The sequence below is a fragment of the Vanellus vanellus genome (assembly GCF_965231255.1).
Source record: "Vanellus vanellus genome assembly, chromosome: 1".
Lineage (NCBI taxonomy): Eukaryota > Metazoa > Chordata > Aves > Charadriiformes > Charadriidae > Vanellus > Vanellus vanellus.
The window spans coordinates 97,784,075-97,856,163 of NC_138905.1; positions in this window are offsets into that span (position 1 = coordinate 97,784,075).

Below are 72,089 nucleotides of genomic sequence, written 5' to 3' on the forward strand. Positions count from 1 at the left end.
ACAGTAGCATTCAAATACACCAGACCATCCTCAGTCCTGTTACAACCCTGCATCCAGACGAGCTGAACTCCACTTTTTCCTCCATATCTCTACCTTGAAAATTGAGATAACCGCACTCTTTGACTTGCTTGGACATTGTGAAGATTTTTTAAAAATCACTTTCAGAAACTCCACAGAAGACATTCCTGAGTTTTAATTGATCAGAAACATATTTTTTTCAACTAACAAGAGAACGATGATGCAAAAGCAGTAGGTGGCAGAAAACGTTTCAAGTTTGGATTAAAAGTACGTAGGATGTAGACCACGAGGATAAGCCCTCCTGCGGGAGGTGTTGCAGAAATATTTCCACTTCCAGGGAACACGCTGTACTAGTGCAGAAAACTTGATTCCTTACTCACACACTGACCCTTTTTTGTCTCTCTCTGACTAAGTTGCACCCCAAGGGGCCAGAAGCCTAAGTGTTTTTTCAAGCAATTATACATAATTACATAGTGATGCAAAGTGCCATAACAGGAATGAGAGAAGACATTTGCAAAGAAGTGCTTTTATAATCCTTGTCAGAGTGTACATGGAACATTTTATCCACACTCAGTCTTCATATTTCCTAAATTTACATTGTACATCATAGTCATATTATAGGCAATATAATCTATTGAAGTATGCATTAATTAGCTTGGCTTTACTTCTAAACAGAGGTCATGTAGTTAATTATTAAGCAGTTGAAGGAGTCAGAGAAGTCCTTTCTTGTCATGTTCTGCTCCATAATCTTCATAGTGCAATGTCTTCCAGTGAAGGTGCAAGGACTAGTCTTAAAGGAAATAGATAAGCATATCACTATTCTCCAAAAATTACTATCTAGATTGGTCTTACAGCTGGGAGCCAAAGTCGTCTACATTACACAAGGTCTGAATATGAAGAGAATCTGAAGCTGTCCCACCTATTCAAATGGGGTGAGTTTCCATGATATTGATGATACTTTAAGTGGCAATGTTGTTGAGCTCTGCAAAGCAAGGACAAAGGAGCAGAAGTATCACCGTGCAGAGGAGTCACATTACTTATCCTGCAGGCTTGGCCATTCACACAATCAGGATGGATAAGAAAGGACACTAATTTATACACCCTGACCTACCTCACATTAGCTGCACAACCACATTTTCTTATTCATGGTAAATGCAAGGTAATCTTTCCCTGCCTATAAATTTATAAATTCACAGTCCATCATAACTGATGGAGTCTTCTTTGTAACAATTCCCTGAATGCCTGTTCCTTAGAGGAATCCTCTCACCCTATATAGCCATGGGTTTTCTTTCTTTCTGGGGATTCTTCTTATCCCAAAGACATTTGAACGTTTTAGAAAAAAAAAAAACACCCCACTACAGGCAGAAAATGTATGTTTTGTTCAGAAAAGAAAAGAGACAAAAAAGGACAAATCAACAACTGATTCACAATTTATGAATTGTTAAGCTTTTTGCTTCATAACCACAATCTGTTTACATGAATTGCTTTAGTGTAAGAGTCAGAAAGTTAATTGCTCAGTTGCCGGAACCTTAGATAAAAGCTTGTTCAGTAACTATAATTCACTACAGCCTACCAGAAGTCTTGAAGTAAATAACTTTACACCACATTAATTCCACTGCCCTCTGACGATTTGCAAGTAACAGAAGGGGTTTGAACCAAAAGAAGAGGAGATTGTCTCACAACAGGGTGATACTGATTGTAATTTGTTCCAGTGAAAGCTCCCAAGTAGCATCGTTTCTGTGCTCTTTCCAATCTCTGTGTGTCCATTTCAAGAACAACCTATAAGCGCGGGTCAAGGTTTTCAAAAAACAGTGCTTGTGTTGGTCTGATCCCCACCCATATTCCTCAGTGATATACCTTAAATGCCACAGCCGTACTTCTAACAGTGTACATTCTTCTACATTCAGTTGGAGTCCAGGAGCCTGTAAGATAATGTCCAGAAGTGATTACATCATGTCCTTCCTTATCTTTCCCATAAACTGAAATGTCACCTCTATAAACTTCCACTCCCTTTAGGCCCTCTGGGCAACATCTCACTCACTTTCCTTCAGACAAAGTGTCTGCAGAAGCAGTAACCCTCAACGGCCCTTTGCACTTCGTCAGCTGCTGTCATCAAGCTGCAGAAGACCTTTGGCGAAGCTGTGGGCTGCACCCCATGAGGGCTATATTGACACTTTAGGTAGCATGGGGATAGAGCCCAAGCCCAAGCAAGCAATCTCAATGATCAGATTCCTTCCCTCCTTCTTGCATGGTTAGGCACCTTTTTCTTCTCTGTCCGAGAACAGCCTTTCATGGGGACCAGTATGATTGCTGACTGCGGAGTGGGTATCCAGCTTCCACAGCAGCCCCTCTTGAAGCACAGCACTTCTCTCAAAGCCAAGGCCCGGGGGCTTCCTTGTGCACTGAGAGAACCGGTGGAAGGGCCTTGGATTGCCAGGTTACAAAGACGTCACTCATATGCTCTTTGCCTTTGTAGCATTTATGGGCTTTGAATGGATATGGACAACTGATTTGTCACTTTGAGCTGGTGCACTTTTGTCCCTTTACAAATCCCAGTCACCTCTGCCCTGGCATCAATGTGAAAAGCAACAACTATATTGCAGACCTTAAAAATAACAGTCTAGGCTTGTTGATGAATGCCTGTTGTGGACATTGAACTCAGAAAATAGGTAATTCTCACTTGTATTTGCCCTTTCTCCCTGGTTCCTTTGCTTTGACAGACACATTCCCAATATCCTGTTATCTTACATGTTTTTACTACAGTAAGTAGGCATAACTGATTTACCTTTTCTCTAGCATTCATTGCTTTCTATACTTCCATCCTGTCCCTTTTTATTCATCTTTTCATCTGAACCGAACAAAGGAGTTTGTTAGAAAAAGGAGAACAAGATTACCACTGAGAACCACCATGAATCTTTCTTCTCTACACCACACAGCCCCTGCCTAAAACCTTTCGTCAGCCTCCCATTTAAAGAAATAGCAGCTTCCTAACCAGGTTTTTTGCCTTTTTCTTCCTAAACATGGGCTCTATTGGAGCACAGAGCCAGATGACTTTCCAGCACCTTCATCTTCACAGTGACATACCACACCAGCTCTGTCCCCGGTATAGCAGCCTTGGGCCAAGTGCAGTGACACAGCACAGCAAAGTTGTACCAAAGAATTATTCGCTAAAGGCTTTCATCTTTTAGTGCACTTTGGCAACTGAAAATCAGAAAAAGTGTCAGTACCAGGTCACCAACAAGGTCTGCCAAACCATAAGTGTGTTCCACCCAAAATGATCAGCTGGCTATGATGGCTGTAGGAAGCCACATGTCAATGAGGTACTCTCGCTACACACTCGGTGCTTCCTTCTTGTTATAAAAAGAAGTTTGGTTGTTTGTTTGCCTTTTTTTTTTTCTCTGAAGAAACAAAATTACCAAGCAGGAAGCAAAGAGGGTTACAAGATAAGAGGGGGTTATAATCATGGAATTAGTACCAGCCACAGAAGTCTCTAAGAGCAACTGCACTTAGGTAAAAATTACTCAGTAGACATACGAATCTCTGCTAACCTGAGAATATGACTCATTAGGTACCGACTGACTGTCAATGACTACTGCTTGTTTGTTCTCAATTTTTATTTATTTCTTCTAACTCAGATAGATAAATCTTGTTTTGACCCTAATGCATGACTCACTGTTCTGCAAAAAAAGCAGGTTAGGAGCAGCAGTTGCCTCAGCTGGGAAGTATCAGCCGCCTCTCTCTATCTCTCACCTCTTTTGTAGCAATAACTACTTGGTGTGGTGATGATAAGAGAAGCGCTATTCAAGAGTTCAAATGCTCCCAGTGAAACTAAAAATTAGTGCCAAGAACAGCCCCAAATTGAAGAGCAGATGTCAAAAAGTCCCCCTCAAACTGTATGAAGGGGTAGGAAAGAAGCAGAGGAAATGAGAGATAGGAGGATGACCTGCTTTTTCTGTGCTTTTTCACCGAATGGTTCCAGTAAATCTAAAGCTTTCTTTTTTAGATAGTAAATAGAAAGTTACTTCAATGAAGCCCATCCCCTACAGCCACAGGATTCATTCCTTTAAAAAAAAAAAAAAAAAAAGTTACCTCTTCCTTTTACCAGTCTGTAAAGGTGAAGGAAATTAAAGTTCCAGGGATTAAGCCTGCTGTGCCATCTATGCATTCATTCCCCTCCTGATCGAACTTCAGTCGTGCTGCAGGGCATGGCTCACCATGAAATTGGGAACCAGGCTGAGAAGGGGGCAAAATGGTTTCCCAGGTTATTTACCTGTGGGCAGCACGGGGCTACAAAGGGTACCAGCACTGCTCATGGTGACCAGAGATTAAAATGTTAAAACCTGAGGCTGTTGGAGAAGGTTGTGTTGCCCACAATCTGATTGCTTTGGTTGTTTGCTGAGCAGCTGAGGTTTAGTAGCCCCAACTAGATCCCAACAATCTCGTTGCATTCAAACAACACATGTATCCTCTGAGAGTGTTGCAACCCATTTGCTCATGCAAAGAATTTTTAATGTTGTTTCCTGTTAGAAGGGGGATACAGAGAGGGTGTACATGTTCCTGCCACTATGGCAGGATTTCAGCTTTCCAGTACTGACACTGGTTCTGCAGAGACCTCCACTCTGGAAATGAGGTACTGCCTAATATGAATTTCAGTGTTGGCCTCAATAACCGTGCAACTAAGGAAATAATATTTATATCACTGCATCTAGTGAAGGATGCAAAGCCTTCCGGGGTTTGAAATTGACTTAGTTAATGATTCAAATCTGTATGTGCGTGTGTATTCCTTTTCTCAGGTCAGATGTGGCTTCTCTTAGTTTAGTTCAAGTCACTTCTTCACGTGTGTTTGTGTGTGTGTGTATGTATATCCATATGCATATGTATATGTATACATAACTGAAGTAAATTGCTCTTATACAGAAATAGTGTGTCCTCTGCCCTCACAGAAGCTGAAGACTATTCTATTGGTTGAAAGAAAATGAACAACAAATGGAGAGGGTACAACTATACACATACCCAAAGTTTTTGTATTTTGCAGCCTTGAAACTGCATCTTCTTTCACAATGCCCTTTGAAATTTCTGAAATCCATTTAAAGATGGAAAAGCTCTTGAGGACTTTTCTTATTTTCATGTGATCCACGGTATTGCACACAAAAAGAGAATATGCAGAAATTTATTGAGTGAGAGGAGGGACGTGCTTCAGGCTGTGCACGCAAGAGAACCACAGTTGAGGCCGGTAGAGATTTGTCATTCTTTTCTGGCAGTTCGTTTCCTACTTGCTGTATCTTTATCATGGGAAGGTAACGCACAGAAGCATTTCTAGCAAGCCCCTTGCTCTAGGTGATTTGGAGATCATGAACTATTTTAAGGCTTTTCTCCACACCAGGCTGTACCTGCATTGCTTACAGCTTTGTAACACTACAACTATTTAGGTGGAAGTAGACATTGTTCATCTTTTGTTGGCGGTGGTGGTTAGTGGGTTTCTTTATTTTGGGGAAATAGAATTACTCTTTACCTGAGAATGAAGTTAAGGGAAAATACAACATTTTCCCTTTTTTCCCTTTTGTTTTCTTTCGGCACTTTCTCCCAGCCTCACTTTGAAAAGCACCAGCGTCCTCGTATTTCAAAGAGACTGTGGTCCTTATATGAGAAATGCACTTCTTCCTCTCCCCATGAATAAAACTCCCAGATTTTACCTCATTGTCATCCATTGGAATCTCTCAGTTCATATTTGGAGGGAAAATTTAAGTAAATGCTCGATTTTCAGCACTTCATTTCTCAGACGCCTGCCCTGCTGCGTGTCAGACAGCCCAGGACTGAGGTGGGTTTCTTGCAATTAAATTTCTGAGAAAGCAGAGTAGCTCAAATGTCAAAAAGCCCACAGCCAAATAAATCTTAGATGAGTTGTTGTTTGGGAAAAACACGCTTATAAAGCAGAGTAGAGATTAAACTGCAGGACCAGAGGATAATTCAGTGGGAAAGACACCTAGAGAGTTCCCTAGTCCCACCTCCTGTTGAAAGCAGTCAAGAAGTCAGACCAAGATTATCAGGGCTTTATCCAGTTAACCTCCTTGAAAACCTCGAAGGATGGAGCCCGCTCAGCCTCTCTCAGGAACCAGCTCCACAGCCTGACTGTTCTCGCTGGGAAATATTTTTCCCTTATATCCAGTCTAATCTCTGGCTGCTTTGACTAAAACACCTGCCTCATTCAACAACGGTCTCACATGGGTTTTGTTCAGCCTTTTACAACCAAGGTAGAACAGAAGCTCCTCTTGTTTTCCTTGACATCCCTCACGTGTATCAACTCCAGCTGAGCTTTGGCTTTCCCAACGCCATGCCGACCTGCCCAGGCAAAATTTCTAACTTCCTCTTTCGAACCCCTTCCTTCTCCACAGCCTCTGCCTAGTGCCTTTCTGCATTGCCCAGCCATCTCGTGGCTGTGCCTGACCCTGGTTGCCCTCACCGGGCCTGACAGGAGGAGATGGGGCAGCAGTCACAGATGGGAGAGGGGGTCAGAGAGAAGGAATGGATCGGACAAGAAGTCAGAAACAGCAAAAAGCAAACTTTCTCTAAGCAGAAAGTAATTCTGCGTATCTTATTTTCTGGGTATCTGACTTCATACCCTGGGGCCTGATTTGCTGAAATGCTGAGTATTGCAGCTGCGACAGAGCTCAATAGGACCTGAACTCTGCTTTAAACAGATAAAGCTGAGCACACTGGAAAAATCTGGCCGTAGGTGCCTCAGACTGGAAAACCAAAATTTTGTCTGTGAATCTGTAAAATAGGGCTAATAATATCCCTTATTCTCACAAGGGTGTTGTATAAATAAAAGCATTCATTGCAAAGTGCTCAGATACCGCAGGGATGAGCTCAATAGAAAAGCCCAGGAGGCAACTGAAAATTCTGTCTTTAGAGAAGGATTTGAATAGTGTGCAGTAAATAAGGCTTGGGGCCTCTCATCTTATAATAAGGAGTAAACAAGAGACTGAATAACTGCTGATTAAGTGAGCAGCATCCATCCTGCGTGATGAATGAGGTATGGTCCTTTGGAAAAAAATCTATATGTGACTGTGTCATTAACAACTATGACATAATACATAGACACAATGGAGGGGACAGATTTGTCTTCTACATGATTTGAATTCTGAGATTTCCTGGGTTTTTTTGGTAAACTGTCTCTGAATCATAAAACTGTTCCTCTAACATCATTTCTGCACACACTTGTATGGATGTTTATTTAAAATAGCGTGGTTTAAACAAGTCTATTTTTGGCATACAGTCCTATTCCCATAATGTTGATAAAGCAAGAAATACTGACACAGTTTAGATTTTCTATTTGTTGTAGTAGTTCCTCCTAGTGCACATGAATCCTTCTAACCTTATCAGCAACTGGGAATTAATTTCTTGTATGGTTTTATGGTTCCCATACTTAATCCATTGCATCAATAATTGTATTACAAATGTATGTGTTAAATGTGTATCTAGCACAAAACAGGCAATCCTATTAGTTAAGGAAGCTGTATTCGTGTCTCCTACACAGAAAAATCCTGGATGGTGTGTTTGTCATAAACACTTGTAATGAGAAAGGAAAATGTGTTGTAGGTTGCTAGAAGGAGTTTAAATAAATTGTTTTATTTCTATCGAAAACTTCAAAAATAAGATGCTTTCTAAAGCAAGGTGCAACATGGTTATCAGGAAGTAATTGTTTTTCCTTAAAGCCAAAAGAACTTTTTTTTTTAATTCCATTTGAGTTTGGTCGGTCAGCTGCATTCAAAATGTGTCCTACTACAGAAACAGAGGAATTCATGGGTTGCTTGTTAATTTAATAATAGCTTTTGTTCAAAATGTCACTGTACTATCCTCATACAACTTCTTTCTGTAAAAGACAACTCACTGCTGGGGATTTACTCAACAGTTCCTGGGCCAACTTCTCTAAGCATGTTAGCCAGTTTTCAGCAAAAATTTGTCTCCCCTTCCTATTCATAGCTGCCAAAATTAAGCCTTGCTTGCTTTGTCTACCACTTGGGAACAAGGCAAACAGACTGCCAAAACAGCAGGAGAGCATACTGCTGCACCTGAGAACTAGGCATCAGGGTCCACCAAAACCCTTCCAGAAAGAATGTAAAAATCCCAGGCCAACCCCTAGCGTCTGCTGCCGTGTGTTAATTACAACATCAATAAAGCAAATGGTTTTCTACAAGGGAAAGGAAAAGCATGTTTACATGGAGGTAGACTATCTGAAGACACAAATAAGTGTCACCTACAAGAAGGGCTTTAAAGTTCACATCCGGTCGCGTCTAGCATGAAGAAGAGCAGATGGTATGTCAGCACCAGAACCAGAATCAATATTTTGGGATTAACCTGGCTTTTCTGTAGCCAACGAAGTGCAGGGATTATCAGCTTTCAAGATTTTGTTTTCCTCCCTGTGCTTTAATGTCACACAATTTCACAGCAGCTAAGTATGACAGGCGATGCTGCTATCCCTCCTTCAGATTTCATACAGGAATGCTATTGGAAAATCCAAGAAAGAGCTGAAGATGGCTTAAGCTTTCAACACCATCCTTGTCATCAGACCAAGAACTTGTGCAGGCACAAGGGGAATGAAACATTACAATCATGGGGGAACAAATATACAAATATTTTGCTGTCCTATAACTTTTGTTCCTTAGGAGGCTTTGAAGATCTTCCTACACATTTACTGTCAGATTAAAAGCCTGCTGCTGAAGTGCTGTCTACACCCTCATTGTCCACTCTGTCATCTCCTGAAAGATGCTGCCCCTGTAGCTGGGTGTAGCTGTGGCTGTGTGGCTTCTGAGTCACCTCTTGACCAACACATTTTGCAGAATGGTACGTTGCCATGAATCGAAATGGATTAAGATTTGCTTTAATAAGCCTGGCTGTTAACTGCACAGGTTTAAGAGGACACCCCCCCCCCCCCCCCCAGTCCATACTGCAGGGGCAGAAGTTTCCCTGAAAGGGGCAAGGCAGAAGCTAGAGATGAAAATTGCTTTGCCTGTCACAGTTCAATCTGCTGCTGAAAGTACATCAAAGCCTTCAGTGGAATATGATGAAAACATAAAAAAAAGATGAGGAACCTACCCAGAATAATAAGATTCATGGGGTAACTCAAGACTCATACAACCTAACCTACAAGATCCCCTCCCTCCCAAGAATTATGTCACCTTTCCCAGTGACACGGATCACATAAGAAATCATTGCTTTTGTGAACAGCGAAATGTCATTTAAATCTAAGTGTTTAGCCTGTTGAGGGGAGCTTCCTAGGAACTGGTTGAAATTAAAAGGAGAAGAAAAGGGTTGTATGATTTTGTTTCATTAAAACAACACATAATTTTGGATAGTCTAAGTATTAATATCCAGTTTAAAAAATAAAAATAAAGCAACAAGCAAAACACAAAACAAGGAAGTGAACCAGCCCCAGGTAACTTCTTCCTTACTCCCTCCCTTGTCTTAAGGCTGGATCAACGTGCAGAAGAGAGGGAGAAATGTTTAAGCTAACAGGAGACAATTATAGCAGTCAAGCTTTTTCACACCCACCTTTCATTCCCTCCCTAAAGTGTATTTGCCACCCAGACAATAGCAGGCAAGATGTGCCATCCATTGTTTCAGTAATGATACAGGTGGGTGGAACGGGGCCGCTCGCATGATCCCATGACAGAGAAAAACTCCCTGTCGCTACAGTGTGCTTGAAACGCTGTGTCTGACAACCCTGTCTCGTCCCATCCCTTGCTGCTTCAGCCTCCCCCTCTCAGTGCTGGAGCACAGAGGTAAGCCACCACCTCTGCTCGGTCTCCCCTGCTGGGCTCCCAGCTGGTGGGACGAGGGCTGTGTGCCCTCCCCAGTGTGGCACCCCCAGTGTGGCACTCCCAGAGTGGCAACCTTGCGATCTGGACAGAGGAAAAGGGGTCGCTCTGCAGCTTGTGGATGCGTTTCTAATGCCAAACCTCCCCCCGCCCAGGCAGGCTCAAACTGCCTCTTCTGTGCTGGTCTGAAGCCTTCAGGCATGAGACCATCCTCTTCCAAACATACCCCAGAGCTGTGAAAGTGCTTTAAACTCTGCAGTCCTTTGCATGATCAGGGATGCCCTGGGCTTAGCTGAACGAGAGGGATGAGAATCTCCCAACTGGAGCCCTCACATGCTCCAAACACCACATCATAGAATTTGCTTTAATTTATAGTCATTACAAATGCACCAATGCAATGATGGAGCCCCGACAACCCTTTTGCTAGCCATAGCCCACTGCCTGGGCTGCGGCCAGGAGAACCTGTTTGTGCTGCAAGAACAGCTTTGGAGGCCTGGGCACCCCCATACACAGCCAGATCCTGCGGCATGAGGGTACCCAGCCATGGGGAGAAGCTTTGTATTGACCGGGCTGCACTATCGCTGTGAGCAGCCCACCTCCCAGCGCTGGGCTGGAGCAGTTCTGCATGGCTTAGCAGAGACTATTGGGATATATGCCACGGAAAGCCTGTTTGTGTTGTAAGGAAAGGCAGTAAAAATCCATAGAATAATGAGCAGATGGTTTCAGCTCTGTTTTCTCAAGCTGTATATTCTGCTCTATGAAGTGCAGGCAATGGAAAGTAAATGGTGGCTACTAGATAGCCATTTAAAAAAAAAAAAAACACTAATACATATACTTTTGCGTAGTCTAAGTACTTCAATTGACATCTTATTCTAAAAACCAGCATCCTTTTTCCCTTGCATTGTAGGGGATCCGGACAAGCAGTCTTCTTATCAGATATATTAATCCTAAAATAAGGAACATGTAGAGCCATAGAATTACATAGGGTTATTGGAATGGAAAATGGCACTTACGTCTAGAAAATACATATCTTTGTTGTTGCCGGTCCATAATAGAAAACTGCATCTGGGACTCCTATTGTTGTGGCAAAGTCTAAAAGGAAGCTTTGTTTCTTCAGTATTGAGAGGCAAAGCCTCGTAGCTTTCAAGCTGCTGCAAATTTTGCATCCCTCTGCAGGGGCTGCTTATAGAAGGCACTTCACCTATAACAAACACTGCCACAGGGCAGCAGCAAAATGGAAATTTCAAGTCCTCTGCTCCTTGCAAGACCTTCCTGGCTGCCCAGCACAAGGTTCAGTAAGCAAAGATACAAGCCAATAACAAAAGAGAAAATGCTTTTATTTATTTTTCCCTGATCTCTAGGGTTTCGGTGACACTCAGAACATACTTCCCAAATGAATAATTTAAGTCTTTATGGCTCATTCAATTTCAGTTTACACACTGCATTTTATCCAGCTCAGGCTATGTCAGTATAATGCAGGAGATAGATAGCCATTCAAGAGACTGAGTTACTATTCTCCATATATGTAACATTGGCCCGTATTCAAGCCCGGAGACATAACAGAGGCTTTTGTGCAGATATTTTTGGCTGATATTGGGAACTGCTATGATAAAGAGGGATGGAAGCCATCTGCAGAAAACACACATATACATACACACACACAAAAGCAGTTTTACTGGTCAAGGAATCCAGGATCAATGCTACATTTGAGCTCTGGATATTATCAGAGCTATGCATGAGCCAGAATTTCTGTGTCAGAGACAGCCCGGGATTTTGAATGTTTCCATATTAGATCAGAACAGACTGTTTGTTTTCAGAATTTGCCCTACAGACGTTTTTAATTAAAATGTTACTTTCTATTTGGACGTTTGTCATTTATAATTTTTCATTTAAAAGCAAAATTTGCAGTGAAAGTCGCTCCAAAATGGAGCCAAGGGGCTCCAGTCTGATCAGCATCAGCCTTTTGAAAACATTGCGTTACAGAAAGTGAGGAGGTCAGTTCATTACTTTCCATTTTGTTCAAAATGAAATATCATTATAATCAATATTTCCTGCAAAATGTCCCAGTTACAAGCTGATACCACCTAACACAAAGCTGCTGCCACCAAACATTGTTACCTATATCTGCTGAGAAGTACTTATCTACACAGGGAGAATTCAGACAGCTGATATCCCTTCTGCGCCATCATTCTTGCTTCTGCCTCCCTCAACCTCATTTCTTATTAAAGCCACAAGAGGAAGCAAGCTAGAAAAGCTGTAGGGGAGGGGGGAAAGACCTAGCAGGAGAAGCAACAGCTGATACAATAGAAGGAAATGCCTTATTCAGGGACACCCCTAAAGCTAGCACTCCCTTGCACGCAGTCCCAGAGGCCTGGGGCCGCAAGCGATGGCTTGTGCGGGAGGGAGGAGCCGAGCTGAGCTGAGCTGAGCTAAGCCTGTGGCCTCACTCATGCAGGCTGTGTTCAGGGGTTCTGCAGCCAGTCTGACCGAGCCCCGAATGTGGTTCAAGTGAAATATTTAGCGGGAGAGCCAAGGGGATCATCACTGCACCAGGCACAGGCACTCTGCTCATCCCTGCCCTCGCTCGGCGCTGCCAGAAGGAGCAGAGGCGCTGCACTGATAACGCACCCCACAGCACCGGTCCAGCCAGGCTTCCCGAGACTCTTCCCTGGCGAAAGGCATCGGCTCAGCTCTCAACATCGCAAGGGCTCAGCTCCTCCACAGTAGTGCTGCCTGCCCCTGCTTCTCTCTGCCCAGCGTGACCGGCGGCAGGGCTGAAAGGGTCAGATGTCTCGAAGGTGCTGCTCAAAATGAATCAAGATGCAGACTTAAGTCTTCACAAGAAGCATGGGAAAATTAGGCACTACCAAGTGCCCTACAAAAAAAGGCAACATGCTGGAGTGGTCAACCTACATATTTAGAACTGGGGAATTACTATAGGGAAAAAGAGCAAAACATTACTTTTAGAAACAATGCTAAACAGGATTATTTATTTCCTAGTAAAGCAAAAGTTTTAGCCCACACACTCCAGGAGGATTTAAGCACAGCTCTGCTCCTGCTACTGTTGTCCCCTGGATATTTAACTTCAATCCGTCTTTCCTGCCCCAGTCTCCACCCCTGGCCAGGCTGCCCTGAGGGGCTGGGGAGCTCTGGGGGCTGCAGGACGAAGCCCAGTAGACCTTTCCCTGCCCGTGATGCAAGCCCTGCCCAGCCTCTCTGCCCAGCCATGCATGCCTGGATGGAGGCTTAAGGCATGGCTGGATGGCAATGAGTTTGTGGCTGCTTCCATGCTTCTTCCTTCTTTCCGCTGCCCTCTTTTCCACTCCCTGCATGAGGTCTACATAGATGGCACCATAGTGTGTTTCGTATATGCAACAATAGATTTTTTTACATCAGCTGCAGTGAGGTGGGCGCCAACTCAGTGATGCCTCTTACTGCACCAGTGTTTCTGTTTACCGCAGTGTGGCAGTGACAATTTTCTTCAGACCCTTGTGGTGTAATTGCTGTTTACGGATTGCATCTCTACGAGTTCATTCCGCTCTGTAGTGATCTCTGAGAAATTCAGGAAAGACTTACAATTTTTCCAACTAAAGATACCACAGTCAGGGTTCCAGCTTTGGCATTGCACTGCACAAGGGCAATCTGACCTGAACTCCCAACTCGAGCCACAAGTATGTTATCCTTTCAAGCTAAGACCTCTCCAGTGTTTATTCAGGACATGTTTAGTGCTGTTTGGTAGGACAAGAAGAGTAAGGTACCAGCATAATGGAGAACCCAGTGCAATATTGTCTTTGGCTTTACTTTTAAGTGGAATGTTTCTGCTTCCTTTTAAAACAAAACACGGAGACTGTTTCCTCCCTGCCTGAGGTTTGTTTTGCAGTGTTTCAGCACAGACTGGGACTTGTGTGGTGTATTATTAATACAAGTTATTAATAGGAGTTAATAATGGAAGCACAGACACTTTAGGGAATTAGATCATTACAATTAAGAATAAGAGGAGCCTACACAAGAAAATGAAACCTTACATTGCTTAAACAGCTTTAATAATAACCAGTGGGTTTCCACTCATTAAGATTACTTTAAGTATCTGCATCAGAGAGACGGTCAAAGAAAACATATTCAGAGATAAACTGAAGAATAAACCAGGGCAATGAATGGAGAATGAGATCACACTTCTTTCTAAATATGCAAATAGATAAACATCAGAACAATAGATTTTCTTCTGTTCTGTTCACAAAGGTGCAGTTTGCTTATCTGAGATCATTGTGAGGCTGGTAAGAACACAAGGCTTAATACAAAATCTCCCAGAGGCAGACAAACAATTTGGCCAGGCTGGCTTTATTGTAGTAGAACTCTATGTGTATATATATACACATACACACACATATATATGTATGTGTATATGTAATAAAAAGTACACTTCTTTTTCCCTTTACCTGCTCTCCCCTTTATACAGAAATATAATTACACAGTTAGAAGAGTCGAAACAGGAAAACGGTTATTCCTTTAACTTAATAGGATGTACACAGCCATATATGGGTGTTGTCTGTGTGACATGCATAACTACCTTTACAGACCTTCACAGTTTTCAAGTAGCTTTCATGTGTCATCTTACCTGTGGTGATGATAAACAACTCCATATTTCTTTTCCAAATAAACATTGCCTAATACAGTCGGTAGCTAAACTCTAAACAGAAAGAGCATCCGTCTGCTACAGGTTTTAACACATTTTTTCCCGCCTACTATATTTCCCTCTCTCATCTGTCCCATACAGAGCAAGTCTACTAGTAGAGAAAGAAATTATGTCTGTTCAAACATGCCGACAATCTACTGTGGTTTGACAAGGAGGCCTGAAACCATGTTTCTGCAGGAGAGCTTTGATGGAAGGTTGCATTCCCCGGCTTTTCTTTTAGCTGATAATGCTTCAAAACCTGAACTGTGAGCTGGCTGGTTGGAGCTCTTCCTTTCCTTTCCATCTGCTCTCTATCCTCACGGTCCTTTTCTTTCATTCAGGAGACATCATTCCTTTCAAGCTTTGTCCACATCTCACCGCAGTCCAGGGCCTCCTTCCTCTTGGTTTGGGGGCTGTAGCTTAGGTATTGAGCCTGTATGGAAAAAAACTCCAGCAGCATCACATTAAAAAACAATGTGTGAGGGTTTCTGGCAGTGACAGAAGGTCTTACAGCCAAGGTCTTCCCATGGAGATTCTGGGTGACCCTGCCAAGCGAGCAGAACCTTCTGCCCTGAGTGAAGACTGTGGAATTGGCATAATAAGCTCAGTACTTCTCACAACTGAAGTCGAAGGTGCCTCGTTTTTGTTAAAACCTGATGGAAGGTGGGTGCCCAATTTCTCACATGCCTTCAAAAATCCAAGTCTTGGCTGTTTCTTTCCATCGTACTCTCAGAGGCAGAGTGCCCAGGCAGAAGCAGGACCTGCTCTGCGTGACATGCAATTTGGGTGAGTGTCATTTCATTGCCACTGAGCGTGAGGGGCAAATGCACAGTGGCCAGCCCACTCAGACATCCCATCTCCTATTTACGGCTAGTTACAGCTTCTCCCCCATGTGTAATCACCCATGCACTGAAGACAAGGCGACATGGGCTTTGCTGTGAGCTGGACAAAGTTTCCAAGACCCATTTCATGCTGATGTCTGGATTACTGCATCTTCACTGCCAGTTGCTCTTGTGCTAGCTAGATGGAAGTTTGTTCAAGTGCACATGCCCATCCTGGGGTTATCCCTTCAGTTACAACATATAAAATTCACACAGTTATGATCCCAAGTTTACCATTTGGTTTAATGAGATGGAACAAATTGTCCCTTCATTACACCCCTTCCATGCAAAGTTTACTTTAGAATTTTTTCATAGTGCACATCAAATTCATTCAGAGCCTTCAAAAGCATAGCATACAACCATACAGCAAACCTGTGGTCCCCTTTTAAAACTACGCTCAAAGCCATGCTGCCATCCAGGTGCTGAAGGCAAGACTATTATCCGCCTTTCTGCCTCCCTCATTACATTAGCTTCCCTAACAAGAATAGGGAATTGAGGAGGTTACAATACAAAACAACGTCAAGCTTTTCAAAACAGCAAAAAATGAGTTATCAGGGCTTTCAGATTTTCATTGTTTTTTACCACCATTAAGTAAATGTTTCTGAGACAGATGTATTTTACAATGCAATTTCTTCAATGAAGAGTTCAAACCCACAGATTGTGCTAGTGTCAGGGACTGCAAAAGGAACTGATGGCTCTGTGTCTGTCTGACAAAAGCTAACTCATAGGAGTCATCTGTGTGAAAAATAAACTGCAACAGAATTCATAAAACATATTGTCCGTGAACAAACTCATGGCAAATGTAGCCTGAGTAAGTTTTCACCACTGCTGTTTCCTTAGAAAGATATGTCATTCCTTGCGAAGTACGCATAGTAAGTGGTGCTGAGAGCTGCAGAGCAAATGCACAGTGACTGGGTGCCAACAGTTCTACCAAAAAAAATTCCCCAGATGAAAGAGAAGCTGTCATCCAGAAACCCACAGTCAGTACAGATAAAAAGATTGTTTTAACAAGGGAATCAGTGTCAGTTGAAAACAATGATAAAAAATGAGCAAAGCTATAAATATAAATGTGGAAAATGTGTATTACTTCATTCTGTGTTACTGGAGCAATGATATACGTAGTCACAGGGGAAAAAAAATGGCCAGAACGACCAAGAGGGGAGAATTGTGTTCAACTTTAAAATGTCAGTAGTGAAAAAGAGGCATAAAAACCTGAGCCTGAAGGGACCTACGTAAATGAGTGTCTCTGATATTTCATCCATATGCTTTTTTTTTCTTTTTCTGTAGATATCTCTATCCTTTGCGCTAATTAAAGGCTTAGTTTACATGTACTTTGTCTCCCTCTTTCTCTTCGCTACTTCACTCTATTCTGTTCTTTTTTTCACTGTCATCTCTTTCCAGATACCTTTTTAATTAGTTTTTCCTTAGGGTCATATTTTTCTATCCAGTGCAGAAGTGGTTGCCTTTTGTTCTTCTTTCTTGCCCTATCTTTCCTTTCTTTGTTCCTTCAGTGTGTTTTTCAGCACTTCTCCCTCCTTTTAGAGACCTTTTTTCTTGCTTTCATGCTTCCCATTTTGTGGCTCCCTATGCTCACACCCTCTCTGCCCCACTCCATCTTCTCTCTTACCCTATCTCTTCTATCACCAAAATTGTCACATAATCCCTTTCCATAGCCACAAAAATGCTGATTCCAGCCTCCCATCAGACACAATCTACTCTCTTGGCAGTCTTTTCTTCTCTAAACCTCTCCTAAATGCATTATTGCCTTGTCCCAGAGTCTACTCACAATTGCAAACTCCTTTTCCACCAAATTTACTCATTCACATACATGACCTGTCCATACTCAGACTTGTATCCATTTCCCCTCTGTCTACAAGTAGAAGTAGGGATGAACTATCCTATCATCTGCTATTGCAATTCCAGACCCAGATTAGATTCTCAGAACTGGAGATTTCTATTCTGACCATCTGAGCCCCTGCTGCCTGGGCTACAAGCTCCAGATCTGTTTGCCAATTCATGAAGCACATGTGCCCCCTTCCTCCCCAGAGATACATACTTAACAGATGCTACAGGAACATGCAGATAGACAGGTGATACCTATGATGCTATGTATCTGAGTCTTATCATCAAAGCCCTTTTAAGAAGACCTCATAATCTTGGATGAATATTTCTTGATCCAACAACCCCACAAAACAGGGACATCAGAAGTGGTAAAGTAATGAGAAGACCAAACAATGTGTCTTGGGTCATGCCAAGAGCCCATAAGAGAGACAGGAACTTAGCTTATCTCTGCTGCTTTGCCTGGTTGTCCTTCCTTAGCCTCCCATCCTAGGCCACACAAACCTTCTCCAGGTCTCTTCATGCAGTCCTGATCTTCAGACACGTATAAGCAGTCTCCCGTTTTTCTCGGGACTGTAGATCTACAGTCCTCAAACGCATACAGACTTCTTTGTTCATTCCGATGCACTCGTCTCTTCCCTAAACACTTCCCTACCTCTGGTCCTTTTTTGTATTCATTTTCTTCCATATTTTTGAGTGCCTTCCCAAACTCACTCCCAATTCTTAGACCCCTTTTCTCACTTATAACTTGCTTATACTACTGCTAGCATCCAGCAACAACTCAGTCTAGTAACAGGAGATCAGTTTTGGAACAAAAAGAAAAGCGTAGCTTTTCCTGGCCCTGTGACCACTGGGACCTCAGTAAAGTTGGACATCTTGTTGGCAACAGCCACCAACAATAAGGAAAAACGACTCAAGCTGGATTCAAAGGAAGAAGTGGGATAAGTTCCTCAATTTTTTTTTTTCCTACTAACTTGGGTAGAGCTGAAGGCAGCATATCACCAGGCTCAGGAAAAACACAAGGAAGACAGGAGCATCACTATCTCAATATCATTAAATGGTATGCGGGCAGGGACCATGTACTGAGCTCAGGTCAGCACTCCCTGGTGTCAGCATGCTTTCGGAGGCACCTGTATGCATGTTCTTTTAGCATGGCTTTCTAGGACATTTAAATATGCCTTCATGTGTAGCATAACAGAATGTGGTCTGTTTTGAGCCAGCTGTTTCCTGATGTAGAAGCTGCCTGTTGAATAGTCAGTGTGAAATATTTTTATGTCTTTTCATGACACACCTATCCTCACTCACTTTACCCAAATATTGTCTGGTGCTCAGCAGCTGAAAATGTCTGAGTACCAAAGAAATGGAAAGCCAAGGGAGTGATTAAGAAAATCTATGACAGTTTCTAACACACCGTTATTACCTCTGTAATGAATTTTGATTGATTTGATGCAAGCAGGTCATTAGGAGTGTTTTTTAATCAATTCACAGCTCAGAAATACTTGCAGAGTTGGCACGATGACAGAGTGTCCGATAGCCACATGAGGCGGCACCACCTGGCAGCACCACATGGTCATGCTGTGGTCTCACACCGGGCATACTCATCAAGTGGTGGTTGCTCCCCATCAGCTGGCTGCAAAAGCCGTTACATGCAACCAGGAAGACCTATGTCTATTTTAAATGGGAAACTAATCCTATTCCCACTTTTGTAATGCTGCTAGTTTCAAGCTTCAGGTAGATGTTCAGATAATGCAGGCGTTTTAACTGGCTAGATAATACGAACATTTCTTTTCCTGGCTGCTTTTCTCCCCTTGGTGCTTTGATCTGTAGAGGACTAGTTTGTTCCATTTCAAAATCGAGCAGCTCACTGATCATTGTTGTTTCTGGCTAATAAAGACGGCAGTCTTAGCATGTTGTTTCATTTGTCTCTCTTGCGCTCTATCTCCCTCTTTTTCATCTTTTTTTCCTTTTTCAGTTAAATGTTTGCCTAATTCATGGGCACAAGGTTAATTCCAGCTGCTCGCTTCCTCTATAGAAATCTTCTTCATCTGCAGCAATAGATCTGGAAAGATGAGGGGAAGCAAAAAAGAGAGCCCTGATGCAGTACATAAATCACGACATTAGCACACCAGCCAGGGTTTGTTCGCTCTCTCGTTAGCAATCCTTCCCCACTAGTTCAATAGTGAATTTTAGCTGACTGTTCCTTTTGAGATGAGGCCCCCAAAGCCTTCTCTCCTGCCAGAGTCACGTTACTTGCCTGGCTTTCTTTACCTCTACTTATCTAAGCTACTTTTAAAACGTTTTGAGGGGATCAGAAACCCCTGAAGTCAGACCTCTCACGCACAGCGTCTTCATGTTCATTCACACCAAAAATTCATCCTTAAGGAGAAGAAGAAATATTTGTTAGCTCAGGAAAAACACATATATGTATGAAAGCAGTCTGAGTGCTAAACGGAACCTACCCACGGGGGAATAGAAAGTTGGGAAGCACGCTGCCGCCTACACTAAAGCTAACTCATACGTTCCTCGTTTCTTTTTGCTTTTTCCACTTATGGTTATTATTTGTTATTATTCTGTATTTACACTGTGGCATCATCTAAAACCCAAATCAGGATAGGGGCAACTGCTGTGCAAGAGCCTTGCAGTCAAACAACTAGAGCTACTAGGAAATATCCTGAGGGAATGTGCCAATCCCTTAAGCTCGACAGGTTCTGAAGAAGACCTTTGATTTAGGAAAAAAAAACAACACATTTTTTGGCACAGTAAAAGTAGAGGGTTTCAGTTTTCCCAGAAATAAATGTTTTGATGCTCAGCTTCAAAATAAGTTCGCATTTCAAGATATATTACATGTTATCATATGTTACAAAAGTGTAACACAAAATGAAAAGGTCCAAATTCCTGCACAGAGTTTCAGTTTCAGCAAAAAGAGCAGTGCCATGCCTAACTTAACATTAAACCTTGTGCAAGTGCCCCTTTTCATCAGGGTTTTTGAATTTTTAGCATTTTACTGGAATAGCATTTTACTTTGGAATAGAATTACGAAGATTCAGGATTTTGGATGTAGGGATGTAATGTTTCTACATTTTAGGAAGTGGAAAATACTTTGTGTTCTTGAGTGACATTTATGGGTCAGAAAAAGAATACTGCAGAGTTATAAAGAAGCCTGTTACGAACTGACTAATGTGCTATCTTGTGTGATGTTTGCCGAATTAACATTTTGCTCTGATGCATATGTTTGATTTGAAGAGCTCCCTGCTCTGGAGATTTCATAATTACTTAGATATAAAGATCCAGATTGGAAAAAATGACATTTCTAAGGTGCAGCTGTGTTCAGCCAGAGCTTGTCACCAGCCACAGGGAACATAGCCTCTAGAAAAGGTGCCAGTATTCCGTAGATAAGGATGGCAACTCACGATTATTATACCTCCTTTCAGTGTTTTAATTTCCACGCTGTGTTTCAGTGACATTGAGAGTAACAGTCAGGACAAACCAGACCTAAGCAACAGCTCCTTGCCATTGCTCCCTAATAAAAGGAAATGTATCACTCTCTATTGCTTTGACCTTTTTCAATGAGGTGTAATGAAGTGACATAAAGGGAAGGGGCTACGCAGCTACCAGCTTTACACTTGAAAGAGTTTATCGCAATGCTCAACCGACATCTGAAACTTCCTTCTAAACAACATGTTTGATGATGTCAATGAAGGATGTTCTCTTGACTTCAATAGGTTCTGATGAGGCTCTTCAAAATTATTGCACTGGCTACCTGAGTACCGGCTGTATCTAACACTAAATAAATACAGAAAAAGGATGAAGGCAATAGATATGTGAAAAAAGGGTGTGACACCTGCAAAGAGTTTGAAATAAAAAAGACAGACAGTTAAAAAAAAAAGCCAAAAAAGAGACCAACCCTTTGTCGTGCATTTTCTTAAATAAAGATTCCTGTTTAATCCTACAAAATGCTATTGTATTTTGGCTGAATTAAGTGAGCAATGTGATCAAAATACTTGTTAATCCTGTATTGTTCATTTTCTCTACTGTTAATAACACCCAGAGACTAGGTCTGTTTAACAGCAGACAGAATTATTGATTGGTTCTGTTTTGCATTTAAGAATAACAAAAACACCCATTTGGAGTTCTTTAGCTGAATATCCAACTATTAGTGAGTATATAAAAGGTAAGAAAAAGGAGAGGAAGTGAAAAACTAGTCTAGATATATTAGAAATAAAGACACTTTCCTGTCTTTAAACAGCTTTCACCAATTACAGTTGGTGGATAACTCTTCTAGCTACTTGGTCTTGCTATTTGATGACAATTTGTAGTGAATCAACAAGTTCAAAAATAATAATTTTCACTTAATAAAATGTTTCATTTTAGCCAAACCAGGATTTTTAAATTCCAATCTAAGAACTTTATAAAAGATTGTTTTTTATTCTACAGAAATCTACATGTTTCTAAATGAAAAGTTGATGGAATTAACATTTTTGAAATCTAAAAAAAAGGAAAATGTTAATTAAAAATGTCACAAATAAATGTTTTTTTCCAATATGCTAATTTTCATTATTGAAATGAAAAAAAATCTCCAAACATTTTTTATGTCATAAAATGAGCCTCCCCCACTACAAAAAAAAAAAAAAAAGGCAAACAAAAAGACAGAAAATATTACATACCTGAGCAGAATAGTCAAGTCAGCTTGCATCATCTATCAACTGAACAACACAGGACAGGCTTTTTGACTGATTCCCTTGAACTAAAAGGTCTGGTACTGACAGATGTCATCTATGTCTCCACATGCATACATGTAACATGTATGTAGACGCCAGCCATAATTACCTTCTAGGCTGAACTTCCAGTGGGATACAAGGGATAAAGCTGCCTTTGACTTCATTATTCATGGCCTCATTATCTGTTCATTTCCTGTAGCAAAGTTCAGGTGCCATTAGTAGAGATTACTGCAGCTCTTCACACTCTACAGTTGAGATGCCTGAGGTGGCCACATAACTATGGGAGTGTTGGGCAAATAAGTGGAAAAATGATCAAGTATGAAAGTGCATCAACAGCCTCACAGAAAAGTCTTTATTATATATTACACAGAAATCCTACAGGATAGGAGGACTTCTACACCCCAAATGAGGATTCTTTATTAAAAGACACACAGTCCATTCTCTTGCAGAAAAAGCCATATAACGGTGTGGACGCTACAGTTTTGGGATACACAGTCACTGAAGTTAGGGGACCCTGGAGGTGTTCAGGCCCTCTAACGACAGACCCTATAGCCATGGTTTCTAAGACAGGGGAGCTGTGTAACCTTCTGGTCCTCACTGTCTCTCTGCGCTGAATACAGAGAGAACCTACATGACTCAAATGACCAAAGGTAGCTGGGATGAATCTGGAGTTAAAGGTCATTAATTTCATGGGCTAACGCAAATAAACCCAGGCTATTATCATAATCTAATTAATCTCATAAGATTACCCTAAAAGTATTTAAGACAACATAGAATAACAGAAAAATGGTACACAGGGGGTCATTTATATAAGCTTCCCTGTTTCCCTCCTTTGGACAATGCAGATGTACAACTGAATACCTGTACAGAAATGTCTACCATACATTTAATATTCAAATACTATGAGATTATCCATAGCGGCTAATATGGCTGTAAAAAGCATGTAACTTGGTACCATATAAAAGCATTTTTCACCTGGATTGTTTCTGAGCGTCAGCAATTGCAAACAGGTTCCAGGAAAAATTTAAGATTGTCTCTAAGTTGTATATGTAGTTTTTTAATAGGTTTTCAAACAATCCAAACACATGGTAGTTTTAAAATAGTCCTCTGTTCTGCTGTGGTTTGGGAAGACTGCAGGAGAGAACTGCCTGATAAAAGATGGGTTTCCACTCTGGGAAAACTTGAAATAAAAAAGCGGGAAACAATATGTATACAAACAGCAGATTATTTGCCAGCAGTCTGCGTTTTTCCCTACTGGGGTTGCAGTTTTTAGAATGAAGCAAGATTATTTTCCCATCTTATGCTTGGCGTGGATTTCTCACTGAAGTCACACTCCAGGGTTTACAACAACAGAGGCCAATAACACAGGATGGGTGCCATGAGCCAAATCTCTATTCCTGCAGAAAAAACCTTGGGAGACAGAGAAGATGTAAAAATAACAAATGGAAGAACAATGAAAGCACTGGGAAGAATAAATGGTCAAGGGATAATTTCTTCTAACGATGCAGAAGTTGCCACAGCCTTCACAATGCAGCATACAGGCAAGCAAAGCTTCTTGGGGAAAAAAGTGTCTGTTTTCTTTCAAATCCTTCAGTGGAAGGCAGTGTTCATTTGCGCAAGTTTAAGGATGTGCCATAGTCTCCTACCAGCACCACTAGGACAACACTGAGGATTTCTCTTTGAAGAATAGATACATTTAAAGCATCCTATATCTACCCTGTCAAAAACATCTATTGTGGATCGTGTCATGTGCACCATACATAAAATAATAATCCCCCTTCTTCCATTGTGTCCTTGGAAAGCGTAGCCCTGACCTCTCCAATTTTTCCCTGTGTGCCAGATCACAGTTACAGAAAATTCAGACCTCCACTGTCCTCTTTTCCCAGCTTTGCAGATCCCTCTCCCTCGCAGACATCCCGCTTACCTTTCCTCGCCAGCCAGAACTGAGCTGCAGCTTTCTAGTGACGATGGCACACATTTCAAGCCAGTGGAGGGTGCTTAGGAAAGGAATAGCTTTCAACCCGGGGAAAAGCAGACATGGCGAATGCTGAGGTGTTTCTCCGGTCTGGCCCAGGAGTTTAAGCAGAACCTGATCAAGTCAGCCGCTGGGAGATGGGGAGGGTGTTTAGACTCAGACACAAGACTGCTCCTTCTGGAAAAAAATAACGTGTTTAGCTTAGATGAAGAACACTTTCTCTTTCCTAGAATTCTCTTCTTTTTTCTTTTTTCTTTTTCTTTTCTCATTTCCCATGTGCTGCTGGTAGCTGAATTCCCCTAAGCCTTTTGGAGATGGATAGTTTCTCACCTCAACCACTCTCCGCTTCAGGAAATTTTGCTCAGGGAGATGCCTCAGCTTGCCTCAGCGTAAGCTGAATCAACATCAGATATATAAGCTTCACTGCGTCTTACATAGGGGTTGCCTTTGGAGGCTGGTAGGTTGGGAGAAAAAAAAATAAAGTGAAACATTTAATATTCTCTAAAAAGTCACTAGATCATTGTTTCCATCTTGGTGCTTTATTAAGGGAAGGCTGCTCCTGTCTATCAGCAGCAGCAAGCAGTGCTCCACTTAGACACTAATGCTCAGAAATCTCAGGGAAGTGGATAAAAATAGAGGGGGAAAATGCCAAGTGAAAGCGGTCAATTCATAACACTGGCTTTCAATATTTGTTGGTTTAATTAATTGAATGTTCAATTACCCAAAGACTTTGCCTTCTGTTCTAATGATGTTTCAAATCATAGGTGAAAAAAAACAATATGTCCAGCTGAGGCTAGGAAGCAAGCAGAAAAGAAAAATACCTTTCAGGATAAGAGGTAGAAAAAAATCAGACATTTGTTAGGGAAATATTTTCCCAGGTAACATTCAATTTCGCATATGATTATTCACAGAAAGCATAAGGTGGCAGTTCAAATCTATACGTGAGTTTTCATCACTGGTTTAGATAAACATGTTGCTGTCATTAAATTGTAATGGACTCTGAGGCCTGTCTCTGTGTTAAATACTAGTGAACAATTTCTGTATTCATCTACCCCAGTGTTAAGCTGAGATTGTTGACTTTGAACCCTAACACGAGGCATTCCTTTTCAGCGTTTTAAAATAACACCCTCTTTATTATTTTTCCCTTAATATTTAAGCAGGTTGAATAAATTTGCAAGGAGACTAATCCTCTAATTTCACTTTAATGACGGTTTTGTAAAGTCAAACCCTGCAGAGGTTTCAAAACTGTGTCATGAAATACATCGACGTTAAAACCATGGCATTAAATACGGCAATGATGTGGCTGCCAAGGCACTTCACTTTCAGTTGACTAAATCATGGACAAGTCACAACAAGAGCTTTAGCAAAACACGATTCCAAAGTCAGTGGGACCTATGTAAGATTAGGCCTAAAGAGTGAAACTACCCAGATCCGAACGCATTCCTGCCAAAACCAAGAGGAGATTCAGTGCTCACTACATGGCAACTGGATGGAAGCGCTTGGTCCCAGGGTGGTTCACTGGAGCCAGCAGAACTCTATTCAACGAGAGCTGCACTGAGGCTTCTGGTCCCAGTACAAACCCTGTTTAACCATACGCATAGCTGTAAGCACGTGCACTGAGGTCAGTAGACTCCGACTTTACGTTAACATTTAGCACACCGCAACGAGTCAACACAGAGGTACTGAATGAGCACCTCTAAGCTCATATTCTCTCAGCTCATCAAATAACCAAATATGCTTTGAATTTTGGGCCTGGTCATACATACCTTTCCTAAGCACAACCCAAACTAAGAAAATGCCTCAAATCCAACCCACCCCCCCCCAACCTACTTTCCCAGACTGTATAATGACATGCATTCCAGCATAGTTCTGCAAATCTGTTATGCAAGAGCCGTGTTCCCAAAAACAGCCTCTGGTTATAGCGGTGCTGAAAATATGTTGTTGTCTTTTTTATCAACAAAAACAAGGGGAAAAAAACCCTTATTTGTAAAAATAAATGTCCAGGTTTTCATTTATACAGGAATGACTTTGTTGTGTGGTATGCCCTTCAATAAAATTATAGCTTAGGTCCACGAGTGTGTGCATGTTTTGAGGTCTTATATTCAGTCTCATCCTTTCTTCGTTTTAAAGGTATTCAATATTGTTAACAACCAGGAATGTAAATTACACACATACATACTCATGTACGTTGCCTACCTAATTTTACAACTCCTATTAAATGCTTTAATTACACACAATGGGTTATAAATAATAAGCCAGAAATGCATCCAAATATTTTTTACAGCAACACCAGAAGCTATGAAACTCCTTAGAATACGAAAGGTCCTCACTGAAAAATAGCTTTCAAAACTTACAAATGAAAAGTCTTTGAGAATTCAGACCCTTAGGTAGAATTGTATTTTTTTTCCAACTTTTAATCCACTTTATGTTACATTAACAGAATTCTAAAAGGCCTATGTTTTAAGGCCTTTGCTGTTTTGCTAGTGTGCTCACATATTAAAACTACAGTAGAAAGCCATTTCTTTTACCTAATTATGAAGAGAATGAAATTAATATACTTCCTCATAATAACTCAGCGCTTCTCCAAATGCACGTATTTTCATTATTTGAATGTATATTACTTATTTCTATCCCGTTGACCTTATTTCTTATAAATATGTTCTAAACTTCTTCAAGAGTATGGAAAGGATATTTAATACAAAGCAAAGTAATTATAGTCTGAAGGTTCTGAAATATAACTGAAGTGTATCCCTGGGGCTATTTCCTGATAATTAGGTATGACATAAATAATCATGATTAATTATGTTTCTGGATAGTCATCTGCCTCCAATGAAATATTGTTATCCCTGATAATGCTTAGCATAAAAAAAAACCACAACTAAGTGTGTTTAAACAGAATATTTTCTTAAACCTCGTGTACAACTCAGCCACACAGGCTATAAATGGCTTTGATGTTGCTCTGATATATTGTGCCACTAGAATACCAATTCTTCATTTCTGAGCACATTAAATAATACTGTCTGGTGAGAAATCAAAATTCAGGAGACCACAATTACAGCAAATAATTTTATTTGATGAGTTTTTGTTAAATAGGTTTTGAACATGATCTTGATTTTTCTTTTGTCTAGTTTACTAAAGGTGTGATAAATCATTTACCTATTTGTTACATACCTCTGGTTACAGATGCACCAAGAAACAGTACAGGCAGATATGCACATCAGAGAGCTTGGACAACTGAAGATTATTTTAAAGAAACCGTTGTTGATTTTTTTTATGATGATTTCATGAGTACCAACTATGTTTCTAGATCAAGAATTGAACTTTCCTTATTTGGAAGAATGCCAAGACCTTTATGTCCAGCACCTCTATGTGCTATTATTAATACACCAAAAGTGACTTGAGGCTCATCTTAAATTGTACAAGGCATTGCCCTTCCAAAGGAGTTTGGAAATAAAAATGAAAAGTGAAGAGCACCATTAGCAGCACTTTGCACATGAAAAACAAAGGCTCAGGGCGTGCCTCAGAGTTTGACCTTCAGGACCAGACTTCTGTGTGAGTACTGACCCTACCAAAAGCAGCTTGGCTGGACTCGAACGTGCCCAGTACTGTACCTGGGCTGACCCCTGGCAGAGCACCAGCGAAGCCAGTCCCCACAAGCCCGCTCACTGACATCCCTGTCTGTCCTCAAAATGGGATACTGGGCAGGAGGCAGACACTGTGCCACTGCTGGGGCAGATCCAGAGAGACCTCGCCTTCAGAGATGAGTGGCTCCCAGCAGAGATGATCAGTGTGTTTGATGGGGAGAGCTGGTCACCACCGGAGCCCCTCAGCAGGCTGGGCTTACCCTGAGTTCTCCAGGTGGGTTGTGCTAGCGTAAGCATGAGTAGACCTCAGCAAACCCACAAATTGAACCAAGTGTCACTTCTAGACATTGTTCACCTGTCCTTTTTTCCTTCTTTGCATTGGCTGGTTTAGCCATGACGAAGTTACCGCCCTCTTTGGCAGGGACAAAGGAGGCAGTGTCACCTTCAACCTGTAAGCAGCACGGTTGTGATGAGCAAATGCGAACAAAACAGCTAACACAGCAGGACGATCCCTGGAGATCCATGGCTTCAGTAAGCCTGCCCCTGGATGTAAAGATCCCCAAAGTTAACAAAGAGGAGGTGGAGGAGAAATTAGAAGTGCTCAGGTTTAAAACAGCAGTCTTAACAAGCCACAAGGTGGAAGCAGAAAAGCCAGAGGGGGTGGCAGTTGTCAAGATGAGAAACAAAATGACTAAATAGGATGCTCTGTTGCAAAAAAAAAAAAAAGAAAAAAAAAGCAGGAAAGAAGGGAAAGAAGGGAGCACAGTATTAAAATACTGCCATGGACCTAAAGAGGGGAGACAAGGACTAAAAGTGGATAAAATAATAAAAAGCTAATAAAAGCTCCACCTGCCAAGAGTGTCAATAAAATGATAGGAACAAAGGCAAAGGATTTTTTCTTGGCAGCAAGAAGCACAGATGGTCAAATATATAAAACATGAGCCTATATGGGTTTTTCATCTGTGTTACGTTTCCCATGAATGAGTGGACAGGAAAAATATGTACCTGGATTATGTTAAGTGTGAGCAAACTATGGATTTGTATTCATGAATATTCTCACCGTAAAGCCATGTTAAAGATTTTTAAATCCTGTTCAGTTAGATATGATAAAAGTATCATAGAGTAGCAATGTATTTGGTGAGGTGTATTAATGCAAGGTGGAAATGAAAGTCTGAAGAATTCTGAAGAGATTTATTTTAAACATACTCGCTCTTGCCACATCTTCATGTCAGGTGTTGGGTAAAATAATACCCAAGCTAAGTTTGAAGCAAATCACAGAATTAGAAGGCATTACCTGTCACTCTGTCATTTTCCTAGAAGGCATTTCTGTATTTAACATACAAATTTGTACTATTGTCACTGATGTAATCCCTGCTTGTGCAAATATTCAATGAATATGGTAGGAAGTTCTTGCCAACATTTAGTTGCCAAGCTGCAGCTGAACTCTGTCCATGTTCTCAGTGACTGAGAGCATGCTATTTTTAATGCTGCTTGAAAAATAATTTACATGGCAGATATAACCAAGCCGTATAATTGTACCTGACTTCTGAAACTGTACCTTAAAGCCTAGTTACATCACTCGAAGAAGCAACTTTCAAGGACACAATATTCTGAGGATATTGAAACCCCAGACAAATAAAGACTGAGGAAGGGTCAATCTCTGCAGGCTCTAAAAGTGAGGAAGAATTGGGAAGTCTCTGCTGTTTTGGGGAAGTGCAGAAGGGAACAAACCCCAGCCCTCAGGTCAGCTGGTGAGCCTGGACTTGTGTCCTTACTGAGCCTTTGGAGGCAGCCTGGCCAAAAGCCCATTGCATATCTTTATACTGGTGTTGAAGCAAACTATTTGCTCAATTTTGCTCAGACTCCTTCTCAAGAGGTATGATCTGCTTTGAAGCTAGGAAGACAACCAGGGGAACCACAGCTCAGGGCTGAAGCATAGAAAGAATCAAAATGATACTGTAAATATGCAAATGTGGACCCAAACCAAGAAAAAAAAAAAAAAAAAAAAAAAAGAAAGTATCAAAACCTATCTGCATTCCAACCTTGATGGGGTCATTAAAAGTAAGTTACACACTTATTTTCAGCCATGGGCCATATTCAGCCCTACAATATGTTTAAGCATTGTACATTAATTTAAAAAAAAAAAAAGTTGTGCAAGTGCACCTATGATTTGAAGTTGTCCCTTGAAGGCAGCCAGAGCTCTTTTTTCAGTACAGAAGTCTCCGTAATTTTTTCCTTTGTTGTGACTCCGTACTAGTTGGCTTGGTCAGCATATACTTGCTTCCTTCTTAGTCATGTTGTTTTGTAATGAACTCTTATTTCAGCATGGGGCCGCTTCTCATTCTGCCTTATAACACAGGCATGTGGTAATTGGCTTCAGGAAAGAGCCAAAACATATGTTTCCTTATGGCACTAATTAATTAGTTATATGCACACTTGATACTTAATTGCTATTGTACACTCTGGCCTGTGTGACTTCCGTGAAAATATCTGACTTTACACCTATCTCAATTAGAAACACATGCAAAAGTGAAAAGTGCCTCTAGTTTCTACAAGTGAGAGAAGCAAAATTTCACTAATCACACTATTAATTCCTAGCACATCACTTACCTAAAAAAAAAAAAAAAATCCTCTGCACTGTGCTCAATACATCGTCTAATGTAACCAGGCCTGGAAGCATAAAGCATCTGCGTTCTACTTAAAACTGCTGATATGACAAACAAAACCCTCTTCCTCAGGACTACTACTCCTCTCCTGTAGCATAACAAGTGCTAGTCAACCACAAGTGCTCCTAAGAATGGCTACTTTTAGTGCTTCTTAACAATAACAGGCAGAGGTTTTGCCCATTAAGGGTTTTATTTTCTATCTTACAATAGTGACGACCATTTGGAGTTTTGCCCATCCCTCTTTGTGCTGAATTTTTAGGTATTTATAACATTTCTATGGTACTTACTGCCGTATTACCAAAGCCCCTCACACTCATTAATCTCTTGTATAAATTGTTCCTTTGCTCATTTCATAGAAGACTTCGATAAATACCACAGCCTCTTAAGCAGATCTAGCAGGAAAAAAGAAATTGAGAGTAAATTAGATATTCTTATTTGCTCATTACTTTTCCACTTTAAGTGTTCCTGAAATAGCCAGAATGATTAAAACAAACAAACAAACAAACAAACAAAAAAGCCACAGGGCTAAATTTTACCCTTAAAAATGTATGGGTGACTGTGAATTTGGAGCTACTGGACAGAGTCCAGGAAAGGGCCATGAAGGGACTGGAGCATCTCTTGTATGAGGAAAGGCTGAAAGAGCTGGGACTGCTCAAGCCCAGAGAAGAGAAAGTTCAGGGTGAATCTCATCAATGCATACAAATACCTGAAGGGAGGGTGTAAAAAGGATGGAGCCCGGCTCTTTTCAGTGGTGCCCAGTGACAGGACCAGAGGCAACAGGCACAAACTGAAACACAGGAGGCTCTCTCTGAACATCAGGAAACACTTTTTTCCTGTGAGGGTGACTAAGCACTGGCACAGGTTGCCCAGAGAGGTGGTGGAGTCTCCCTCCTTGTAAGGAAGACCTGGTGCTGGGTAGCCGGCTGTAGGTGGCCCAGCTTGAGCTGGGAGGGTTAGACCAAATGACCTCCAGAGGTCCCTTCCAACCACGACCATTATGTAATTTTGTGAACTCCATAGGACACAGGTCTGAACGTGTCTCTAAAAACAGAATGAAAATAATTTTATTTTTAAACCAGGGTAAAACATTGCATGTTATTCAGGCCACTGCACAGGCTTCTTCTGAGAAGTGCATGGTTAAATGTAATAGTTAGATCAAAGACCTGATACGCAAGCAGCGTGGTTTACCAGGAAAGAGTTGTGGTGTTTGCCATCCTCAGCTGTCCATCTTCTCTCTGAGGTCCCAATCCTCCATGGCCACACAAACTTCAGCTGCTCTTGAAACAGTTGCTGGGTGACCTCAGTTTCTAAGCCAGCATAGTAAACAGGTTCCCACTTTTCCTAATATATCAGGGTGTTATTTCTATAGCTCAAAAACTGGTAGGTGAACAAACGAATGCCCTTCTGATGAGGGCAGAATGACCAGCTGAAGTGAAAACTTTTTCATGCCAACAATACTAACCTATGCCCGGGAACCTACAGAAGAGTGAATTGTTTACAAGGAAAAGAATAGGCACAGAGAGGCAAGAACTATTTGCAGCAAAACCTGATATCTCAAAGACGATACTGCCCAACTCAGGGGTTATAAACTTACATCTAAATTCAGGTTTCTTCAGAGTTTGCTACAGCACACAAATATTTAGTGACTGTGGATCAAAGTAAGGTTTTATGCTATTCCATGCCATTGCACCACTGCACAACATGAAAACTGACAGTTCGCCGTGTTTTCTGAACCTCAAATTGCAAGCATAACTCAATGCCTGAGTAGCTTGAGCCAGATCTAATTCCTGACAATCTCATATCTTGTCATTTACACCTGTGCAATGAGAGGAGCAAATGGAGTACTGAAGGGTGCTATTTTTCTCCCACTCCTTACAGAGATGTAAATGAGTTCAACAAAGTGAAGGGCAGTGAAGACAGTGGTGCAAACTCAGGAAAAATGAGTCAGGAATAAAAAACCCTATATTCCCGCAGAAGGAAAATTACCTAAGAGAAGCAAATCAACAAGCAAGTGTACAGAAATGGCAACGGGAAAAGAAGGGGAAAAGGAGTACTGCAATTTGAAAACAACCATAGCAAAAGTTCCTTATGAGTCAGAGGACCCAATGAAGACCAACAACCAGTGAGTGGAACAACCCACTCTCTCACAGACAACACACATCTCAGATGTAGCTGCTGGGGTACAACATCTGAAGTGAATGTAGCCCATAGCATTTTTCCATAGAAGGTTGATTGCAACATTTCTGCTACTTAGGACACAGAAATTGGAAACGTATTTTGTAAAAGACCATTGAGAGTGTTAATGTCTAAAGAAGATACATCCCAGAGAAATATGTGTAGGAAATCTGAATATCTAAAGTGATGGGAGATAGAGACTTCCTAATAACCTTGAGTGATACTGACTTCATATAAAAAATCTTTCATCATCACATTGGCCACTCTGCCCCTTTATCGAGCCAAGTAGAAAAGTCAAAATTAAATTTTAGAAAATGATCCAGAGGAGGGCCATGAAGATGATCAGAGGGATGGAGTACCTCTCCTATGAAGACAGGCTGAGCCATTTGGGGTTGTTCAGCCTGGAGAAGAGAAGGTTCTGGGGAGACCTTAAAGCAGACTTCCAATCCTAAAGGGGGCCTACAAGAAAGCTGGAGATGGACTTTTTACAAGGGCATGAAGTGATAGGATGAGGGGGAATAGCTTCAAACTGGAAGAGGGTAGATTTAGACTAGATAGCAGGAAGAAATTCCCCATCCCTGGAAGTGTTCAAGGCCAGGTTGGATGGGGCTTTGAGTAACCTGATCTAGTGGAAAGTATCCCTGCCCATGGCTGGGGGCTTGGAACTAGATGATCTTTAAGTTCCTTTCCAACCTAAACCATTCTATGATTCTATGACGTGGCCTAAGAAAGTTAGCTGACGAGAATTGAAAAGGCTCTGGTTTCACTACTCTGAAAAATGGCACTGTCTGGAATTTCATTTTACTTCTCTGGCACCAGAGGCCTAATGCATGAGATTCTCAGGTTGGTGGCTGATGAAAGCCTGGCAACATCAGTGGTGGTATGTCAGTTTACATCATACTGTATAGTATGAGGATTTGAACTGGCACAGACTTTTTTTTTTTAGAGTTAACTATAGATCAAGTTTGAAGACCCCTCTGTGCATGCTTTTGTTTTGATTTTTCAGCAAGTCTTGAAGTCAATAGATCTACAGTGCCTGAGTAGCTGGGCCTCTGTGTACACTTTTACCGTTCTTATATTGAATGAACCATAACAAGGACACTGGGAGAGATCTGCTATTACACAAAGGAGAAATTTAATAGTTAGTTTCAGCTGAAACAGGGGTAACTTCCTATGTGTCTCGGAAAATCTGCCTCCCAAAAACCCAGACTACTCCCATGTGCCTACTAATTTCTGTGGAATAGTCAGTTTTCATACTTCTTTCTGAACACAGCCACTCGGCTTATTGCAGATTCAGGGCTTAAGCACCGTCCACGCTGCAAGACAACAGCAGAACTCCTATTGGCTTCAAAGGGACCAAAATTTCATGAATGAGAAATGCACTGCTCTGAACTTGATTGGAAGAACTTGCTTCATGTCAATGACTCTCTCAGTAGCACTCTGCCTAGGGACTGACTCTCCTGTGGACACAGTCTACGCAGACTGCTCTGAGAGGATGACAGCAAAGTGAAATGCCCTCTGTGGGACCACCACCATCCTCTCAAAACTAGGAGTCTTGCTAAATCAGTATGTCCTCAGAGTTCTTGTATTACAACCCTTTCCAAGGGGCTAAGAATCTGCTCAGCTTGTGAATGTCTCCTTGAGTTGCTCATTATCCCAACGCAAAACAATTATGTTTGAGGGCATTTCAGTACTAACATGAACATTAAAAATATACACACATTCACAGAGCAAGACATTATCACTACTTATAACGTAAAACTATGCTGAATCGGTGCAGAACAAAAAGAGGCAGTTGTCTTCCTGAGTCCATTTGCCATGGGAGCTAATTAAGAGTTCTCAGAACAGTTAATACATAGAGAAGAACCGATACTGAGTTTAGGGTCAGGAAGATAGACGTCTGTCTTGCACTCTTGCTGCATTTCCTTACTCAGCTATCCATACCAGCACCTAAGTGCTCGGAGGCTACAGGTGATGGATCCTTAATACAGGATTCCTTACTCCGCTGTGGAAGAGACCACAAAGGCCAAAAGTCTGTTCTCTTTTACACATATAACTCACTTCACAGAAATTTAGCTCCAAATTCTGTGAGGGTAGCGGAGGACCTGAAAACAACTGCCTGAAATCCTGTTTGGGGCATTTTGCAATGTTGACTGTTTTAGTTCCTCAAACTTTCCAGTTTCATTAAAATAATACAACACTGCCTGCTGTTCTGGCAGAACTCTCTCTCTATCTCTCTTTATTGTTCCCCTGTTGAATCAGTCTCACAATAATTATGTAGCGAGATGCAAAGTGAAATTACTGTAGCAAAGGTGCAAATTCAGCCCAGAATGAAAAGGGGCATCAATTTCAAAGTCTGTAACTAGGTACACTTCAATATCAAATGCTCAGCAGGAGGCCAAGAACTTCAATATTTATTGAGCACATTATTCTTTCTCATTACATAAATAGTCTTGTGCTACAATATATATTGTTTTTACAAAAGACTTCAGATGATAGTTGCATTAACATTCAGTTTAGATTTAGTAGCCAGAACAAACGTATTAACTCATGAACCCTGAGGTCACAAGTTCTCCTAGAAAACACTTGGATTTACTATAGCTGTATATACATAATATTTGTAGAAAAAAAAAAAAAGAAAGAATTTAATATTGACATTCCAAGAATAGATGAATTGGCAAAATAAGTGTTCCCAGATGATCTGTTAACCTCTGCTGATTGTGCCAATTACCCTTTGCAGAAGGAATTAACATAATTTGCAACCATGGAGAATGAATACGAAATTCAACTCCATTGCATGGTCATTGTTTAGTGGTAAAGTAGTTGCACTTGAAAAGGACATTCTGAAAATGGCAAAAATGAGAATTTTCATCATATGGAGCAATTTAGCTTTTATGGTATGTTAAATTGATAAAATAATGTTACATTTAGCATTTTTACACTTGCACAGACTTGACCCGGAATTTATGGTAAGCTGGCACATCATTTGCTTTTGGCAGATGTCTATTGCTCTCAGCATTATTTTAAAACAGAAAAGAAATGATAACCACAAGAAACAAAAAGGAAGATTACTTAGTTTTCAATCCGAATCAAAATATATTCTTGATTAGCTTGATGATACTGTTGGCTGTTTTTCTCATATGTTGTTTCCATCATTTACTCAGAAAGCTTTTGTTGGCGTTGTGGCACCTTTCTGGAGGTGAAAAATGCAACAGATGAAATATTTTCCTTTATGTTTCTGACTAAAGGATGCAATGTTTTAATGTAGATTTCCCTGACACCCCGAACATCTGATGGCAAATACTAATAAATCATTCACACTGACTCTAGTCAGTCAGGCCATTATGCTCATAGTGCCAAGTTATACCAACTCAGTAAAGAACTTTCAGTGATAACTGTGGGGATTTGTCACGTCACCGTGGGCAGGCAAATTTCAGTCTTCCTATGAATGGGGATAGGAGCCAAGATATGAGCCAGCTCTGAATTAGAAGCCATTTAATTAAAGCTAGCACGGTGCTGAACCCAAATTAGCAAGGTTTACCAAGAGGCAGCATATATTAACTTGAGCTCAGCATGGTGACAGGGCTATGCGCTTCCAGCCAAATCTGCACAGACAATAATCCCCTGTGGCACAATGCCTTCCAGATGACTCAGTCTGCCAAAGAACATGCAAGGCTGAAGGAGTTAAAAAGAAGGTATTTTCCTTTTGAGGAAGGTTATATCTTTCCTTATATATCTCCCTTATGCAAAAAAACAAAACAAAACAAAACAAAAAAAACACCAAACAAACAAAAAGAGGAAATACAGCTCAATGGTTACATCTAATATTTAGTATTCCAGCCCTGTTATATTTAGAAACATCATTTTAGTTTTATTGGACAAGCTATGCAAATGCAGATCAGAAGAGCAGCAAACTCAACAACTTTCTTGTCCGTCCCAGACCAGTCTTTACTGGGGTTACTGACAATCCTCCGAATGGACTGAATTCACTGACCATCAGGATTTATATCCAGTGTTACAGAAACAAAGCAATTTTATGTGAGGAAATCTTTACACCCGAAACCTCCCATTATGGCTCCAGGCACCAGCTCTTCTAAGTTCATACAGTCCAAGCAAAGGAAAGGAAATGGGTTATGGGAAAACGAAGAAAACATCCTTTCTTGTCCCAGATGAAGGATGCAAAAACTGGTCTTACACTGCTTTGATATGCAGGTCTGGGTATTGCCATTAAAACACCACGTATGGCTGAAATACTTAGCATGTAGACAATCCTAATTATCTGTTAAGTGCTGTGTAAACATCAGAAACAGCCATGATATTTCCAATTTACAAAGCAGTAAATCAAGGCAACAAAAGCTTATCACCAGTCTAATACAGCAGGGAACTATTTAGCTTTTAATTGCTCTTCTTGATCCTTTTCTTGTGGTTTATTTCTCTTCATCTGCTTTGTAACTTGGTTAGGGAAGAACTATATCTAGATGCCACCTCTAAAGTCCTTTATATTTCATTCAAATCAGCAATCAAAATGGGAAACTTGATCCAAAATTTATAATTGGTGTTTTTCTAAGAGTCCAAAATATTTCTTAAATCTAGGTAGCTTCAAACATCGGGACTTCCAGTTGGGAAGTTGAATACTCCTTTTTTTATACCCTATAGGTTCTCCTCGTGATGAAATGAATAAAATATGCAAATACAATCTGAATGGGAAGATAAGCACAGAAAAGAGAATGATGTATGTAAAAGTGTTCATTTACAACCTCTCCTAAGGACCAGGGTGAAGCAGGCCAATAAAAATATTTTTATTTGGAATCATTTGTAACTGCCCTTTAAAAAAAAAAAAAAAGAAAATCGAAGTTGTCCTTGGAAAGTTTATGTTAAAAAAATTAATCAAAACCCTAAACTTCCTTTAAAAATTGGTTAGCAATTTTTTTCTATGACCCCTTACTATTTGTAAAGCTAAGTACAAATAGAAGGCTTTTGCAGCAACAGAAAGGAATTGATCAGTCGTCCCAGTAAATGTTTTTCATAAATAATTTTTACTAAAAAAAGAATAAATGGTTCAAAATAAAACTCATGCAAATGCTACTATACCTGTGAAACAATGAAGGAAGAGTTTGAGAATTCAGGGTCTGAAGTACCATATTCAAGTTACATTTGCACAGAGAAAGGACTAGCTTAGGGAGTGGAGTTCCACATCCTGCAGCACGGAAGTCAGAAAGATAAAACTCCTTGGGGAGGGAGTGGAGAAATGTCTATTTTTAAAATACTTTGACTTCTAACCATACAGATAAAGCTGCACATGGATGCATTATTTGAGAAGTAATGCATGTTCACCCAGTTAAAGACTATAAAATACGTAGCACCAGGAGTTACGACTATATGATGTACCTCACCTTCTGAAATGTTTAACTTCTGAGTGAGTAATAGTGAAGCCCTAATGTTGTATAACATACGTTTCCGTATTTAATGTTCTATTAAAGAATGTGTGTGTGCATAAATTGTATATATAGAGAGCATATATAGATGGATACCTACCTATACATATGGACACACACACATAAAAATTTATATGCAACACAGTCACACACAGTAATAAAAAGAATAGGTCAGGCTAGAGAAGTACTTCCAAAGCATTTAGCAGAAACGAGCATTTTATCTTCAAGTTTGACAAAGTATTTTGTCATTTAAATTTCTAAAGTGAAATGGAAAATATGCATCAGACCCCTATCTTTAAAAACAAGCTTCCTCACAGAGAATTTCAGCTGTGGAATGAAATGCTTGCTATTTGAATTTCCAAAGCAAAAAAAAAAAAAAAAAAAAAAAGCAAGGATTGCACACAGAATTAGTTGTGTCAAAGGAGAGGTAAAGGTTTTCATAACAATGACACAAAGGATGCAATTTTCCTGTTGCAAAGACAACAGAAAGGCATTAAATTAGCAGGAAATTCAAAATACCAGCTTCTTACAAATGTAGAATACAACTGAATATCCAAGACTGTAATACATCGGGACTTCTACCTGAGCAAGGTCAAGTCTTCAACCTTAACTCAAGTTGTGTGAGGAGATGTGAATTCCACTGAATTCCACCATTCGGTATTGCAAACGTGTTTTTTTTTTTTTTCTACAGGACCAGTGATGCACACAAAAAACCCCATTGCTAATTATCAGTGGTAATAATTATACATTTAACAAGTTACCATTATACTTCAAAAACTTCACACTAATGCGTGAATAATTATTGGCCTAATTAAGCATCTGATATTGCATCTACACACAAAAATGAAACATTAGTTAAGAGTGTGACAGTGTTTTTTATGTTAGATAAAAGGAAGAGGTAATTTTGATAACTAGTGCCCAGACTAAATTTATTGCACACAGCTCACAAAAAGCAGGTAATTTCTATCCTTCAAAACATTTTAGGAGCATATTTGCACCAGCCCCTCTCTCTTTTCAGTGTAGTTTTCAGTTGCACACGCCTGTTGTCTTTTTTTTCCCAGAGGGAAAGTCAAAGAAGAAACATCATGAACTCCAGAAGCCTGAGGGGGTTGTGGGTTTTTGTTTTGGGGGAGGAGGGGGCAGGGGGGTCGTGTACAATCCCCCTACACTGCGAATCCATCAGCTTTCGCGTGCTACGGTACAGGGTGCCTTGTGGTGTTTCACGCCGTAGGAGCTGATGAAATCCTAGAGTAAACAAGAATGTCTCTCACACAGACACAGAGATACACGATTGTAAACATTTTGTGAAAATCAGTTTAGGATGCATCACTTCACAAAGAATGGCTGTTGTTACAATGGCTTTCATCAGGTTGCTGCTTCTGTATTAATTTTCCTCCTACCATCGCACAAGGCATAGAAAGCCCGGTCCTGTGATAATAGCCATTTATACACATTGTTATTTGGGCCTCGGCGACGAAGGAGGGTAGATTGCAGGAAGGAAGACAAAGCCTCCCTACTATCCTGCAAATGCCACGATTTCACAGTTTTCCATTTTCATTAACATCTGAACAAATTTCCTGGGCCAAGATTACTACATTTGATCAAACGCAGTAGCACTAACTCATCCTTGCTTGAACATCCCCCTGTCACTGGTCAGTGCTAGAAAATTATACAAGCCTAAGGAGCAGCCTGCTTCCGTGACATTTTCCCAACTGAGCTTTCTTCCCACTCATGACAGGACAGAGTTCCCTCCACAAGGAACAGGCTGCACAGTCCTTTCTCCCACAGAGCCATGGATCCTATGGAAAATAAACTGTCCCTTTCGCTGTGGCTTTTCAGGAATGCCTAAAGCTTTAGGAGAACTTGCTTGAACAGAAATGCAAAATAGCGTATAAACCCAGCTCTGAGGCTGCCAAACCCTAGCCAGGCTCCATAGCTGTGTATCACTCTGTGCCTGTGCCAGACCTTGAGACAAACATCAGGATTTGCAACATTCCAGCGTGAAACTACATTAAGTGTACCACTGCTGTTTAACTCCTCGTACTCTGGTCCAAAAAACGCCATCTGTACGGTGGCCCTGCACACCTGAATCTCCTGTTGCTCCCCCCATACCCAGCAACAAGGCTTCAATACGTGCATATTCAAAAGCCTCTTTGAAAAGCAGACTGGAAGCTTTATAACATTTCCATCTTGAGACTGCAGGACCAATACTGAGGCCGCATGCAGCCTCAGGTACATTTATTGTACAAATCCCTAAATACGCACATTCCCCTCATACCACCGTGGGACCAGTGCCTAGTAGGAATCTTGTCTCATCTGTTTCTAAAATGAAAGGGCATTGGAAAGACCGAGAGCCGTACTTTTCCTTGCACTCCTGGCAACTCTCTTATGCGCTGGGTTACTGAAATATCATCCTTAAAAGCTGAAACGGAATCTGTCCATACTTACATATACAGATTCTATCAGTAAAAAAAATAGCAATTTTAAACTAACTTGCTCTTCCTACACCTTCCTTCCATCTCCTGATTATTCAGTACCTTTCATGGCCCCAAGGATGCTCTTCAAATTACTCTCTTAACTCCGCATGCAGAGCTTGCTGGTGCCAGCAGTTAGGGGTGCCTGGAGACAGTCTCCTGAAATGCAGAGAACCTGGAGAAAAACAAGATTCTCTATACCATAGGACCAAGAAAGGGAGGAAAATGACAGATACTTCTCCTGCTGGAAGGTATTTCAAAAACTTTTTCCAACCCCTGTGCAGAATCTAAGGCCAGGTACAGCAGAGGCTGCATCCCCTGCATTTCTTTCACCTGAGCACTGCCCCATCCATGTTAGGGGCACATTAGAGCACTGTGGAATGAACAAATAAAAGACTGCATTTTAGAAAACACTCTAAAAAAGGGTCCGATACACCTCCTCGGGTATCAGCGGGCTTCACGTCAGCCCATATTTGCTTCATGCTAATCAGTTTGGATGCACTTTTTCTATTCACAGCAGTACAACTTGACCACAGCTTTCAAGTTGAGCATAAGCTTTAATGCTTTGCATAGAGAGAGGCTTTATTAAACGCACAGTTTAAATTTAAGCATGGATTCTTAAATGCTTTTCAGAATCATGGAATAAGCAATCCTGGAGGTACATTACCCAACCCACTATGTTTTCTTGTGCCTATATTTTTATCACGTATTCCTGTGTCTATTGAACACATCATCTCATGTTTCTATATTTTTAAGCTGGGCTAGGGATAACAATGGAAACATGGGCTAATTGCAATTACAGTTTTTATGGCGTTTGAAATATAATTACAGAAGACACTGTTTTTTCAAGTAAAAGCTTCAGATGGGCATGCCACAAATTATCCATCTGTAGAAGCCGCTTTTGGTTAAGGAAATTTTCACTAGTCTTTCAAAGTTAAACAGATTACTAGAAGAAATATCCTCTCTGAATTGCAGAATGAGTCAGCAATACCTAGAGGGTTTTTTTTTTTTTTTTGTACTGGGCTGCACAGAGGTTGCTTTCACTTAAGCCATTAGCAACTATTAAATTAATTCTCTTCATTTCACATTGTATACGGCTGATGGAAAATGTGGGGAAAAGGCAGACTTCAAGGCATTAACCCTTTCACTCCTCAGGATGTTTTTTATGCTTGAAAGGAATTTGATGATTTCAGCTTTCTTCTCCTTCTTAACTTTGCCTCCATTAGGACCGCTTGCATGAATAAGGGGTTGCAGAAGCCGGCCCTTATATTGTAATGTAATCACAGATTGATTCAGCTCTGCAATCAGCCACTCATCTGTGATGATCATTTCAGGGTCCTGCCAAGAGTTTCTGGAAGGCTCTGTGCTAGCTCTCTACTGATCACATAAACCACTAAAAAAGTTCTTTATATATTACTCTGCGCTAATTCATATATCTTGTTCTGAGGGAAGGAAGAAAGAATGATAAGGAATCATAAAGAACGCTGCTTCTGAACATTAATAAAATATCCATGCATACCATCCCCAACAAAAACAAACACTAAAAAAGTGGAGATACAAAATATGCTGTTTAGTTGTTTTGTTTTTTTTTTTTAAAAAAAGGAAGGAGACTGAAAAAGTAAGATTTAAAGAAGGGAAATGGTCTGTGGTTTGGAATGTGCATTTGGAGAGAAAAGGGATATCCAAAGATCAGCATTTCTGAGAACAGCCCATTTACCAATGTCTAAACAGCTAATAACTGAACGTAAAAGTGTCTACTCAGTCTAATAAAAATGTACTATTATATTATTTACTACAGCATAAACTTTAAAACATTAACATGAAGAAGGTAAACAGAAAACTGAATATTTACTGTGTCAAAGACCAACCCTACTTTCCAAAGTTTGAGTCAAATATTGCTACTAATAATACTGACAAGAATATTTCCCCTGGCGTGAGTGAAATTACTCTGAGTTACAGTATACAGAAGCGCTGAATTTGGCTGTTGGTCTCTTGCTTTATGATATCCATCTCCACTGACTCCCTCATGCTTTGGACACCTGGAAAGAGCCATGGGCTCTGGTATTAGCTAATGGCTAGGACTCTCAGTTCTGTGTATGGGGTGCCACAAAATCTTTTTCTTTCTGGTATACCTACCCTCCTGGAGGTGCCGCTGTTATTTTCTTGTTCAACAGCTTGTAACTGATACATTCAACAAATGTTGCCTTCACTCTCTGCATCCTAAAATGATAAATACATCACCTGGAGGCTGTCCCCACCAGTTCCTGCCTAGTGCTTCTCTCTTAAAAGGTGACATAACGTTTCAGAAGTGGGAAATAAACATCCCACAAAGAATTCTGCAGAGGGAAAGACATGTGCAAGTGCAACCATGCAATGAACTAATGAACCACAAAATGCCAATGTCCTCTTGAAATACACATCAACCCTACAACGAGGTACTAACTAAGCAACTAAATATAAACCACAAAGCCACCAGTGGTAGAAACTCCGTGTATCTGCTCAATTGTTAATAGTTTTTCTCCAAACTGGAGTAGTTTTCTGTAGTGCTATTGAGAACCTTTGCTAGCACGCTTTCCAGACGCTTGAAATCTAACATCAATGGAAGTGCCAAAGACCGTATCCACGTTGCTAAAAGTACCCACCTCAGACAGTAGTCTATGGATTGCAAGCCAAGTAGTACAGACTGGCTCATGTCCCCTCTGCAGATGGCTTTCCTCTCTCGAGCAGACTGGCTGCACGCATGCTTCAGAGCACTCTGCTTGGAAGTGTTCAGAAAGAGAATGTCATTTACAGTGATTTTGTCTGGGTCTCAAATGCAGGACAGGTGCACTCCAAGCACACCTTGCACTCCTCATTCTTTATTCTTCACATGAGAGGATCCTTTATGGGACATACTGGTTCTCCCCCAGCTCAGGTATCCAGGTGTTTTTACCCTGGACGGTAGAATGTGGTTGAGGGGTGGTGCAGCCCCAGGCGTTGTCCTGCAGTACGATCCCTGTGCAGTCAGGGTACACCACTCCAGAGCTCCTCTGCCTCCAGCACAGGCAAGGCAGTGTGGCTGCAACACTGGTAACTGACCTTCCCATGTCAATGTCTACGGTCCAGGCACTTTTGCACCTGACACCTCTCTTTCCCAGGGAATGTCTTCTCTACGCCATCTGAGTGTGATTTGGTCCTTTCATGGTGGAGAAGAAGACTTGCTGCAGCTGTGTACTGATTTGCTATTCAACCTCTGTTATCAACTTCACTGAAAGGCAGACGGCTTGTTAGTGTGAACTAGAAAGGTGACAGTATAATTTTCATAGACTATGCTGTGATTTTCTGGCTGTCTTAGGAACAATTTTGGGGCCAAAGAATCTGGACTGAGATTCGTCCTGGAAGTCTAGAAGTTCCCTGTGTGACAAGTTGGGTCATCTGTGCCACCAAAAGGCCACAAAAATCTCTTAGAAGACTTTTATAATTGCCGTCACTCCTTACACAGCTTAGTATGCCAGCTGGAAGTGGGATTTCATACCAACAGTCAGCAGTGTACCTCCTGAAGTGAGATCTGCTTTACAGCCAGGGGCACAATGTGACCTATAATTATTGAAGGCCAAGAGGGGATTCAACTCCCCTTTGTGAGCAGTATCACTGACCGTTCATGTGAGTTACTGCTTCTCAGTAAGGGAGGTAAAACACTTACAATTCCTTTTCGCATTCAAAGCAAATAGCAAGCCCTCATACCCAACTAAAGTTCCAACCTTATTTTCATTATGAATAATTCGACTTGGTTTTCCTCAAAATCAGGAATATCAATAATTCTCAAACTCTGGAAAGCTTTTCAAGTTAACCCATTTTATAGCTGTAAGGCCAGACTCTGAAAATTTAAGTTGCATTTTACTGCCCAAGTATTTCCACTGAACCTATGGGACTGCACTTTGCATATGTTATCATTTGGTGCAAGTAAATCAATATCCAGTTGGCCATAAATTGTAGTAATAGATCAGATTTTACAGTGATAGTTCAGAGGTGAACTGCATGGGGAAGTTCATCCAGTTTTGAAAAGTGAAGCAAGACATAAAGGTATTAAAATCTAAGGCTCCTTCTCATTATGTTAAAAAAAGGTCTGAAATTTGGAAAACTTTCAATAATTTCTCATTATTTCTGTAGATTGCTCATAATTGGATCCAAGAATAAAGAGGAAAAAAATCAAGCCAGTACTTGAAGTATTAACTACACATTGTTCTCCTGTAAGCACTCAACAGATCTCTTCTTGTTAAAATTATGGCAAATTGGAACAGTAGTTCCCTTCTGAATCAACATTCATTTCTCTCCCCTTCCCTTCTGAAGACTGTTACATCTTGAAGTCACAGGTGATTATTTATTTATTCCCCTATAAAATGCACTCATGGTCCCAAAAGCCAGAGTATAACATTCTGCAGTATTCACAAATGCAGTATTCATTATTACAAATTATTAGATCACTTAATCTTCTTTGCCAGTTCCTTCTTTAAAAAAGGTAAATATTCACAGTCCCCCAATACAAGCCCAAAATACAAAACAATAAAAATAATAGTAATAATAATGATATGTTTGCTTGGTCTTTTATGGCACAGAAAACAAACGCCTGCTGACTTGTATTGCAGGGATATACGCATTGCAAGTTGATACACGGCTGAGTCAGTCAGTTCCTTACCCTGAGGATGCTCAGTCTGGGTAGAAAATGTTCACTTGCTTTTTAGGATCTGGAAACAACTGCAGGAATCAGAAGATGAAGCCACCTTGTTCCTGCTTTGAGATCTTCCCTTTAAGATGAAATGAAAGTCTCTCAGACCTTGGACTCAGAAGGCCTCTATACTGAGAGTGGGATCCTTTGGCTGGACTTCCTTCCTTTGTGCAACCAACCATGCATTGCCTGGAGCAGTGAAACAGTGCAGCATCAGCCTCCAGGCTGACGCCAAATCCCCCCTGGGATGCTCACCTTGCCCTGGCTTTGCAGCTTGCTTTACCCTGTTTCTCAAACCCAGCTTCTGCTCCAAAGAGCTGTTTGCTCACCTGACCTTTCTCATTAGTCCTTTCTTGTGTGTCAAGGACAGTTTTCCTTCCATTACAGTCAATGACAGTAAGCGTCTGATTACAAAGGGAATTTCCTAGAAGAAAAGACAAAAGCAAAGACATGCTCTGCATTCTCAATCGCCCAGATCATGATACAAGTAACACAATAAAATACAAATCGTTCTCCTGGAAAGACATTATGATCAGAGGTGATGGAAAAAGAACATGGGCTGTGCATGTCCTCATAATCCTCAGAATGGCGATGAAATCAAATTAATTTTCTAAGACGGCCTGGAGTGAAATCCCTTTATTTACTTAGGCTACCAGTCAACTGGAGCTGAATCAGGCGAGCTCTCAAGACTTCATATTTCAGCTCTGTACACTGACTGAAAGTAAAAAATTCCTGGTAGATGTAGATAACCCTTTCCCAGCCTTTTTCCTCAATTTGGACATCTGAGAATTCTTTGCATACAAGGAAAGACTGTTCCAATTAAAAAGAAAATACACACCTTCACATCTCAGGAAACTCTACTGCAACTGATGTGGTGATGTTGGAACCTAACTTACTAAAAATCCCATTGATTCTTGAGTTGCGTATCTCTAGAAAAAAAAAAAAAAGAGAGGTAGAAATAGCAAACTGGGCCTTCCTTCACTTGTAAAAAATCTGTAGGGTCCTGGGTTTTTGTCAGTTTTAACATCAAGTATAACTAGATTAGACAGTCATAGAGTTTGCTATGATTTATTTTGGTTGTAGCAACAAGAGTACACTCATACACAACACTCATGGGCAGCAGTAATCATTATTTTATTGTATCATTGTATTATGTATTACCACACCTGAGGGAATCAAAGCCAAGACCAATGTCTAATATGGCAACAGAAACCTGCAGGTTTTTACAGTATGGAAAATGCAGGTGGTGTCTCTGAGGCTTTTGACTTAAATTCTGGGAGAAGACCTTACTGGGAGAAACAATGACATTTGTGGCATCTTCTTGAAATGGTCTTAGAAATGGCCTCTAATTAGTCACCTGCTGTCTCTTTATTTTACTATGAAATGGAGTAAACTTCAGGATTTCAGCAGAATCTACTTTTTACCACCGCTGTCCTGAAGAATGACATATGAAAAATAGGCAAATCAATTTTGGAAGCCAGAAACTGAAATGTTGGATCGGTCTAATCAAACCAGAACAAGGTAGGTGGCTCGATCTTCAGGAAGCAGTTGTGATATAGCCTCTCCTTCTACCACTTTTGTCGGGCAAAGGCAAAACCAGCTTTTTAAATAGGCTGAAATTCCTAACCTGTTCTTTCACTCCCACTCTTCCAATACCTGTTAGGGCACCAAACAATTATACCGAGACTCTAACATAGGCTATGTAACATATGTTGGGAACATACAGCAAAAGAATCTTATTAGCAGGCTCTATTAGCTGAAATGAGCAGGAGGAAAATAGTTAGTAAGCTGAATTTTAGGTGTGGGGCATTACACTTCCCACAGAGATGAACAGAGAAAATTCACACCTCTCTTAAATGCTGTCAGAGCGTAGGCTGGGGAGGATAATACAGCACTGGGTTACACAAAGATCAGGTACTGTGCAACCAGGAAAGGTGGAAACTTAAGCAAAACCACAAAAGCCTAATTTCTGAAGCTAAATTTTGCAACAGGGTCGTATTCCCATGTCACTGGGTAGCTGAAGAATCCCAGAAGATAGACAGCTATGCACAGAGCAGTACATTGCAGGTCTTCACAAACTTCCCACAGAAATCTGCACTAAACACGGAGATTTTGGCCCTCGCACACCTCTTCATTTCTTGCACTTGTTCCTCATTTCTAGAAACAAGTAGTAACTGTTATGAAGGACCAACCACAGAGGTGGTGTCCCTACTTGTACCCTTTGCCATCTAAGTCAGAGTCACACGGAAATCCACAGGTGCCACAGGTTCTTCTCTGGATTCAAATACAATGGGAAGAAAGAATTAAAAGCAGAGCCAGCCAGGGAAACTCTCGAGTCAGACTTTCCTAAAAGAGAGTATGAGAGCTGGAAACAAAATCTTGAAAACAGCAAGATTTCAAGAACGGACTTTTTGGCTCCTGTGTTCAGACTGGGAAACTGAGACAAACCATACAGCAGAAAGCATTGGGCTGACAGTCCTAGAGGCAAAGCTCCACTCTTCGCAGAGTTCAGTCTGTAGCTATTGCTTCTATAGCCAGTAAGGATTAAAATCAAGTGCTACCCCCATGGACATCGCTTTCCCCATGAGTAAGCCAAAGGAATGAATTTGGCAACCTGGGCAGGACTGCCACCCCTGCCAAACCCACGGAACTGCAAAACAACTTCCCCCAGGGATTATCAGGTATTTTAAAATTGTGTAAACTGAATTGACAAGAGCAGCTGCACCATTCAGAACTGCAAAAAGCCTTATGGTGTCTATCCATCTACCCATCTACCGGTATCTCAGACGTGGCTTTTTCAGAAATTAATATGAGTTGGATGAGGGTGAATTTGAGAATGTATGGATTGTTTCTGCCTGGGAAATCTAAAATTTAATTAGACAATAACCTATCACTGCTTCATTGTTACAGGAAAACAAAATGGGGGGGGTCCTTGTTCCCTCTTGCATAGAAAAATGTGTTGATAGATCTGCAGAGACGAGACAAGCATGGATACTTGGTTTTTTTTTGTTACAACAGCAAAACCCTGAATACTCGTTAGGTCCTTCATGAATGGGCTTGACTAAAATTCTGCTTGACAAATGTATTCTCAGAAGTGTTCTCAAGGGTTTGTCTCAACTTCATTAGCAATTCAACCATTTTTAATACCAATTTTGGGGACAGGTGAGGAGGGAGGGAATCTCTCGCTGGCAATTACTGTTGACAATGGATTTTTTTAATTTATTCTTTTTTCCTGTGGAACCAACCTGACATGGACCAAAATGTGTGTGAAGCAGTTAAGAAGAAATGAAACGTCTCCATGCAGACATCTGTACTTGAGACTTAGAAAATATCAGTCTTGACCAACTAGTGTCTATGGACAAGTACAACATGGCAGCTACTTCTGTCAGGTTCTTGATCTAACAACTCCAGTGGAGAAAAAAAGAGGACTTTTTTTCTTTTCCTGGGCACAAAAGTGAGTGAGTTGTAGTCTTATGTAATTCTGGTTATACAGAATAGAGATATTTTATTCTTATTCTATTTATGGGACCAGATCCTCCTCCCTAGCACAACTTACACTTGATAGGAGATTTTCTGACTGTATAAAACCAGCGTTGATGACCTGACACTGTGTGTTCCTGAATTCTCTTCCGCCTTCCCAAGGTACAGAGAGACCTCTGACAGACTGAGACAACCAGGGATCCAGTCATCACTGTCCCAAATAAAGCAGCCTAGGGATTAGACAGATTTGTTCCACGAGCAAAAATAAAGAAGGAATAAAAAGGTGACAGAAGTTCACTCCTGTCCACCTAACCAAAAGGGTAGGCACATTCTCCAGATACACATGAAGAAGGAAATGCATATGACATATGTCCACTTACTTTAGACTGCAAAGTCTGCTGACACTTTTGTCATGTCTGTGGAAGACCTTGATGTATCTTAATGGAGAGGGTGCCCACACAAACATATCAAGGGCAATTTTGCTCTGGAGTAGTTTTTACACAGCTCAGAGGAGCACCATGCAAAGGGTGCAGAGGCAAGGGTGATCTAACCAACTCCAGAACCAAGATACTCACAACCACCAAGGGTTTGAGTCTCAGCAAATTAAGTTTTTTGAGTGGTCAGGATTGTTTTCTTATGAAGCAAAGTTACTGTACTTTCATCTGATTCTTTGCCAACCCTTAACAGGACCAGCTTCACTTATACTGTCCCCTGCTCTTTCACTTCTTTTAAATGAAGGTATTGCTTAAATAAATTGAGCTTAATTCACTTGTGTAAAAACAGTACTAGATCAGAATCTGGTGCCTGTTCGTTGGAAATAACCAGAATTTTTCTTTCTTTGCAGAGAGAGGTGAACACTTTATTTTTCTTAGCTGATAATTCAAATTAAAAATTTCTACAATCCACATCAGATTAATTAAGTTTTATGCAAAAGTACAAGTATATGTATTTTACTTATTAATGTATTTCGTTTGCACAACTCCGGTTATAAATATTGATCTGTTTAGATCATTAGCTGCAGTGCAGTTTTAAAAATAGAATGATTATATTCAATAAAACCTAAATTTAAGAATAGCAATTTTAGGCTTTTAATACAGCAACCATCACCTTAGCGCAAGCCAGTTGGATTGCAAAAGAAACATCAAGCTATGAGGCTGTTTCCCACAGCAGCTTCTGAAATAGAGATTACAAGTGTATCATTCAGCTGTTAACAGGAATCATGGTTTCTTCTGCTAGTTATTAGTGACAAACTGGCTTAAAAGAGTCACCTTAAGTGGATAATGTAGGGTAGCCTGTGCTAAATGTGTTTATTAGGTTAAATGAGAGCATTAACCTCAAATGTAATATGATTTCTTGCCTACACACAAAGTCACTGCTGTGAATGGTACCTGGTGTTACAACTGGGCTAGATCTTGGACACCTCTGCATTCTTTATCATCTAAGACATGCAGGCACTGCACTCTGGCCACGGTCAACCAAACCCTTAAAGGTGACAAGGGCACCGAAAGGTTAATGACCATCTATCTGTCGTTATCTTGCAAAGAAGGTAGGAAACTCAGGTGGTAGGAGAAGCATGCACAATGAAAGAGGGAAGGAATATATAAATTCTACCCTTCTAGCAAAAAGTAAATCCACCTGTGCACATTGAGGAGCATCGCGGCAGAGGAAAAGGCCTTGGCGCACTACCCCAGGCTGAACAGAGCAAGGTGTGCTCTCCGAGGCAGGCAGCTGGTCACCTCTCCACTCAGAAAGTGGCAGCTTAAGGAGTCCTGTGCCTCCTGCCACTTCCAGCTTTCGTGGTGCAGGTACATGCCGCGCATGGTCTGGAAGCCATGACCTGGCACGCAGCCCATTAGGTAGGTGCCTGTTGAAAACAAAAATGTAGAGTAGTCTAAAAGAAGACATCGTTTCAATATTTGGGTGAATTCTTTTTTTTTCTTGGGTTGACCAAAATTTACTGACATTGACTATAATGTCTGGAAAGGAGTTATGCAGTTGGACATTCCAAACGTTATTCTCCTTCCTCTCCCTGCCAACTGAATTTCCCACCTATTTTGTAGCCGTGCTAGTGATACAACGTAAGTTACATTTTCATTCCTTGTGTTCTGCTTAAGGCTTTGGTTGATCATGATCAGAGCACAGTGCCTACATGATCTAGATGACACAGAATGTAGAGTGATAGCAGAGTTAGGGGGTAAACCAAGAAGGAAAAACAAGTTTGTCCAAGCTCTGTCTGCAGCAGAACTGGTATTGATGTTAATGGCTGGCAGAGACGACGCAAGGAGAGCTTTGTTTATGATTTTTGGGGTGGATAGCTCAGAATAGTAGGAGAAGTGGGCACCTTCCAGCTCCTGTGCGACTCTGGGTAAACAAATAAGGTAGAACTGAAAGCAACCCGCACTGTCTCTCTGACTGGAAGATAATGGGTGCTAGAGAGCACCCTCCAGGTTATGACTCCCACATCAGACTGGTACCAAATCTGCTTCTGGAACAGCTGAACACCCCCTTATACTCAGGCTGGAATAAGAAAAGCCAGACCGGCTCTCATTTGGTCTAGTATTCAGCAGATAGCAAGTGTAGGCTCACAAAGTTGCCTACTTGCTGAGCTACTGTCCTCTTAAAACAATCCGATGCGAATAAATGCTATTTAAATCGATAGTGTGCATTCACAGACAAAATTGGTTTAAAATTTATTACATGTTGTGGCTCACCATGTCAAGACGGAACACAGCATAAATTTTAAGAAACAAGCAGGTTTTCTTAAAATAATCAAACATTCAATAAAAGAGGTTTATTGTTGCTTTCTTTATTTGTTGAGATGGCGGATGGATTTTTTTTTAATATTTCTCTTGCAAGCTCAGCAGCGTTGAATAACCACGGGAAGGATACAGGAATTTGCTTTACTAACGTTAGTAATAATTTGAATTGTCTTTGAATTTATTTTAATCTTGATTTAAATGTGTACTGCAGTGTGTTCATCTCTGCACTTTTTGAATTGCTCACTTGCATAAGAAAATGCATTCCAGAATATGCTTAATAAAGAACATAATGGCTTTGAGGGATTTTTAAAAGCAAAGAGACATTATAATCTTTCACTGTAGTAGTTGCATATTTCAAGTGTAGGCAACGTTTGCTTTACAATTATTAATTATTATGGCTGCCAGATACAATTAAAGAACAGCTTGGGTTCTTCCTATGGCTTCCTTCAAGCATTCACCACATAAGGCATTATTGAAATAGCTAAATTAAGAAATACTAACGGATAGCACTCATATGATTTTTACTCCCCAAACCCCTAAAATAGTTTGCAAAAGAGGGGCATTTTTGACCTATGTTGTTGTGAGGAGGAGAAGCGAAGGACAGAGACATTCAGGCAAAAGCATTCGCCCATTTGAGGTGGTTCCACTTGTAGGCGTTGTACGTTTCAAAGGCTTTTCACAGCACAGTGAAAGGACTTTCAAAAAGCTTTCAACAAGCTTCCTCTCAAAAGGCTTTTAATAAACATATTCAAAAATGTCCCAGAAAAAGGAGGGAAGAGTGAGAGGACAAATTTGTTAATGCTAAATTATTCAGAAGAGTGGAAATGAAAGGATGCTGTAAAGACATACAGAAAGACGGCACAATAGTGGAGGATAAAATGAAAGCTGAAATGCAGCGTTGGTAAATGTGCCGTGGTGCACCTAGGAGACACAACTTAACTTGATGTGTGCAAGGATGGGGTCTGAACTAGCTGCTGTGTCTCTGGAATGAGAACTCCCAGTTACAGCAGCTGGTCCCATGAAAACGTCAGTTGGCTCAAGAAAAACAGCCAGGATGCTAGGAATTATCAGGAAGGAAACAAAGAACCAGGCTGAAAATGTAATTATGCCTTTCTATAAACCCATGGTGTACCCGGAGCTGAACACTGCCTGCACTTCGGGATTTCTGGTCAGAAAGGCTGTACTAGGATGAGAAAACATACAGATAAAAGTATCACAAGTATCACACAGTAAAGAATAGTGTCCAAACTAGAAATAACTAGATTAAGACTCTTTTGCAGAGAAAAGAGAAAACCAAGGGTAGATGTGACACAAATGAATAGAAACATCAATGATGTTGAGAAGATCATTAGGAAATTATTACTCTGATTTTTCACAGTGCAAGAAATAAAGGCAACAAATGAAATTATCAGGTGACAGGCTGAAAACAAACAAAAGAAGGCGTTTTTTTCAAGCAGCACAGTTAAACTGGGAAATTCTGTGCCCGAGAATATTGTAAATACTGTAAATTCTTACCAATTCAAAAATTAACTGGGCCAATTCACAGTACAGTTAGAATCTGATAGTAAATGACTGGAGTCTGGGGAATTCTTTCTCTAAATAATTGTATTATTATTGTAAGGTATAGAAAATGTAATAGCTCTGTACAGTTTAATTTTTCCAGACAGCAGTATCTATTTCAAGGTAGAGAAGGTACATCTTTTAAAGGCAGGCCTGACACCAGAGATCAGATAATAGAGGAGGGGCAGTTTATAGAAGCTAGTAACATAAACGTCTGTCTATTTGTCCTCTAAAGTCTTTGCAATCTCTTTGTGTTAAATGGACGGTAAACATGTTGTTAAGGAAATCCAAATGGGTGCTTTGTGATTCTTTAGTACGTAACAGCCAATGTGAGACATGAGAAATTGATTGATTGATTTGTGGGGCACTCTGCCCCACAAGTCCACCAAGGCTGTTAAACCCAGAAATAACACTTGTAGCCAAGGAATTTGCTAAACCATGGATTGCTGGAAGCTGGGAGAATATGCCAGGGAAGCACCATTGTATGCTTACCCTGTTATTACATCTTCCCTAGGTATTCAATACTTGACTACTTTCAAAAACCACATACAGGTTAGATGGATTTTGCCATTCCTCAAAAAATGCCTCAGAGGTCTGAAGATGGCCTCTACAAATAAAAGTATTTGTGCTGATGTAGGTACTTGCGTTGTTTATTTTGGTCAGGGGGCTTGCCCAAGGAAACCCAATGGAATGATTTCATCCTGGATGGAAGGATGAAATCTTGATTGTGTTGAAATCAGCAGGAAATTTGGCACTGCCCTCAATGGAAGCAGGATCTCACCTCAGACTACCTGAGTCCCGGGGCTCAAGTACTCCCTGACACATTAGGATTCCTCCTGGTGACTGCCTGAATATTCAGCATGAAACGATCCAGAGATTTTCAAAGCACAGAGCTTCGTAGCATGTTCTTGAACCAACGTTCAGGGAAGAGTTTAAGGACTACAGGACTTCATACTAAAACAGCATACAAAAATATACTAGCACCGTCACTGTGGAACTGGTCCGCTACAGTCACTCTTATTAACACATTGGCTCTGTTTTAACATTTAGATAGCCAAGGTTGGAAAGCAAACCTGATTTTGCATCTTAAATAGGTAAATGGAAAATGTTTTATAGGCTTTCATGCTTTATTTGAAGATTATCATAAAGTGAGATTTTTCATATTGCAGACTCTAAACGGTAAACCTTTTAAGACTGCTGACAGTCATCGCAATTTTTTCAGAGAGTGATCTGGTCTATATTTTCATCGGAATTGAAAATATCAGAACTTAAGTAAAAAGGCCATCACCATTTTAGAAAAATGAAGAACTGCCCCTAATTGAACAAAACCTCCCAGAAAAAATTGTATTTATATGGATTCTGTCAGCACATTTTCTTTGGCCTTTTAAAAAACATTTGATTCAAAAGATTATTTGATTTTTAAAAATGAACATGTTGGTGGATTTGAAAATACATTTGATATAGTACTGCTTAGGGTCTGAAACCTAGAGTTATAAATTTCGGAATGAATAATCAACCTTGTGCATCAATATATATTTGCCATATTAATATTAACTTGATCCATATAAACACAATAAAAGAATGAAAACAGAATCACTGCTTGTTAGGAAAACCTCTCCATAAGGCAGTGTTGTCTGCACACGCCTGACATGGCCTCATTCATTAGCAAGAGTCATTTCAATATTTCTTTAGGAACAGCAATATGCTTAATTGTGGCTGAGCAAGATGGCTGGAAGGTACTGAGACAGAGAGATTTTTAGCCATGACAATTCATGAGGTAAACTATTCTCTCCTTGATGGATGAATCAGATTTTTGGACTTTAGGTCTAAATCCAGCAGATGAAGCTAGTCCACAGAGGGTTTTAATAATAAGAAAGGGGAAATGAGAAGAACTATATGGCTAAATCATTGTAACTAGACAGTTGGAAAGGCAGAGACAGTTTGCACTTGCAACAACTTAGATCTCATGAAACCATGTAATGGAATAAAAACCTTAACAAAGAATTAAAACAAAGATGGAGGACTTTAATTGAAAACTTGATCAATTAGCACAGAGGCCATAAGAAGGAGGCAACAGAGCATGAAATTTGATTAAACAGAACCATACGTCCTACTTCATTTTCAGTGATGTCGTGAAACTGATGACCTTGAAAAGAGAAGACATTAGAAGAGTGTAAAATAGCAGTTATCTCAACGCTGGTTAAAATAGAGAACTGATAATAAATATTGTACAGTAAGGAAGCCTTAAATTAAAATCACATACATATTCAGAATGGAGAGATGGGTAGTCATAAATTGCAATAATTGACATGCAATCCAAATTTATTACAATGGATCTAGGCAGAGGGAATGCGAGAAAGTGCCCTAACTTCACAAATTTGACAAACGGAGCAGATCATACTCTAGCTCGCTGACTACTCAGGTTATTTTTTGACAGTTGGCATGCCTCTACTGCATTAGATGATCCTTTTGTAGTCAGTAAAGTAGATTAAATTCTAAAGATACACGCAGCATCTACAGCAACATAGCACTGGAGTCACGGTGTGATTCTTCTCAGTTTTGCCCCAAAATGAAATCACAAAAAGACACTCCTTCACCCACGTGACGCTACCATAAACCTACAAAGTCCTCCCTCTTTTGACGGGTGAGGTAATAGGTGAACTTGATACATTGTGTTGAAAACAATAACGTCTTTGTTCCTGTTGCAAAGAGGTTTGGCTCCACACTTGCTCTTACAGGTCTCTACAGTACATGCTCACCCATCTATGAGTCCATATTCTCATAGGACTAAATGCAAGGACTCAGCCATGTTTCTACAGCTATGCAGAACAATCCAACAACATGGGGCATATGTCTTGAGCTGCATTTCAGCTTTATCTCAGCTATGAGCAGGCGAACAGTGCCTTTCTGATATAAAACCTATTGGAACAAAGGTTCGCCTTTAATGTTTTTTAGCAACTTGGACTGATAGGGAAACATTGTACAGATTCGGTGCTTTATGTCATGTGGCCGTGGCGTTTTGATTCTCTACAGCGTGCCTTAAAATTAGATTTACTGTCATGTGGAAATACAGCTTAAGTGATTCTGAGGTGGATTTTTTCCAAAGTGGCATGTCCTTGCAGCCATGTAATGCCAGCAGGATCTGAATGTGGTCAACACAGAGTGCTTTTGAGAGTCACATTTATTATGAATTCCAAAATAAAACAATAGCAAATGCATAAGTGTGGTGTGATGGTTTTGCCATCAGTGTTCTTCTGAGGAAAAGTGTTATGGGTAAAGGTTCCTTGTAAGAAATTTGAAAAATTTCTTATTGTCTTGAAGAGGATTTGTAGCCTGCCCCACCTGTTCATACATACTGCTGATCTCTTCAATGTAAACCAAACTTATTGCAGGAGGATAATATTAGTATCATGTCCTTTTCTGCTACAATGTCAAAAAGCCAAAGAAGGAATATTTCATTTTATTTATGACAGCAGAAAGCAAAATGCATTTCTGCATGCTGTCTACCAGTAAATGTTGCACTGTACTCTGTTGAAAAGAATTCAATCAGTTAAACACAATGAACTAGGTTGTCTACTAATTGTCCACATTGGTGCTTCTTTCTTGACTGAGCTACCTCCCTCTGCAAAAACAAAAGGGATAAGCACTGGTATAACACTGATTTGCAGTGGTCAGGGCTCCAGTACATCCTGTCTGGGGTACCAGTGCCAAGCACACGGAACACTTACAAGTGTGAGAAATGTTTAATTATGTCCAAATCATTCATGAATGGTTTTGCTTTTAATCTATTCCCTTATTTTTAATTCTTCATTGAAGGAACCATCAAATATTTTTGGCAGCAGATTTCTCGGTCTGACCTTTTGAGGTCCTTCCTAACCCACTGTTCTCTAATTCTGTGAGAAACAGAGAAAGAAAGCTTGCAAACATGTGCATTTGTTCTGATACATTTGCCTACAGTTTCCTTGGGCTGAAAGTTCTTCAGCATGCGCACAACCTTTTCTCTCCAAAGAAATGAAATACACCACCATCCAGTCCCATAAACACTCATCTAATCAATATGAACATGCAAGCAGAAGGACTATTATTTATGCAAACTGATTTTCTTTCCCTTTTGTTACAATGAAGTTTACACCAATTTGCATCAATCTGGCTTCTGGTTGTCCACGGCTATTTGTTTCCTCTCTTTTTTTCTTTCCTTTCTTTCCTGTCTTCTTAGCATCTGGTTCCTTTCTAAGTTTCATATAATGCATGAGAAGCATAATGTATTTATTCTGAGATAGTACTACTTCAATACATTGTACTAAATGATGTGTACTGCTAAATACTACTTTTTTGACAGTCAAGTGAGAATGAGAATAAACATTAAAATATTAACATTCGTGGGCTGCTAGGAGGTGCAGCCTGTTAATGCAACCATCTTACAAAAGAAAAACAAGGAAACCAAGATACAGTGTTCTAAAAGAAATAAAATAAGCAAAACAGATCAGTAATTCACATTCTTCAGAATTCACAGGTACCAGGAAGAGACCACCACCATGTCTTAAATGTGCACTGCTGATGTATGGGCTGTAGCGACAGAAGAATCCCAATGGTCAGTTCCCAGAGGGCACAAACACAACTTTTGCACTGGCTTACAGCTGCTCATAGACAGCAGGTCCCAGAAAGGTGCATTAAGAGCATATAAAAACAACCTCTCCAGAAATCTCCTTGCTAGCAGAAATCACAAAATGTATAAAGCCTATAAGGAAGTTCAGCAGATGCACTGAGTCTGCACATAATCACCACAATCATCTTCTTCATTAGCCAGGTACCTACAGAGACCTTGCACACTCACAACACCAGAGTGTGAAGTGTGAAGCTCCTTCTTCCTGGTGACAGACATGAGAAGTACCTTCCTCTGCCTTCAGACAAAGGAATCACCAGCATTTCCCTCTGATTATACCGCCGACTGTATTTTTTTTTTATTATTATTTACTGAGGACTTACAATCAAACATTGGAATAGGCTGCCCAGGGAGGTGGTGGATTCGCCACCCCTGGAGGTGTTTAAAAAAAGGTAGACATGGCACCTGGGGACATGGTTTAGAAGTGGTTTTGTCAGGTTAAGTTAATGGTTGGACTCGATTATCTTAAAGGTCCCTTCCAACCTCAATAATTCTATGATTCTATGATTCTATGACTGGCTGCATTCTTAAGCCACTGGGTTGATGCTCTCTGTGGATTCTACATGCTAGTTCTGATATAGGAACACCGTATGGATTTTTAGAACACTACATGGATTTTTTAGAACTGAAGAGTTTTGCTACAGACATTAAAGTTTTTATTACAAGAAAATCAAATGCTCCAGCATTTCTGGGACAATAAAAACCTGTGAGTCGATGCAAAACACTCTTTCCAAGAAGATAGTAAAGAAAGAAACTGGGCTTGAAAATGAGAAGAGCAGGAAAAATAACTCCAGGTATGTCCCTTTGAACCCAAACCATTCTATGATTCATTCCCAGAAAGTCCTTCCACCCTGAAGCCCACGTTGTTGTGCTTCCTGTGCAAGACATGGATGAGGAACAGCTGTATTATATTTTGCACCTTTTTCGGGATATGCACCAGCCAACCAGCAATCACTCACATTCCTTTGCAGCAGCTTCAGTGGACAAGGGGAACACACAAGTCCTAAAAACGTGGTGCAAGCCCACCTGGAGCCAGAACAAAGACTTCCAGTCTTAAGCCTACTGCCTTTCAAACCCCAGTTTGCCTTGTATCCAAAGTGAGCCGAAGGGAAGGCTATTGCAAAGCTCATTTTATCATCTGCAAACCCCGCAGAAGCAAACAAGTCTTAGAAGGGTCTTGATGTTGCACTCAGGCAGCCAGCGTAGGAATTACAGGCAGCCTGGCTCGCAATCTCCATCCAGCAATGCAGATGGACAGACAAGCTATGTCTGCATTATCAAGACCAATAAGAATAGATTTGTAGGCAGGTGCTTAGGAACTGATACCTGCACTAGCTGCACTTCAGAGAGCTTCTACTTCAAACCAGTTCTAGTCCGGCCTCAAGCACTGAGCCCATTGCATTTGAGGCATGACTGGATCATGTTTCCTCATTTAGTTTCATCAAAAAGAAATCCACTTTGAACACTTTGAGACTAGTCCATGATCTGAAAGTTTGCTAAGTGTGGGCAATGAGGAGATTAACTCCAAAATCAGTCCGAAGTGAACTGCTAATGTGCACGCATCCATGAAGTTTTTAGAAGAAAAGCCAGGGAGCCTTAAGACAGTTCAGTGACATGAACTGATTTGGATGTTGTCCCACTGACTCCGGTGGCTGTAAATAAGAACTGTACTTCTTATTTACAGAGTTTGATTTGAGGAAAGGGGGTTTCCTAGACCTGGAGCTGTTATGTTACAACTTGCATGGCATAGTTTGTGATATGTAATGTGAGTCTAACAACATTCTTGATGATATCTGACACCAAATTAAGTACCAATATCAATTTAGAAATGAAGGCTATTTCTCACTATTGGATTAAACTCTGTTATTGAGTAGAATCGGATATCTTGGCTGTAAAATATGTGATAAGCATGCGGGATCTTGGGTAAGAAACAGTAAGGTGAAATTTGGTAAATGAGACATTTCAGTTCTTAGTTTTCTGCATTCTTTTTCTTTTTTTCCAGATATTTTCATCCCAGTTTAGCTACTACTGATGTTCAGCTTTTCTTGCCAAACTCCTAGTGGGTTTATCTAACTTTTAACGAACAAATTTGCTCATTTTGCTGTTTAGTGTGATGCCACACTAGCTGTTGACCTTGCACTGTGGCTTCACTTAACCGGCAATTTACTAATATTTATTATTTCAAAATTATCAACATTACTTTTAAGATGTTACTTGAAACAGTTAGAGTGAGTATCATTCATATGAATTCTCCTTTTCAAGTGGCTACAGCAAGTCTTTTGATTTTTCCCACTTATTTTTATCTACTATAAGGCTTTAATTGTAGCAGTTCTTATGAAAAATTCAAGAACTACAGCTATGTTTTCAACCGCAGCTTCTAATTTATGATTCACCACTTTTGGAATACCAGACTCAAGATACCCTGCAGCTAATTTTCAGAGGTGCTGAATGCCCACAGCTGCTGGTGGCAGCTGCTTGATGCCAGTCTGTCTTGAGACTGGCAGAGGGATGGTTTGTTAAGCATTAGTGTACATGAAGCCACAAGATAATATTGCCAGTGGCCCCATGTCAACGCTGAGCTGAGGGAATTTGGTCTAAAGAGTAGATTGTACAAGTTAGGAAGTCAGTGTGGCTTTGAACACATGTCATTCCGCAATAGCTCTCTGTGAGTTTATTAATGCCACAAATATGAATGAAGTATTTCAACCCATCTTCAAAGACATTAAGCTTTCAAAATAGCTCTGAGAGCCAAACAGCTTAGAAAGCACATTTCTAAGTAAGCTACCTCTCTTATTACTCATAAAAATGTCTACACAAGGAGGTAGTTTGGAGAATATGGCTTAAGGTCGGATTTACTGGTGAGAAAATGCATCCATAGTCTTATTCATTATTCTGTACTCCCATTCTGCTAATATCACTCAGTGTGATACTTGTGTTTCCAAAAATATGACCAGACAAGGCCACACAACCATTTCCTTCTTCTTCTCTACTGTAGATAGAGTTGTGTACACCACCACATTGTGTTTTCATACTCTACCTTTGCATAGTACTAACTTTGTATGAAGAAAACACCTAAGGATGAGAAAAGACCTTGGTGGTTCCATCCTTTTAATACTTGGTCATTCATTTAGATCTTCATCTAAGACAAGTGGAGTTTCTGATACTGGCACATAGCCCTCAGGAATTTGGTTGAGACACATCTTCTCTACTGTAAGGAAGACCTGCCGACAGTAATGCTTTGCAGTAACTGCCGGACAGAGTCAAACATGCACCGTTACTTTGAGTGAAGGAACCAAGCAAAGACTTATTCTTAACAAATAGTGTATGCTCAAAAGCATTTTCAAGAGAACAGTTTCACATTAGGAAATGCTGAATTAAAATAGACACATGAGAATTTTCATCCCAAAATTGAGAGAAAAGTATCAAATTGAATGTTTCACCTTTTGCTTTGATTCAGTCACATTGAAACCTTCTGTTTTGAAAAGTTGGAAGCATTTAATTTAATTTTGTTATTACCTTTATAAGCTTTCATATTATTTACCTATTGTCCTTAAGACTTCAGGTTTAATGTAATATCCTGTTTCAGCATTATTAAAATAAAGCTGTTCAGAGTTTCAGAATAAAATGGATCAGAAATTCTACTCTGAGGTTTTCACTGCAATTGAGAAAGAAAGCACAGTTTGAAACTCCAGAATATCTTCTGAGATACTACTTTCTCACTTGCTCTGCTCTTGGGTCCTTATTAATGTTAAATGTAAATAAGAAACACAAGCCAGTACCTCTAGAGGATGACAATGAGATTTTACTAAATCTTGATTCAGACACAATTTCTGTACCTTCACATATGAAAAAGAAGCTGTGTTTGCTACCAAAGATCAACACATCCCATAATCATTTCAGTTGCCATTATATAGCTTTTTTTTTCTTCATTCTGTTAAAATAACACCAAAGTGCTGGATGATAATCATAACTACAGTTTACATTTGCTTTTCATCCCTAAAAGGTCCTAATATACTTTAGAAGCGTTTATAGCAATGTGGTTTGTGGGGATTATTTAATCTACCACTGGCATGAAATTTGGCAACTGTTCAACAGCCTTATCACCCAAAAAACTAGAACTGAGTGAGCAATTTACGGGGTGAAATATAATCATCCACCAGAGATTATATTAGAATTTCAAGATTAATAATAATAATAACATGACCAGAATGGAGCAAGTTAACATACATGTTTCAGGCAATGGTCTCTATGGAGAATGATATGGAGCTATACAGGTTCTGGGAAGTGTATGACTTTCTTTGAAATGGGTCTTTCTCCTTCTCAATACCCTTCTAGTGCTACTGGAAAAAGCAGAAAAGTGACAGGGCCGTTGGGTGCCTCTTCTCTATGGTAAGAAAGTACCACTCTTCAAGAAGGACTTGTAAAGACCTGTGTCACTTCACTCTCATGGTGGCAGGCAGAGTCACTTCTACATGGTCCATAAATTAGAGGCTTCCACACACAGTCTGACCTTTAATGAACAACAGTGAGCAAGACAGTGTCTTTTTAATATCACTCCATTTCACCAATGTTTTGTGGTCCACTCACCTGACCACCAACTGCAGTTAGTTATACCTTGTCCTTACAAAGGGATCCTAAAATGCCCCCTTGAAACACTGATTCCTAACATCCCTGAAAACAGTCCTACATGTATAGAATGGGAGCTGGTCATTCCAGGACTTCAAAACATGTCTCCACATGCAGAACTTTGGGATCTAAAACCTTGCTGTGGTCTTTCACCTGCAAACCCCCTGCATTCTGCCTTTGCTGGAAGAGAATTGAAGGTCTTTATTAGAAAGAAAAATGGCGAAAGCCTGTGCGCTGCACCCTCCCCTGCAAGCACAGCCTGAAGACACTTAGCAAAGAACACGGCAGAGTTTATAATGATGCGACATTTGCTACTGTGAGTCAACAGACTGAGTCGCACCTGTCACATACAGAATGCAGGTGGGACCTTTCCTTTGCTCTTGCCAATATTAGGTTCTGGCAATCCGTATACATGTGGCCAAATCATCACTGGGTATTCCAGTTGCACCTGCATTACTCAGGATCTTGGCACCAGATCACAGCTGTTAAAAAGGCACAGTTTGATGTTTCTCTCATTGCATGTATGAACATACGGTGTGCACCGAGAGCAGACTGAGCTCTGTTCATCTGATTGGTCACTGACATACTCATGTGGTATAAAAGAAATGATTTTTTTTTTTTTTTTGAATATAGGTCAAAATCACATCCACCTTAGTTTCTTCATTTTGTGATTTAATTATTTAAAGTGCCAAATCTTAAATGAACTACTGAAAAATGAGACATAATTCTAGCTAGAACACCATTACTATACCGAAAGTTAATAGCCCACATGCATTGTCATTCTGACATCTTATTTTGATCCATCATAAATTTCTAAGGAAACACATTTTGCACTAAAATTTTCCAGATATGGTGACCTTTTGCATGCTCATTTTGGTTTTGTAGTTTATTTTTTGACAATACGAACAGGAAAGTTCCAAACATTGCTTTACTACACGGAGGGTGGGCACAAAAAGAAAATGAACTCTTTTTGCTGATAAAAAATAAAGTGTTTGTTCCATTTGTATGAGTTCTGGCACCAGAAAGGCATAAAGCTAAAAAAATGACAAACGTTTTCATTGCATGTTCTTGTGAATAAGGATCTTGATGTAGGTAGGATCTGGCTGTAAACGGTGGTCTTTGAACGTACACAGAGAACATACAGTTTTACATAGGAATAGTTTTCAACACATTTGGTTCAAAGTCCTGCCAAATCAGTAGGGGCTTTTTCAATCATGATAGTAGGCTATAGGTTGAGAAGAAATATACATTAAGCCATAAATGGTATCTGAATTTTGCAGGAGAAAACATCTCTTTCCTGCAGAGACTTAAGGGAGTTGTCCCTCAGTACAATTAACCCTTCAACAGACCCTGTCTCTGGATCTGCTCCACACCTGTAAAAATGCAGCACTGGCCTTGAATGTGTCTCTGGTGCTACTGTTCACCACACTTGCACAGTGCAAAAGGAAAAATACAGCTCTATCACCAGAAGACACTGGAAATCTTTGCTTCTGCTTTTAATGTGTCTGCCTCCTACACTTCTCGTTTAAAGATAACAAGATTTAGAAGTTGCTGGCTTGAATGGAAACAAGTCTCCAACCGGTGACTCACTGGCAGCCTGCAGTCTCCTAGACCTCATCATCATCCTACTGAGGCCCCAGGGTGCTTTTACACCTTAAGAGGTTCCCCCTTTACAAATTCCCAGTGGGGGCTTTCCCCTCTTCTTTCAGAGCTACCAGCCCAAGTGCTGACTAGAGTGGGACCGATTTTGCAGAGAAACTGGCCGAGTACGACACCCAGCACGAGCCGTCCAGGTCAAGTACAACTTTGCTTCTCACCTCCAAGCTAAAGGTGCAAGAGTATACCCTAGGCCACGGCGCTGCGTTATCACCCGAGGGCAGGGCAAGAAAACATGGGCATGTGTCTGAGGAAGGAGGCAGCTCCCAGCCTGGGCAATGCTGTCTGCGGAGGGCTGCGCTCGGCACGAGTCTTACAGACTGAGCAGGTGAACAAAATTAAGGCTGTGCCCAGTTGTTCTTGTACAGCGTCTTATTTAGCACGTTTCTGTCTGAAGTTTGAAATTTCTTTTGGCGAGATTAAACAAGGCTATCAAGGGCACATTTTCAATGCAAGAAATACACACTGAAAGATCCATTACCTTTAATGGAAGCTGCACAATTCCGGCTGCGTGCTTACTCCCTAATGTTGTTTTAGAAAATCCTTTTTGTCTACTTTTCATCAAGTTTTCAATAGTAGGCTCCCAACATGCACATTAGAAATTCACAGTGGAAACTTTCAAGTCAGTTTCCATGAACCCTGAATAATTATCGGATGTTTTTTCCATTTTTAGCCTCAAAAGTTTGACTCTTTTTACTTGCATTTTCTCAAAAGCTATCTGGAAATCTGTTGTACATTCAGAAATATTATTATTTATTAAAGCTAACAGTGCACTTCACTGTGTCACAGCCTATTGTTGCAATGGGTTGTGTAGATTAGCATCATTCTTACTGTGCCACATGATAAGGCATCTAATTTAATAAGTGTTACCTCTCTTCTGTTTGTATGCAGCCACTGGGATACAGATATCTTTCCCTGAAGTGATTGATTTTCTGTTGATGAAAGTTTATTGGAAATCCTAAGACTCCAGAGGCTATTCAGCTGATGGCTCTGGGTCCTGAAGATGGATTTAAAAATACATCATTTCTTTCTTTCAATTTGCAAAAGAGGCACTGAGAATCAGATCTCCTTTTAAAACAACACGGTAAAAATGAGGCACAAACTTAAGAGTGGTTGATTATGAAAAGTAATTCCATTTGAGACTTTGCATATGATTGACGTAGTCTGTGCTTTGATAAGATTAAAAAATTCTCCAGAGATAATCGCTCATAATGAATCATTTATTATGTATATCTCTTAATTCTAGAGGGGTTAAGGATGAGTGAGCATGAAAGCCGGGGACAGAGCTTTATGCATCCCATAAACACTCCTTGCAGATATTTATATGTGTCCTCCAGCACTTCTGCATATAATACGGGAATCGAGGACACTTACCGCTTTTCCTAAGACACATTTGCTGCACAGACAGTGCTGGCTCTCTTCGGTTCTGGATCCTGCCATGACCCCAGAAACCGAGGTGGGCAAGAACAGGGGAAGCACCAGCGGCATAGCTGCAGAGCGGAGGTCCGAGGTAAAGCAACGCTTTCTTTGTGCCACACTGTAAAAGGCATAGGATGGAATGTACAGAGCAGCCAGGCTGCCGCCGATCCACTTAATTACTACAAGGCCAAAAGGCAAGCACCTTGTGCCGGAGACCAGGACCACTACTGACAGTGGTACGCCAGGGGGTACACATCTTTGGCTTACTGCACTGCCTCTTCTCACGACATGCACACTTGGAGTCGTAATTCTGTTCTGTAGGGTTTGGTCTGGGGGTCAAAGTGCCACCAGGTGGTTTACACCTAAATACAGCATGACTTGCATGGGCCTAAATTTTTCTGTCCTTGAACCAATTATACACTGGGCAAAGGGCTTCCTTTTCTTGCATATGCTCTTAAAAGGACAGCATCTTTAACTGTTACTTGCAGGGTTACAGAGCAAAGTTCAAATTGGTTTCAGTAAACATAAAAGGAAGGTTTTGCAGCAAAGCTGTTTGCATGCCTTTTTTACAAGCTGGCATATGAGCAGTCAGCAGGTGCCTCTCTAGAGCGACAGGCATGATGTACGGCTCTCTCAGCCATACAACACTTACCGTCATAAACACGGCATGTTTTACAGGCTGCATGATGACTTAGACAAAGAGCCGTCATAACGACTTCCCTGGCTCCGTAATAGCTCCACTGACAATTAGTGTTAGGAGGCAGCACGGCTCACTTTTGTATACAGGGCTGATTCGGATTTAGGTATGACAGTCTGGTGGACAAAATGTGCTTAGGTGACTGTCGGCAGAAATGCATGCTCTCCTTTTATAGTGCTGGCTACTCAGATTGTTGAAAATGGCCTGCCCATTTTTTTTTGGTTTTTTTTTTTTTTACGTGTAGGACACCTCCTAAACTTTCTGACTGTGGCTGTTGATTTGGATTTTAATATTCACCTTTTGCTATCTGAGCTGCATAGCTGAGACTTAGAGTGGATTGTCTCACCCCCATCAATGGGAAAAATGCCACAACCTACTGAGGAAATTAGGTACAGCTGGGGTGAAGGACTGCAGGGAACTAGGTAGGCTGGGAGACAGGGAGATGTCACATTCACAGCCCAACCCTGGCTGTAAGCCCAAGACTGGGTTTCCACTGTTTGGGGTGAAAAAAAGGGTGTTTGGATGACATCAGAAACTTCCATTAAAAAATGTATGAAAATATACATCATGGTCAATAGTAATTTTCCATTAGTAGAACTGATTTGCTTGGGTTTGATCACAGGTCTTGGATCGCGGAGCACATGCCAAGGTGGTGTTTCCCCAGTGGTTCATGATGTTACACAGCAGTGCGTCCTGGTTCAGACCTGGGTGAGCTCCAAAATACCAAACATAAAACAATCATCGACAGCAGCAGTGCTTCAAAAACATCGTACAAAAAAGGTGCATAAGATAGGCAAATGTTTTAATATCTCCAATGTTCAAAAGAGAGACATGTAGGAATTGCAATTTTTTTTTTTTTTTCTGCTTTCTAGTAGTTCAGTGCTTGGTCGCTACTGTTTGTTCTTTCATCTACCGTGTTTAAGCAACATACACTGTCTCTGGTGTCTTACTTCTTCCAACTCAGAACCAGGAGAAAGCTATTTCTTAAACAAGCAGAAGCCTTCATTGAAATACGCAAAAAAGCATAAAATATTTCAGCTTACCAGAACTTAGTGAAAGGAAAACAGAAAATTATTCTTGTTTATCTTTTGTTCTGTTTTATTTGTGTGTTTGTTTTCTTGCTTGCTTTACAAATGGTATGAAATCCTCTTAAAATGTTCCTCTCAACCTGGTCATTACCTAAAACAAACAATAGATCACTACTAACGTCACTTAAAACAGACTAGAAGGTGGAATTATTCTAATTTGGTGACTAAAAGGTACTATCTACAATGAAAAAAAGAGCAGAAAGGTGTATGTTTAATATAATAGGGAGGTCATCAAATTAAAAGAAATCTATTTTCCTTCTAAAAATCAAAATAAATATGTGAAAGAGAAGAGTTTACAAAATAAATATACTAAGCACACAACTACCAGTGCACATATGGATTTTTCCTAATAACAGTGGAAGTTATTAAAATGAATAGCAACAATAATGAGAACATTTATGTATGTATTTCATGAGATTACATTGTGTGTCTGTGTGTGTGTGCGCAGACTACAAGATATTTCAGGTGTCTTAAGCCAAGCATTTAATCACGTAAGAAGGATGAATAGCATATTTCAAATTAACTAATAAGAGGAGAGAATACCCACACACTAAAGAAAGGGTTTTTAATCACTTTTTCCCACACCAGCACAACTGAAGAATCACGGAATCACAGAGTTTTCAGAGTTGGAAGGGACCTCTAGAGATCATCTAGTCCAACTCCCCTGCTAAAGCAGGATTGCCCAGAGCACATTACTCAGGGCTGCATCCAGGTGTGTCTTGAAAATCTCCAGAGAAGGGGACACCACAACCTCCCTGGGCAGCCTGTGCCAGTGCTCTCTCACCCTCACCGTAAAGAAGTTTTTCCGTGTATTTGAACGGAACTTCCTGTGTTCTAACTTGTGCCCATTGCCCCTCGTCCTGTCACTGGGAACCATTGAAAAGAGCCTGGCTCCATCCTCCTTCAACCCACCCTTTAGATACTTGTACGCCACAATAATGTCTCCCCTCAGCCATCTCTTCTCCAGGCTAAAGAGTCCCAGCTCTCTCAGCCTTTCCTCATAAGGGAGATGCTCCAATCCCTTAATCGTCTTAGTTGCCCTTCGCTGGACTCGCTCCAGCAGTTCCCTGTCCCTCTTGAACTGGGGAGCCCAAAACTGGACACATTATTCCAGTTGTCGCCTCACCAGAGCAGAGTAGAGGGGGAGAACGACCTCCTTCGACCTACTGGCCACGCTCTTCCCTATGCAGCCCAGGATTCCATTGGCCTTTTTGGCAACAAGGGCACATTGCTGAGTCATGGATAATTTACTGTCTACTAGGACCCCCAGATTCTTCTCCTCAGAGCTACTTCCCAGCAGGTCCGCCCCTAACCTATACTGGTGCTTTACATTCTTCCTCCCCAGGTGCAGGACCTTGCATTTGCTTGTGTTGAACCTCATTAGGTTCTTCTCTGCCCAGCTCTCCAGCCTGTCCAGGTCACGCTGGATGGCAGCACGGCCCTCTGGGGTGTCAGCCACCCCACCCAGTTTGGTATTATCAGCAAACTTGCTGAGGATACATTCTGTCCCCTCATCCAGGTCATTAATGAATATATTAAACAAAATTGGACCAAGTATTGACCCCTGGGGGACACCACTGGTTACAGGCCTCCAACTAGACTCTGTGCCGCTGATCACAACCCTCTGAGTTCTGTCCCGCAGCCAACTCTCAATCCACCTCGCTGTCACCTCATCTAGCCCATACTTCCTCAGCTTCCTAATGAGGATGTTCTGGGAGACAGTGTCAAAAGCCTTGCTAAAGTCAAGGTAGATGACATCTACAACTCTCCCCTCATCCAGCCAACCAGTTATAACATCATAGAAAGCTATCAGATTGGTCAAGCATGATTTACCCTTGGTAAATCCATGTTGACCACTTCCAATAACTTCCTGTTCCTCAACGTGTTTGGAGAATGGAAAGCATCACACAGAACTGGAGCAACTTGTGGCAAATTGACATCAAAATATGGTATCTGGTTATTGCACAAGTCCAGAAATTGAGTCTGGTATGTCTTATTCTCTGTCAGCTTGGCTAGATTTTTTATGTAAACTGCTCTAGTGATTTAAAGGGGCCTTCAATTAGAGCTCAGGAAAGAGATGACCTTCCTAAGCATTAGCCAAGGGTTCCATGTCCTACACTCTCTTCTCCTATATTCAGTCCTTCTTTCCCTGAGCAAACATTCACCCTGATCTTCACCACTTGAAAGGTCCTCTCATGTAACTTTTTGGCACATTGACTGCTGGTCTACCATTGATGTGTATGAGGTTACTCCGATGAAGAGCATCACTTAGGAGCAGCCTCTGAGTTTTTCAGAGTCTGTCACAAAAAATCCAAGACCCCAGAATTGAGACCACTTATGCAAGGGGGAAAATATATTCACATGCACACAAGCATTGCCATTGAAGATTTGCATAAAATTATTCAGATGCAGAAACCTTAGATCCTTTCCCTAAAATAGCTCTTGACATTCTTATCTTTAGGGACTTTTCACCTTGTGGATGTAATTCCTTAATTAATTACTTCATCTTCTGTCTACAATCCTGCAAACCTCTTGGCAGATCTGTTATAATACAGTTACATATTCAAGTGATCCAAGCTTTGTCTCAGTCAAATGTGTTTTTTGTTAATAACAATATGGATTATAATCACAGTTCTTTTATTTTCGAAGTACTAGCTCATCAACACACCTAGGCAACGTCGAAAGTTAGTTAATAAAAAAGATAAGTGACAGCTAGGTTGACGCTGCAAAGACACATTTAAGTGTACATCCCTTTAAAAGTAGGTCTGTACAGACACTCAGCTGCTGCACTTCATTCGTAATTAAGGTAAGTGTTTACCTCCTTAATGTTGGCTATGGAAGACGAATATTTATACTTTTCTACAATCACTGAGAGAGATGCAGCCCCTGTGTCAATGGTGGAGGCTGCATCACATGATTTGGGTTCTGTAGACTGTCTAGGGCACATGGGAAAGATGCCAGGTGTCTGTTCAGCAAACCTTTGCTGACCAAATTTATAGCAACTAAGAACTTGATCTCCTAGGTCACCTTCTAGAGGTACAGTGGCAAAACAAGTTTGCGTATGTTTCCGTTTACCTGGGAAGCTATTTGAAAAAGCAGGCCTCCGAGTGGCCATCCGCCCACATGGGTGTTGCAGGTGTAGATGTGGATGCACGCATCAAATACAAACACAAAACCAAGCAGTAAACAGGAAGCGTTTCAGGTTCAAGCTTCAAATTGGAGAAGATAGGATGTAAAAAAGTTTCCAAATGACCAAATGACACATTCTAGGAACAGTAAGTAATATTTAACAAAATTTTGTCCCACATGTTCCTTCCTATTGTTCTAGTTGTGCATATTACCTTCAAGTCTGTGCTGTCTAGATGCTGGATGATTTTTAAGGAAATAATGATTTTCTCCCACAACTTTTCTTCTTTCTTCTCCTCCTTAGGCTTGAGATTTGGAAAAATGTCTTGGTTGTTGGAAAGCTAAATCAAAGGAACAAGCACGTTTGACGGATCTTCCTAGGCTGATATTCTAATTGCTTGCTAAAATAAATTTTGCAACTGACATAGAATAATACGGTGTTTTGTGTCCTGAGATTAGAAATTTCACTATTACAGTAGAAGTTCTTATAAAAGATGATGCTTGTAGAGAAAGATGTGCTTCCTTGAGTAGCTTTGGCAGCCAGTGGGATTTGGCTGCTATGAAACTAGTGTGAATGTCACAGGATTTGGCTCCCTTCCCAGCTTGCTTTGTGAACTTGCCCAAAAGTCATCACTCAATCTAGTCCTCTTGTTTCCTCAATGGTGCCAGGGGAGGGACTGTCCAGGTATGACTTTGCAAACTACCTATTATAGTAGGTCCCTATTACAGCTAAGAAAAAAAATAACAGCAAATCCTCTGCAGGGTTTTGAACATAAGGCAGAAATGTTTAAGTTCGTTCTGTATTCAGTGGGGAACCAATGGAGAACAGAGCACAAGGGAAATAAACTTACGGTTGCTTGTGCTTCTGAATAGACAAGTTGCTGCATTCTATCATCTTGGGCTGTTTTCAGACGGGATAGCTGTATTTCCAGATAATGAGGTGCAATTTCTTCAAAGCAGCGTTAAATCCTGCTGCATATGATGAAATGCTGTAATGCTTTTCATTTTCTTGTTTGTGTTTCGCAAAAAAACAGGAGAACAATAACAGGGAGTTGATTGGAAAGATATTGGGGGCTACCAGGCACTTCAGAAAAGAAATCTCAAATCCTAAATATGCTAACACCTACAGTTTGCTAAAAGAAGCAATTTTGTGGCATTTACTTTAGTGCATCCTCTTCATTAAAGAAAACTTTATGGGAGTTAAACTTTAATGCATTTTTTTGTCTGTGTTGACTGTTTGGATGGGACTTGGGAATTGTTTGTGTGTTTGTTTATTTATTTCTTGTTAATTGGATTATAAATGGTCACAGAGTCAATTCAGTCTCCAGAGCCTATGATTTAACGATGTTCTGAATCTGTTTCTGAAAGTCACTCACAGGGGAGCAGTACTGAGAAAGATGCCACCTTCTCTTTGAGTAGTGTAATTAAACCTTACCTGAGTACCAATAAATTAGTTTACAAGGTCTTCCTATAACTTAAATGAAATGTGAAAATTATCCCTTCTTTGAGTTATTTTCAGCAAGCTGGATCAATGTAATTTAGGAAATTAAATGCTACCCTGCTGCCTCTAGAAAGTTGATACTAAAACCACCTCCAATCCCTCGGTTTCTCTCCTTTTCTACCTAAATTGTTATACTTTGCATAGCCAAAAGGCTACACATATTTTGCTACTGTCTCATAGCTAATATGCCATTACACAATACTGGACATACTCCCACAAATGTAACAAATGCAGAGCAACATCTCTTTACTGGCAAGTTCTCAGAGATGATTCTTTCTTCACTTTTTTCTTTAAATTTAGCTTTTACAATGTGCCAGATTGGCAGCCATCAAAAATAAAACTTAATCTATAATTAAGTGCAGATACAGCACACGCAGAAGCAGCACGGCTGCAGTCCTGCCAGTATCACCTAATACAAGTCCAAACAGAGAGAGAGAATTTTGTCATGTGCTGTGTCATTTGGACTAGGAGGCAGAAAACAGACCCTGGACCATTAGGAAGAATGCAGCCTTTGAGGAGAAGTCACCTCCAAGGAAAGGAAAGTCCCCCTAACA